Raw genomic sequence first — 72089 nt, 5'->3', positions numbered from 1 at the left:
TACACCAAAAACCAAAATCGATTTTCTCGAAAACAGATTTTGCGTAAAAATTCCCGTTTTTCCTTAATTTTTCTTTTGTTTTTTATTTCGCTTTTGAAAACTACTGACAACATTTTACTTTTGACTCCCCCCCCCCAAAAAAAAAACCAACTAGATCCACTTTCCTATCAGAAAAGTTACTGTTGAAGAAAATCCAAGCACTTTTACTGTCCTAAACGGTGATGACAGACACAAAAATAAAAAAAAATAAAAAAAAAACACACTTCATTGTAAAATCAATACATTTATTGCTTTGCTCAGAATCTATATTGTCTGATGTCTTTACTGTATAGTAACACAATTTGATATACAGATCACAATCATTAAGACTGTTGGAAGCAGGTCTTTTTTTTTGTGAATTTAAACTAATAAGCGGAAGAAAAGAAATTATACTATACCATTTTAATTTTGAAAAAAATATTTGAATTCTTTATTCTCTTTTCTAGGTAATGTAGGAAATGGATTTTTTATTTTTTTATTATCACCCAAGTAAAGGTGATTTTTGAAAAATTTCATTGGTACTATACTAATCAAACAATAGAAAAATTCAAAAATCCGTTTCCTACGTAACTTTGAAAAGAGAATAAGGAATTAAAATCGGAATTTTTCTTCCGCTTTTGGGTCTTTCATGTTGAAACTTTTTTGACCTTAAAATATAGTTACATGTGTCTGCGCGTAAGTAGGTACATGACAGATTTCCAAGAATCTTAGCATTAAGTGTTCGGGGAACTTATAAGCACATTAATGATCAGTCACTACTCACTATACACACAGTCACACATCACTCACAATGGATAAATGGAAATAGAATATTTCCTAAATCCAACGCCATAAAAATGGTTCTCTTTCGCCAGCCTTAATTACCCATTGGCTAAAATTAAAATATATATATGGCATAGGCTATGATCTTAAAGGTGTTATATACTATATTATGATTTTAATATGTTTTTTTTCTACCAACGCATTTGTAATATACTAAAATGCCTATTATCGCATTAATATTTATTAATTTACATGCATTTATTTACATATTCAATTATGATCTCCAAATACTTTGCAGTTCGAGTAAGTACAGGAAGATGAATGAACATATATTATTTTCTCATGTTTAATATATGATTTGCAATATTAATTCTGAAGTGCATATATTTAGTTTTACTTAGATTTAGTTCCAATAAGTTAATACCAAACCATGATTTGACATTACATACATTTTTACCCTAGAATATTGTTCATCATATAACTATCAGACATGAATATTACAGTATCGTCTACAAAACCAATTCATTTAACATATAGCGTTTATTTAGGCATTTATAAATATTATAAACAATAATGGTCCTAGGACTGTTTCTTGCGGTACACCACGAGTTACTATTAAAGGATTACTATAGGTACTATTTATTTTAACTAATTGAGTTCTGTTAATAAATTATAGATTTTATGAAATTGTAATACAAATAATTATGAGTTTGAACAAAATTAAATTTGAACTTAAAATTAATGTAAAATCTAATATTATAGCGTACAGACACTGAATAATAAATTAATAATAAAATTGCAAATTATGAATTACTTTTTACATATAATATTTTTTGTTGCAGCATGTAAAAATCTATTTAAGTTACAACAATTACATAATTACTGATTATACACTTTGACAAAGACTTATATGCATATTTAGATGATAATAAACTAATTTCAAAAATATTAACAGTAGTTTAAATCAAAATTGTGAATATAATATTATTATAAAATATCAACTAAAACAATTTAGCATATAACATATTAAAAATAATTAATTACTACCTACAAATTGATTTAATATTTTATTCCTTTCATTTTTACATTTTTTTACATATTACATTTAGATTTTTATTTTACAATAATACAATATGTGAACATAGTTTAAAGTTAAAACACTCATGGATTAAACTAAATTTATTGAAACTAGATTTAGACATATTTATATGCATTTAACTTGTCTTAAAACTAATAGCAGTGTACACTTGAGAAAATAAACTTCAGTAACCTATCATTTACATATGGAAACAATAAACAAACATTACTAATTCTAGATATTAATAAACAATTAATTTTTTTGAGATTATATACTTTAATTTTTTTTTTCTTATAATACTACAATATTTTAATTTTAGTACTTTACAACTGTATGCAAATATAGTTTAATGTAATGTTACGTCCCCCAAATTCTTGATTAAGCTTAGATTATTAAAACTATGTCAAAGATTCAGACATAAATGCATAATAATATATTTCTCAACTTGTCTCTAAAACGTAATTCAAACATTTCTACTCATAACAATATTATAAGTATTAAATGATTAAATTTTAATTTTAACTTAAATTTTCTCAATAATTAATTTTAAAACTGAGAAACAAAAAATAATAATTTTAGCCACTATTATTAAATAGGCAATATATATATATATATATTTTATTTAATGTTTATTAATTTTGTTATTTATAAAAAATAATTTTATATCATATAAACATTACATTTTACATTTTTAAAGTTTGAAAATTTAGATGTTATTAAGTTGTCTTAATTATTGATTAAGCTCAAACTTTAAAAACTATGACAAAATGCATATTTAAAATAATAATTTAAAAATCTACAGATTAATTTTAAATAAATTAACTATTATTTAATAATTTTTTATAAGATACTATAGTCTACTAAGTACTACTACTCAGTACTTGCCTTAAAAGTTATATCGACTTCTGCAATTGAAAATGATTATTGAGGATACTAACATCAAAATTAACAAAAATTATAAAAATGATGACAATGATTTGAACATATTCATATGCGTTAACTTGTCTTAAAACTAATAGCAGTGTACACTTGAGAAAATACACTTCAGTATAGTAACCTATCATTTACATTTGGGAAATAATAAACAAATATTAATAATTCTAGATATTAATAAACAATTAATTTTTTTGAGATTATATATTTTAATTTTTTTTTCTTATAATACTACAATATTTTAATTTTATAATAGTAATTTTATAATGTTATGTCCCCCTAATTCTTAATTAAGCTTAGATTATTAAAACTATGACAAAGATTCAGACATAAATGCATAATAATATATTTCTCAACTTGTCTCTTAAACGTAATTGAAACATTTCTACTCATAACCATAACATTATTAGTATTAAATGATTAATTTTAAAACTGAGAAACAAAAAAATAATTATTTTAGCCACTATTATTAAATAGGTATAAGATATATATATATTTTATTAAATGTTTATTGATTTTGTAATTTATAAAATATAATTTTATATCATATTAACATTATATTTTACATTTTTAAAGTTTGCAAATTTAGATGTAATTAAGTTGTCTTAATTATTGATTGAGCTCAATCTTTAAAAACTATGACAAAATGCATATTTAAAAGAACTTGTATTTAAAATAATAATTTAAAAATCTACAGATTAATTTTAAATAAATGAACAATTATTTAATAATTTCTGTACAGTAAAGCACAATAAGTAAATATGATTCAGGAAAATAGATTATCCATATTGATGAATTTGAGGAGAGCCACCCATTACTGACACTTTCGTTTGATAGTGTATATTATACACCTATATATGTTATTTAACCCGTCAGTGGTCGCGATGTGAGTGCGGCGCTCACCTCGTTAGTATTTTGAGAGCCACTTATTTATATATTACTTGATTCATCTGATACTATTTAAACCTTCAATCGATACATGTTTAAATATACTTTAGCAAATATAATAATTTTATGAATAATTCTTGATTAGATACGACATGCAATGTTGTCAATAACCATAAATTGAGCGTTATACTCCCTCAATAGATCAACCAAATACTTTTTCGTAAACTCAGACCTATTATTTTTAAGGAGCCAAGATGAATAATAGTGATTATACTGTTATATAATTATGTATAAACAATTATAAATTTATTTTTAGTGGTTAACAATTAATAATCAAGAAAATCGTAAGAACATTTTTTTTAAAAGATTTAACTATGAATAATTTTTTGTTGGTTTCAATATTTTATGTTCATTATATAATCAATAATGATGAAAAAACAAAAAGGTGAGCGCTCACTCAATACCAATGGCAGGACTTTGCATAGTGATACCAACGACTGGTTAATATTTAGTTTAAAATTTGTATACTAAAAAACTAAAATAAAATTATTGAAACTATATCAAATTTTGGATTCATGATTTGAATATTGTAATTTAATATTTAACTTCCAAATTTAAGATGTAATAGCTTAAAAATAATGAACAAAATTAAAAATGACCATACTTTGCGCCATGAGAGAATACAACTATAATTCTCACTCTATTTGACTGCCTTCATGCGTAATAGCGTATTTGTTACATTTGCAATGTATACGGAAACTGGTGATGGCTTGGAAGAGGAAAATTGGCCTTGCAGCTGCTCGAGTAAATCATTTGAAAGCACAATACAGTGAATGCATTCTTTCATAGCACAAAGTAAAACAACTAATAAATATATATGTATGTTTAATAGCTATTATAGAATTTCACTTTTATATTTTACAGTATGCAAAGTATGTAAGTTGTCATAATTATTGACTTAACAAAAACTATGACAACAATTTATTTATATTTAGATGTTTGTAAAATGCCTTTAACACAAGTATGATTGGGAATTGAATATTATTATTACTTAGGTAAATGGTTAAAATATATTATAAGATCACCTCGAAGATCACTGATATAAAACAATAAATTACTTTTGTGTAAGTAGAAACTAACTACCGTTAGGCAACTTTTTTAAACATTGCATTATGTTAATTTAATTTAAATCTTACTATCTGTTATTGTATAATTTAAAAAAAACAATAAATAGAACTGTTCCAAAATCGCTCAAATTGTTTAAGTGTCACTTTTAAATATATTCCTCATCTAAAAAATTTTTATATAAAAAAAATAGTGGTTTAATTTCTAATATTATAATTAATAATACAGTCTCCTAATTTATGCCACTTAAAAGATATTGACAAGAAAATATAAAAAAAACCTCAAGGGAAATTTTAAATTATAAAACTGGAGCTTATAAAAATAAAATTGATTACTAACTATTAATTAAGTTTTATACAACTTAAGCTTTGTTTTAACTAACCCCCACTGTTTGAAGGATTATCATTATAGAATGTGGCTAACATAAACTACATAGACTTTTTTTATCACTGTATGGAGTTTCTTCTTTTTTTAACATCTGCAGATCCTTGAGCGAAGACGTTGCCATTCAACATCATATCTGTATTGACAGTGCCTTTGTTGTAATCCTGTTGATTTTTGTCCTCATCTATAGGAGACTCCCTTGCTGAATATTTTCTTGAATCGTGGATGGTTCCGGTTTCATAACTCTAGTTGTAACCGGACAAGAATCTTCAGTTTCTCTTTCCTAAAAATATAATAAAATAATTAGGACATGAAGATTTATTAAAATATTTAGTTTTTCATTTACTCCATTCGAGGTTGATTGAGGTGGCTGATTATGGTCTTTCGCAATGTGATCAAGGCAATTAATTGGACAATTAATTTAGAACATACTTGACATCTATAAAGTCGTTTCTGCTGTTGCTTTATCTTAAATAAAATATTTAATATAATTAAATGTATATAAATTAAGAGATCAAATTAAAATTGTGTATTTCTATAATGAAATGACAATAAAACATGGCAAGTCAAAAACGAAAAAGATCAACAAAAATACTGTGGTTGAATTGCGGTGCGTACCATGCATTTTGTCAATGTATTTGTACCATAAAACGAAGTCACTGAATTCAATCATTATTCCATTGATCATGCTGGTTGAATTATAGTTTATCGTCAAAACGTCTACTGGTAACAAACATAAAATTATTATAGGGAATCACTAGAAACTTCTTACTTTGATACATTTTTGAGAAAAATGGAACTCCTGGGCTAATCTTGGCTTCGTGTAGATTCATTTGTGACATACCGGAGTGCTCCAGGCTAAAATAAGTTATGAATATAAAATGTAAGACAACATTTAGGGGGTTAGGAATTAGGATATACGAAAATAAAATTAAAAATCAACTATTTTAATTTTTGTTTTCAAGTTTTAAATAATAATAAAAAATATTATTCATTTCCCAGGAATTGATGTTATTAGTAGAAACTCGGAATCAAAAATAAAATGAATTATGATTTATAAGGAAACTTAGCGTAAATAATAATATTATTTGACACTTTTTATAGCTAAAATACTGCTACTGGTGCACACAAGTAGAATTAGTAGATTTGACATACCTAGTCAATATGGTAATGAAAATATTTAATTTACTTAACAAGAAGGTACCTATTGTAATTTTGTTACTTTTCAATAGTAATTTGTCCAACACTGGTGCTTACACTATTGATTTAGAATTACAAGTGGGTACTGCATAGGTATGTACAATACTTATAATTTATTTATAATATACTGTACATATACTTATTACTTATCCAATATAATATTAATTTTTAAATTTAGATATTTCATTTTATTATAATTAACATAGCGATTTGTACGCTCAATAGACCACATTTAGATCTATTAGTTTAAAATTAGAGTCAATTGACCTCTTATAAAATTTAAAAGTAAAAATATTATCTAGTGAACTTCATACAGTTTTTTTAAATATTTTAATTTTAAAACGGTTATAAGTATTTTAAAATTGTAAATTGTTGGTGCATTTTAAAATACTCATAACTAACTTCAAAATTAAAATCTACAAAAAAACCTAGGAGGTTCACTAAATGATAATCTTACCTTTAAATTTTATCAGGTTTTATCATTTTCACTATGATTTTAAAACTAACAAAGCTGAGTGTACAATTTGCTATGTTATGTGTGTTAAACTACGGTAATTGTGGACTGTATAATATGTTAGGTAACTCTTGAAATAAAACTAATGGTGTGAGTGTTATGCCGGGTAACAGCCGACTATTTGCAGACTTATAAAACAATTAATTCTGGGGCACAATTGTGCCGGCCGGCGTAGGGCTCTTAATTTAGCAACAATAATAATAATTCAAATAACAATAATAATGGGTCATAAAAACCGGAGCGGGTATGGCAGCTTTGATGTTGCTCCGTGATGCTGGTGACAAAATGACAGTGGAGCGACGTTGAAGTGACGGTGACAAACTAAACTCAACTTGCCTGTGCAGTAGGTACAAAATGGTAACATAAACGCACGCAAACAGTGCTTTAACCGTGGTGCACACACAACGAATACGGCAACGCAACTGATTGTCCAGTCCTGTGGTATGGCCTTTTGTACTGGTTAATAACGTGTTATCCACTGTCGCACTGGTCATGACAACGCCTAAACAATGGTATAATATAAACAATGGTATAATATAATTTGTAAAAAATTATCATTAAAATTGTATTACAATTATTTTTTAGGACATATAAAGTTTAAGATCAAAATATTCAATATTGAAAATGGAGTTCGATGCGGCCTGTAGAATATTACCCTAAAGATAAAAAATAAATTACCTATCAAGTATGGTTGATTCTACAGAACAGGACAATTATTCCCGCAGAGCGTATTTTTGGGTATAAAATTACATTGGCACCGGACGCTTTTATATTATGATTAAAAGGACGTGATACCAGCATGTGTTGTCTCCGTCTTACTAGTGCGTAACATAGCAAATTCTACGCTCAGCAGAACAGGTGTAGCACCGTTAGTTTAAAAACTAGAGTTAATTGACCTCTTATAAAATTTTAACTTAAGTTTATTATCTAGGCAACATCATGGGCGTTTCATTATGTTTTAATTTTAAAGTGAGATAAGAGTATTTTAAAATTGTAATTTGTACGTCTTAGAGTAGGTACTCATAACTCGCTTAAAAATTAAAATATGATAAAAAGCCCAAGAGGCTGTCTAGATAATAATCTTACCTTTAAGGCTCAGTCAAACAGAAAGCGGTCTGCCAACCGACTGCTGCCCGTCGCGGTTAGCGCACCCGTAGACCATGGCAGCACGCTCTCTATTTGACCGAGCCTTAAGATTTCATAAGTTAACAGAGCTAAGCGTGATTTGCTGAGAGTAAATTTGCTATGTTACGCACTTGTACAACGGAGACAACACGTCATGTGGGTATCATGTCCTCTTAACGCCTATTACATCCAAAATCAGGAACAATATACTATAAGCGATCGTTGACCGTTGGCGCCGGTTTGCTTGTCATTCAAAATCCGTCGTACAAACAGTCTGTGAAGCAGTAATAACATTAATTGTATTAATTGTAATAATATCGATATAATTGATAAACAAAACGAACAAACGAATAATTACTTGTGATGAATGTCCCAGGGAAACATAAAAGTAGGCAGACAATTATTTGAGCGTTGTAAACAAAATGTAACGATGACGTGTTACGTGAATCCCGTCGTTGGCGGGCAAAAAAAATAACAAACACCTGCGACGACGCGCGTCCGAATTGCGTGACGAGAGGTTCACCGGACGTTGCGACCGCCGTTAATTTAAGGTAAAATGTAGACAAGTGACAACGCGAATGGAGAAAACGAACACCGACGGAACGCAGTCGTCACACGCAGGACGTCACGGACGCGAAAAACGGTTAACGAAAACAAAAACAAGAAACCGGAGAAACAATTAAACACAAGAGGCTACCCAACGATTACGGATTAGCTGGTGGTATCACGAGTTAAGATATATCTTGGGGTGGTATCAGACACTATCAGTATTAATTATCTCTATTCCGTGGTGGTAACCGCGGTAACGAGCTGATGACCTTGTACCGAACGGCGACGCGGACGTGACGGTCGTGTCCGGTACAACACCTCCGCACGACGTTTGTACGACGGATCACGACGAAATAACGATAATATGCGACGGATTTTGAGTGACAAGCAAACACCGACGTCGACCGCAGGCGCGGATCCAAGGGGCGCGGGGGGGGGGGGGGGGCAAGGGGCCATGCCCCCCCCCCGTAGACTGGTAGATTTTCTATTATATCCAGTGGTGTATTGGTACAGGTATACGCCGTATACCCATCAGAAGATTTTCGATTTTCGGCGTATACCCAATGTAAAATCTTATTTTACGGGTATACGCTTCCAAAATAATCAGAAAACCAAATAAGATTTAAAATTTATTTAATATTTCATATAGGAAAAAAACGTTATTCGTATTAATGAATTTATGTATTAATGAATTATTTATCAATTGAAGTAGGTATTGAATATAAGTTATATAACAATATGCGTTGTGTTTAATGTATTTTAAGACTTTAAGTTCAATTTAGTAAACCCAATATTGAATTCAAAAAATCTTTGTGGAAAATTCTATAGATTGTACCTATAATAATAATGTTATTATAATTTTAATTTTTTTGACATTCGAGTTGATTTTGTTTTATTTTTTATTGTTACATTATACAAAAATTAATAAAATAATGTTAAAAACTATGTACTAATTGAACTGCAATAACGTTATATAATATATACGATGATATAATTTAATCGTTTAGGTTACATACATAATATTTTATTGGTGCGTATACCCATAAATATATTTACCAATGCACCACTGATTATATCTATTTTCGGTAGCCGATAAAATGTATTGTTTTGCCGATAGCGTTTCGGCCGTGTCTGTTTTCATCGTTCGCCGTGATTCGCCATGATGTGATTCCGAAACTTTTCCAATTATTTATAATTGTTTTCTTATACTCCTGACATTACCAGCCACGTCAGCAACTGCGGAACGAAATTTTTCTTCTCTTCGCCGACTAAAAACTTAGATGCCATCAAGAATATCCGAAGAACGCTTAAATGGACTTGCATTACTTAATTGTTATAGAGATATTAGTATTGACTATGAAGAAGTAATAATTGACGAATTTGCATAAAATCTAAAAGACGAATGGATTTTGTTCTGTGATCATTTTTTAATATTTATTATATTTTATTATTAATTATTATTTATTATATATTACGTATCATTATTAATTAAACAATTTATATTACTTATCTAATTATTTAAAAGACGAAAGGATTTTGTTCTGTGATCATTTATTATTAATTATCTAATAATTTTATATATTTTATTGTACTGATAAACTGGGATTTAAATAATAATATTTGTCTATTAGCTTACATGGTATGTACAATGTTTTTATCAGACTTAGGCCGAAATTTTATAAGATGCCCCCCTCCCCCCCCCCCCCGTAAATATGTTCTAGATCCGCGCCTGGTCGACCGTCGCCAACCACGGTCAGCGATCGAACGCGATAATTTGTCGTGATTGCAACATATTTTAGATTTGTCGGTTACAGTACGAACAGTTATCTGTTTTTGTACAGTTTATGAGAATCCTTGTTGTTAATAAATTCCCAATGCATAAATATGAACAATTTTTAACTACCTACGGTAAATTTGAAAATGTTCGAGATTTTCATAAATGTTATTAAAATTTGTATTTTGACTACTTTTAAAAAAAATCTTTCGGAATAAGGATGTTTAATATTTAGCGACTGCTATTATAAAAAAATATGAGCAACCTTGGAATTACATTTGCAGGCATTTTGAAACAACGAATACAATTTTATTGAAATTTGTAGAATTTAAAACTAAAAAGAAAGAAAATTTCAAATGTCTATGAATATCACAAAACGAGCCAAAATATTTTGAAAATTGTATCAATTATTTTAAAATTATAGCGAAAACATTTGATAAAAAAACTAAACCGTCACGGGACACCCGGCAGATGTGAAACATCAAAAATATTCTTTTGGCAATAATTAGAGCATGAATTTGTGATAAATATGCATAAATATGTGCACTAAAATGTTAAAATATGCACAAAAAAATAAAAATACGCATAATAAAGTAGGTCAGCGCATTTCGGTGGTGGACAGGATAGAATAATTTTACTGTATTCGATTTGAATGCAATGATTGCATTCGATAAAAAACAATTCTGAGCGGACGAGGGAATCCTTTTTATTTAATTTTATTCGTTTCTATGGTGATGAGCAAAGCGTTTTAAGAACAGCTTAAGAGCGATTTATATAAATAGGTAATTTATACAATATTATAATTAGGAAATATTATCATAAAAATGAAAATAAAATATCAGCTCATAAGTCGCTCAAATGTTTATAAGTAAACAACCCAAATTTAAAGTTTTTTCGAATGTTTTTAACAGAATTAGTTACAACAAAAAACTCCCTAAATTAAAATGTCTATAAATAGTACAAAAATGGCTAAAATTTTCTGAACTTTAACGCAAGAAACAAAATCCAAAATACAACAATACCACTTGTCATTTTTCATTTGAAGCAATATTTCTGGTAGAAGACGTCGTCCGTAATTATTTAATATTATAAAATCGTGAAATCGTACGTTTTTTCTCCTTTGACCGCTTTTATTTCGAGTACCGTTTCGAAAATCGAAAAATGACCTCTTTAAAGTACCAGCTCAAGAACATTTCCTTTCAAAAAAGATGCTATACTTGATACTTTTGAGCAAGTTTAGAAGGATAAAAAGTGTTTACGGAATAAAAAAGAAATAAACATCATTGTGAGACCATTACATTCCTCACTCCGCTCAGAATCTAAAAATTAGCAAAAAAATTATCAAACCCTATTAATAATACTTAGGTACTTTCTTTTTTTTTTTGTAGGTAGTTTTAATGTATAAGAAAAAAATAGGAATCAATTTATATCAACAATGTATCCTAAAACAAATTTTAGTCTTTAAAATCTTTATCTTATTATATGCATTCTATAACCACGATTATCGATCTAAGGTCATATTTGGGTAAACCGTTTATACCTACACTTGTAACTTGTACTTACAAGTATACCTATTAGTTTATTTTGATATTAATCAAAACTATAAAAATATGATATTTTTTTCTTATATTATAATACTATATATTTTAAAAATGACTAAAACAAACATCGAAATATGCGCTAAAAGATGAAATATGCTATTAAAATTGTAAAATAAGCCCTTAAAATAGAAAAATGTCAAAATATGGGCTAAAATGTTTCATTTTTCAAATCGTCATGTCATGAAACAAATTTTGTGCTCATTTAGTAAAAGTGCTTGGATTTTCTTCAACAGTAACTTTTCTGATAGGAAAGTGAATCTAGTTACAATTCCTAGTAATTTTCAAAAACGACGTGAAAAACAATAGAAAAATTAAAAAACGGGAATTTTTACACAAAATCTGTTTTTGAGAAAATCGGTTTTGGATTTTGGTGCAACTCTAAAACAAATGACCGTATAGGTACATGAAATTTTGACTGGATGTTTATACTATCATTTTCTATGCACGAAAATAATTTGACTCAATTGAGCTGTTTACGGACATTTTCAGTTTTCAATTTTTTTAGTTTTTTTATCTTTAAATATCAATAAAATTTTATTTGTTGGTTAAAAAAGCTTGAAAATTTATTAGAAGGCTCCTACGTTATTTTTTCAAAGGCAGATGAAAAAAATAAAAATCCATAGTCACAATTTAAAATGAAAATATAAAATAAAATAAAATTGATATTTATAGAATAAAAAACTAAACAAATTGGTAACTGAAAATGTCCCTAAACAGCTCAAAATAAGTCAAAATAGAAAAATGTCAAAATATGCGCTAAAATGTTTCATTTTTCAAATCGTCATGTCATGAAACAAATTGTGTGCTCACTTGGCATATCATACGATCAACCAGAATAAATATGCAAATTCATACAAATCCGCGTTCAAGTAATAATTTTGAACATTTTAAACGCCACGGTCGACATAATATTCTATAACATTGCCCTGGTCGCCGGTGTCGACTACTCGTCCACAAATATAGTGTTCACTTTGACGGTTCATATTTTTGTTTGGCGATGAGAAACGTTTTCAAATGGTATATCATAGGCGAACAGGTAAGTGTCTCAAAAATCTAATGGTATAATATTGGTTTTTATTTTTTCTTTGTTTTTATAGTGTATGTATTAATTTTTTACCCGAAATGACGATGTATTCGAACGTCGATAACAATAATAACATACCGTATTATAATATTGTTGTACTTACGTCTGGATGTGATAACATTAATAACCTTTTAAAGTTTTAAGGGGATTCGATACCGTGGATTTTCTGTTTTTGTCTAACACATGCGCGACATAGTGTTTTAGACGTGTTTTTTGTCAAACATTCCAATTGGTCTATTGAAGCGATAAGAATATTTTGAAAACAGATTTCAATTTGTCGTCAAGTTTACTTGTAATCGATTTTCCCACATGTTTTATATTATTCCCCAAATACCTATAAATGTCATATTAAAAAAGGTGGATAAGTGGATGTCGCTCTGCTGTACGGTAGGTTACAAGTGGGTCACTGTAATGGATGGTGTTAAATTTGAATTCAATGATATAATATCATTGTATAAGAAAAACGATTCTGAGCGAAAACGGTCAGTCAGCCTATGATTTTACCAAGTATATTTGATGATATTATTGTGAATAAAGTAATTTATATATAACCTATTTACGTGGAGCCTTGTTTTAAATTTTCAATCCTTAGCCATAAAAGTTAAAAATTTATAAATTTATAAATTTTTAACTACAAAATAATTAATAAATTATAAATTTGATAAATGTTATCAAAATTTGAACTTTAAATGCTTATAAAAAAAAATTGTGCCTATGTATTTTAAATATTTTTCAACTGCTATTAGAACGATATATCAGGAGCCTTATATTAAGTTTTCACGCTTTTTTACCCAACAAATAAAAATTTATTGATATTTATAGAAAAAAAACTAAAAAAATTGAAAACTGACAATGTCCGTAAACAGCTCAAAAAGAGTCAAAATATTTTCAACATTTTATGGTGTATAGAAAATGCTAATACAAACATTCAGTGAAATTTTCAAGTATCTAAAGTCATTCGTTTTTTAATTACAATAAAATAAGAAAATTGTTACATGAGAAATCGAGTAAATATCAAATGTTGTAAAAATATAAATTTCAGACGCTCATAAAATTTAATTTAAGTTTCTTCTAGACATTTTTTTTTGATAAAGGTAGACAAACTTATGAGTAATCTTATATTACATTTTAAAATCTTAGATTTAAAAATAAAAATTTTTATGAATTCTCAACTCAAAATAATTTGCTAATTTTTGTGATTTTTCCGTATTTTGTCAAGATTTGAATTCTAAATGCTTATAAATAAAAACTGTGACTAAGGATTTTTAATTTTTTTCATCTGCCTTTGAAACAATAACCTAGGTGCCTTCTATTAAATTTTCAAGCTTTTTTAATCAACAAATAAAATTTTATTGATATTTATAGAAAAAAAAACTAAGAAAAACTGAAACTGACAATGTCCGTAAACAGCTCAAAAAGAGTCAAAATATTTTCAACATTTTATGGTGTATAGAAAATGCTAATACAAACATTCAGTGAAATTTTCAAGTATCTAAAGTCATTCGTTTTTTAATTACAATAAAATAAGAAAATTGTTACATGAGAAATCGAGTAAATATCAAATGTTGTAAAAATATAAATTTCAGACGCTCATAAAATTTAATTTAAGTTTCTTCTAGACATTTTTTTTTGATAAAGGTAGACAAACTTATGAGTAATCTTATATTACATTTTAAAATCTTAGATTTAAAAATAAAAATTTTTATGAATTCTCAACTCAAAATAATTTGCTAATTTTTGTGATTTTTCCGTATTTTGTCAAGATTTGAATTCTAAATGCTTATAAATAAAAACTGTGACTAAGGATTTTTAATTTTTTTCATCTGCCTTTGAAACAATAACCTAGGTGCCTTCTATTAAATTTTCAAGCTTTTTTAATCAACAAATAAAATTTTATTGATATTTATAGAAAAAAAAACTAAGAAAAACTGAAACTGACAATGTCCGTAAACAGCTCAAAAAGAGTCAAAATATTTTCAAAATTGTATGGTGTATAGAAAATGCTAATATAAACAGTCAGTCAAAATTTCATGTCCTTACGGTCATTTGTTTTAGATTTACACCAAAAACCAAAATCGATTTTCTCGAAAACAGATTTTGCGTAAAAATTCCCGTTTTTCCTTAATTTTTCTTTTGTTTTTTATTTCGCTTTTGAAAACTACTGACAACATTTTACTTTTGACTCCCCCCCCCCCAAAAAAAAAACCAACTAGATCCACTTTCCTATCAGAAAAGTTACTATTGAAGAAAATCCAAGCACTTTTACTGTCCTAAAAGGTGATGACAGACACAAAAATAAAAAAAAAAATAAAAAAAAAACACACATCATTGTAGAATCAATACATTCATCGCTTCGCTCAGAATCTAAAAGAGTATTTAAAAATTGTCGTATTTTAATTTTGGACATGTTAAAATCAAAAATGTGGGAAAGTCGATTTTAAGTAGACTTGACGACAAATTCAAATCTGTTTTTAGAATTCTTATCGCTTCATTAGATCAATTGGTATGATTGGCAAAGGACCAGTCTAAAATCCTAGATCGCGTGTGTGTTAGACAAAAACAGAAAATCACGGTATCGAATCCCCTTAACGTAACATATCTTCGGATGTATACAGCGTAGTGTTCCTTCAGTATACAGAATGATTGAAAAATATAAAACTATTTTCATCACTAATTATGTTATTGAATTTATTTTTGAAATAAAAATTATTGCGAGCAGTACCATCAGTATTTATATTTTATTTACTTCTACTCTTTAATTATTTATATAACAATAAGATTAATTATTATTGATTATATACCTACAGAGGATATAATATTATACTGTTTGCAGAGCGCGGGTCGCCGTTGTCGACCAGACGTATTTTCGTCGCGGCGATACGGAGTACGCGCCGATAATAGCCGCGGAGGCTGCATAGTGCATAGGCGGAGATTTGATCGAATTTTAGGGGGGCTTAAATGTTACTTTGCAAAATAAGCTGTGGGTGCTTTGCCCTCACACCATCACTCTAATATCAATATTACCTTCACTCTTCAGTACCAGTGTTTATTTCAGGGGGGTGACCGGGGGGGTAATACCCCCCCGGAGAAAAATGTATACCCCCCCGAAAAAAAGTATGACATTATTACGTAAATAGTATATTATGGTGCGATTATATATAAAACGAGTTATCGATGAATTGTCAGTTATTTCGTGCGAAGATGATATAATAAATAAATATTTAATATAATAATACCATGGGTATTACTTTTTCGTACATCAATATAGTCAATTAATGTGTACCGATAATAATAGTAATCTATATATTATAAAATTGTTCGTCAATATAATCGATTTTAGATAAGTACCTATCGCATGTGGGTAATTTTTAAAGCGTGCTGTTGTCTGTCGACTGTCAGTGTAGTGGATTACGCATTTAAGACTACGTCAAACTGCATTTGGTTGATTTATATTGTTTTTGGTTATTTTCAACGCATTTTGGTTGGTAATTAAACTTTTAATCAACAGTTAACTTCCATTATGTCAAAACGAAAAAATAATACTATAGTAGATATGTATCGGAAAAAACAAGACAACGTTGATGATCCACCAGTTATACCTTCACCGGCTTCACCCACTGAAATAATTGAAGATCAAGAAGATCAAAGTATTCGTAAAGTATTAAAAAATTATTCTTATCAAAAAAATTGGGAAAAATCGTTTAACTGGCTATATTATAATATTAAAAAGGGTGGGGCTTTTTGTAAGGTATGTGAAAAATTTCTTAGTAGTAATCATAGTGCTTTACAAAAATCAAAAGGTATTTTTATATGTACTCCATTTATAAATTATCGAAAAGCTACAGGTAAAACTGGTAAACTCTTAAAACACGCTAGTTCAGAAAATCATGCTAAAGCTTTAGCTTTGAATGAATTATTTTTACATGGAAAAAATAAACCTATACATACACAAATGATCCAACAAAGTAATTCAGAAAAAAATCTGATATCAATAAATTGAGCTTAAAATAATATTTTTACTTCTCCTAATTATTTACTTCTAAGGCATACCCCCTTGAAAATTTAGGATACCCCCCCGGGATAGAAGGTCTGAAATAAACACTGTTCAGTACGCATCAACTACTAAATACGAATTACTAACTATTAAAAACGTACTAAAATTTTTTGAATTATTATAAAATTTTAAGTATTTTTTTTGTTTCCGTGGGTTTGTTAAATTTGGTTTATTTTAGTAAATGCTACAAATAAAATAATCTTAGAGTTTACAAGTAATTATACCCACTTGTATCATGAAAAATAACAATAAATGATAAAATTAATAATTTAAATAGAAACTTTAATAATAAAAGTTATGAGAAATAAATCATATAAGTTTGTTTAATCTTTTCTTAGTAAATGAACTAACATTTACGTCTAATTGAGGTTAATTAATTCCTCAAAATTAAATTAAAATGATTTAATAATATCTGCAAACCTACGGAAACAAAAAAAATACTTAAAATTTTATAATAATTCAAAAAATTCTAGTATGATTGTTGAAAAATTCAATAATTTTAATCGAAACTTTGACTGGTTGCCATTTGGTCAATTTTGATTTTAGAGCTATAGTAAAAAGGACCAAATCGACTTAAAAAAATTTCAAAATACCGGTTGCCATTTAAAAAAATGCAAGTTGTATTGCGCATGCGCACATGGAAAGATCTAAAAATGTAAAAATCATCGAGAAATGTGTATTTATGTATTCCCTATCCCCTCCCGAAAACCGCATATTAATCCAATGTCACTGGACAAAATTATTTAGTGTTACCTTTAAAAGGAATCACACTGTATATTACCTGTATAACAAATATTATATTATACACTATATCATACTGTAAAAATCAATGCTGACGTACAGTAGAATTGTAGAAAGTTGTAAATATGTTCATGGCGTAAGTAGTTTACAATTATAGATAGTCTAAATATTTTACAAATTGTATTATGTATAGAAAATAATGATGACAATAAAAATCGTGATTTTTCGTTTAATCATACTGCTTTGTCAAAACAAGAACATAAAATGTCAAAAAAAATATAGGATTGAATTGTGTCAATGTATTTTTAATATTTGTAGAATCTTGTAAGACTAACATATTGAGAACCTTGTACTTATTACATTTTTAGTCTTATGCTTTTAAATTTTAAATCTTAAAATCCTTAGTTTTAACTACAATAAATTGAAATTTTTATTATAATATTCACTTTTTTGATTAAGATCTACTCAAAATATATTTTTTGTTTTAGAATCGATTGACATACAAAAATTATTTTCTTATTTTTAAGTCTTTATCACTGATATTTATAACAAACATACTTATATAAATCAAAATTGAAAATGTAAGTTATCTAAAAGTTAGTGTTTCACATTAAATTTATAAATAATTTCAAAATAAATTAACATCGTTTATAGATAGGTACTGACGTACTGTAGTTGGTGTAAAAGCCTGTTATTCAGTGGCGTGCTCAGGGGGGGGGGAGGTTAAAAGTTATACCCCCCCCCCCATTGTCTTTTTGTCTGACCTACAGAAAACCACTTATTAGTTATTATACAGCTGTTTAGAGTCATTAACTTTTTTAAATTATTAATTTTATTCATTGAGTCAACAAGCTTGAAATTTAATACGAGGCTCCTGATATATTCTTACAATGGCAGTTGAAAATATTAAAAATATAGTCACAATTTTTTTTTATAATCATTTAGTTCAAATTTTGAAAAATTACGTAAAAGTCACGAAAATGTGCAAATTATTTTGAGTTAGAAATTCATAAATATTTTTATTTTTAAATCTTACTATCTAAGATTTGATAATTTAATACAAGATTCCTCATAAGTTGATCTACCTTTATCAAAAATAAAAAAAAATGTTTACCGGAAAGTCAAATTAAATATTTATGAGCGTTTAAAGTTCACATTTTAACATAATTGGATATTCACTCGATTTCTCATGTAGTGATTTTCTTATGTTGTATTTTTTTTTATATATATATAATATATATCAATACATTTTTATTTGTTTGGTCAAAAAGCGTGAAAATATAATACATTGCTCCTAATATATTTTTACAATAACAGTTGAAAAATATTAAAAATACATAATATTATACACAATTTTTTTTATAAATATTTAAAGTTTCAATTTCGACAAAATTTATCAAACTTAAAAATTTAAAAACCAGGTAAGTGGATGTCACTCTGCTGTACAGTAGGTTACAAGTGGGTCAATGTATAATGGATTATATTAAACTTGAATTCAATGATATAATATCACTGTGTAAGAAAACAGAAAAATGATTCAGAGCTAGACGGTTTGTCAGTCTGGATATTTTATATTGTTATTATTTATTATAGCCTGTAAGTTAAATTGACATTATAATGTTATAATTTTTTATTCGTTTCTATGGGGATAAACAAAGCGTTAGAAATTAAAATTCCATTTTTAGCGGTTTTTGTAATTGGTCAATGGTTTTACCGGTGGCATTAAATAATTATTGAGAAAATCGAAAATGACCTCTTTAAAGTACCATCTTGATCCAATTTGCTAAAATATAAGGTACTATATTATATGTTGAAACCGAAGCATTATTTCTTCTGGTGGCCATTTTGTATAAATATAAAAAAATAACACCATTGTAAAACCACTAGCTTCCTCCCTCCGCTCAGAATCTAAAATATGTTTATCACACACTGTAAAAAGAAATCCTTTTTTAAGTAGGTTACTGCCATTTTGATCCAATTTGCTAAAATATAGGATACAATATGCTGAAATCAAAGCACTCTTTCTGGTAGAAATTTTGTATCAAGGATAAAAAATAAATAAATAAATACCATTGTGAAACCACTAGCTTCTAAAATGATTTTGTAGTTAAAAACGTATATGTATTAATAATAGTTAATAACAATATAAATATAATATAATATATAATCCTAGGCTGCAAAACCGTCTCTGCTCAGACCGTTTTTTGCACACATGATATATATAGTTTAATTCACAATATAACAGTCACCCACTTGTAGCTTACCGTACAGTAGAGCGACTTCCACTTACCCGCTTTATAATTTTAGATTCAAAGCGCAGGGTCTGGGTCGAGGGGGGCTCTAGTTTCGCCCTGCCCTAGAGACGGACCTGGTCCTACGGTCCAAAACACATTTAAATATCCGATTGACAGTTATTTGACGATCTAAAAAAAACACCGATTCCAATAAATTAATCGAAAACGGTACCCTGTGAGTTCTTAGTTTATACAATATAATTGAAGTTGTGTCATATGTGTTGAAATATTAAATTATAATTTAGTTTTCACCCTGTAGATTGTATACAATAAGTAGTATTGTCATACTGTAGATTAGCTATATAGTTATACCGCATGTATAAGGAAAGTGAAAATGCAGAGTTGACATATTTTCAATATTGTGTGTATACGGCAGTTGGAAATATTATAGCTATAGTATTATTATAATACAGTTCTTATGGCAGTCGAGATATGCGACCCGTTGGCGATATATACGTTTCCGAGTGCATTATTGTATTATTATATGGTTTATTATTCACTGTATTAAAAATCTTTTTATTATTTCAACATAACACTGTTTTGATTACTCTATTAATCGTTTCCTTTCAACAACATATTATCAAAAGTAAAAAATATGTTTTCATTGTAAAAGGAAAAATATAGAGAATACAAATATTATACGCTAATATTAAGTTTAATAAATTCAAGTACCTACACAAAACCAATCCTTACAGCTTCAATGCAACACTATATTTACCTATGTATCTTGCGAAAATATTAGACATCATATCCAGGATGAATAAACCTACAAACAAAATAATGCAAACCAGGCCACGCATTGATATTCTTAGATTTATATCGGAAAAACAATGTTGAGAGCAAGGCGCGCATAGCCAACTTAAGAGGTCGGAGTGGATCGGGCACACATTAACTTACTCTGGCACAGGCCCACTAATCATCACCCACTACACAAAATATAATTATTTTTACTAAGTATCAAGAAAGTATTTATGAATTCATTATTTTAATTATAAATAACAAAATTAATTTAGAAACCTTATTTTGATTCATTGATATAATATTGTGTTGTCTATAGTTTGTAAATTTACATATTTAAATTTAATAAGACCTACCACAACGATTTGTAAAAAAAAAAGAAAAAAAATCGTATTTAAAATTATACCGAAAGTACAATAATGTGATATCATTTTTTTCTAAACAAGCATGCAATCTATAAAAGTCTTATTTTATATCTGAATACATTAGGTAATGTTGGTGATAACTGAATATGAAAATTTTTGTTTTTGATCCAATGTTATAATTGAATATTTCGACTTACCTGGAAGACGGCGCAAAAATGTATGGCGGCAAAAGAAAAATTTAAAAATTTAATTTTTTTCATGAGGGGGGAGGGGGCTGGGGAACATTTCTCCAGCCCCCCATATATATTTATGAATTAACGGTTAAACCAGTATCGCACAAATTCTGAAAATAGTCACACAAATTCACACTAATGTTTAGCAAAAAAAAAATGTCAACAATTATATTTGGGGGGGCTGGTGAAATGTACGTATTATTACAGCTATTATAGGACCAGCTGGCCAGACTGTGCTCCACAAAACTGTGAGTTTTTTTTTACTATCATTTTTATGTACGGTTTAGCCATTAGGGTTATTATATTATTTGTTTTAATTTATTATTTCTTATTGGACCAACCAAGCGCAATTACTGCCGTGATTATTATAAATACCTACTTGTTGGGGCCTTAATTTATAAATCTTATTCAAATTATTACCTTTTTATGTCATCATATTGTGATAGTACTCAATATATTTTTACCACATATTATTATCATTGGCGAGTTCAGATGCGTATTTATTTGAATTACTTACCTGCAGTCATATTAATAGTATAAGGATCTTGGTAATACATGTACACACTAACACAACCACCACATACCAGCACTCTTCAGTCTTGTTCGGCGACTTCTGTAGAGTAACTGTGCACATATATTATACACACAATAACTACAGGTCGTGCGGTGTGTGGGTGTAGTGTGCGAAGAAATACAGTGACCGGAGCGTACGGCCTATTATTGTTCCGTTCTCTGCGCGAACAGATATCAAGATATTTTCACTATCAATAAAAGTATATTTTGTTTAGAACGTAGTTATATGATTGCCGTAAAAACATTATTAGATAATCCGTAACATTTACAAAAGTCACGCTTAGGTACGTTTTTCAAAATTTGTGATTTTTTGCGCATGTTGTCTTTGAAAGTCAGACTGTCTGATATTGACACAGAAAATATCATTAATAAGCTAAAAAAAAGAAGTGCATTACTCAATAAAGAACTCTGAACTCTCATATTAAATTATTTTGCTATATTATGTATGTGCAAATTTTATTTTAATAAATATAAGTCAGATAGTTCATATTATAGTTTTTAAAACTTTATATTGTGATTTGGGGGGGGGGGGGAGTTGAACCACCTATAAAAACACGAGTAATATTATGTATAACATTAGATATTATAGTATAGAGGGCCGGTCTCAATAATTTTCCCGGGCCGAAAAATTCTGCCAATCCGTCCCTGGTCAGACAATATTATTAATTATGAGGTTATCGGTTGGTAAGATCACTAGAGGATGTCAGCGCACTATTTGGTTTCTCTCTCTGACCCACGCGCAACATAGACAAAACGCATTTGCGCAGAATCGTTTTTTCAAAACGATTTAAACATAATGTAAATGTACAACATTTTTATGTTTATTTTGAAAGGCGAATACAAAGTCAGATAACAATCAAATGTAAAATCGATATGTCATTCCCTCTAAAATATTATTCTCTATATTTTTTGTGGTGGGTGATTTTACTCTGAAATTACTTAAAAACATAGAAAAAACGATTCTGCGCAAATGCGTTTTGTCTGTGTTGCGCGTGGGTCAAAGAGAGAAAACAAATAGTGCGCTGACATCCTCTTCAGTCTTGCTCGGCGACCCCGTCCACTTCTGTAGAGTAACTGTGCACATATATTATACACACAATAACTACTGGTCGTGCGGTGTGTGGGTGTAGCGTGCGAAGAAATACAGCGACCGGAGCGTACGGCCCATTATTGTTCCGTTCTCTGCGCGAACAGTTATTAAGATATTATCACTGATAATTATAGTTTTTTTTATTTCCTACCGAAATATTCGAATATGTAAGTATTATTTCTATCAATATAAATTTTGAAAAATAAGGTGAATATAAAATGCAAATATATTATATATATGAAAACATAATATTATGTGTCTCACGCATACAATACATATACAAGCGTGTCTCTCGGGTAATTATATATTCAAGATGATCGGTGAAAATTTTTAAGTTTTGAACATCATAATATACACCGAATATTAAATAAACGAATTGAACAAAGTTTGAATCCTAAAGAGTTGGTACATATTTTAACGATATGTGGGATCAGCTATAATATACAGTATACCTATATATACAATTAATGCATTTTTGAGTCCTCGAACTTGTACACATAAGTTATAATATTGGCTATTTACAACTATTTCACTTGAGGTAACTTTTGCCCGGGCAACGCCGGGAGGGACAGCTAGTTATTTATATATTCACTTACATGTTACATACACATAGTATGTATAGTTAAATACATATATTATAATTGAAATAGAATGCTGTATTGTGGAAGTCGAGATTCTCAGTACCTTCCTAGTATTCGAAAGCGCCGGGAAAAATATAATAAAAATTAAGGAAAAACCGGAATTTTTACGCAAAATCAATTTTGGTTTTTGCCATAACTATAAAACAAATTACCGTAGATACATGAAATGTGCACTGGTTGTTTATATTAGCATTTTCTATACACGGTAAAATGTTCAAAATATTCAAACATTCCAATTAGATTTTGGGTGGAGACAGTGCTCGAAATGTAAAATTTTACGAACGTTTATAAAATTAATATGCGGATTATAATATTATTTTAATTATTTTAATTAGTGTTTACTCTACAATACAATATAATTGGTTGAATAGATACAAATAATATGAGTAATTTTAAGTTTAAAAAAGGTGGGTAAGTGGATGTCGCTCTGCTGTACAGTAGGTTAAAAGTGGGTCACTGTAATGGATGGTGTTAAATTTGAATTCAATGATATAATATCATTGTATAAGAAAAATGATTCTAAACGAAAACGTTCAGTGAGCCTATGACATTACCAAGTATATTCGATGATATTATTGTGAATAAAGTAATTTATATAATATAACCTATTTACGTGGAACCTTGTCTTCAATTTTCAATCCTTATAGCTATAAAAATTAAGCATTTTATAAATTTTTAACTACAAAATAATTATTGAATTTTAAATTTGATAAATTTTGACAAAATTCGATCTTTAAATGCTTATAAAAAAAAAATGGGCCAATGTATTTTTAATATTTTTCAACTGCTATCGTAACGATATATCAGGAGCCTTGCATTAAATTGTCACGCTTTTTACCGAGAAATACAATTTTATTGATATTTATAGAAAAATGGAAACTGAAAATGTTATGGTGTATAGAAAATGCCAATATAAACATCCAGCCAAAAACCAAAAAATTGAACTTCTCTCTATATTAAGTATATTATATTTTGTCGAAAGAAAATTTTATGATTTTTATCCTCTAGATTGTGATACCGTCGATTTTTACGAACCGGAACTCTTAAATTTTAATTTTCACCAACCGGAACGGACGCAAAGTTTATATTACGAGCACTGGGTGGAGACGTGGATCGATGTGTATGTACCTATATTGATTTTATAATGATGTGTGTTTTTTTTTAAAATTTTTTTTTGTGTCTGTCATCACTAGAGCACGGATTTACATGCATTAAAAACCAACCAAATATGCGCTGAAAAATCCTAAATATGCATAAAAATATGCACTAAAATATTAAAATATGCACAGAAAATAAAAATATGCATAGTAAAATTATCAAAAAAATTATCAAACCCTATTATAAATTGATCTCCTTTTTTTTTTTTTGTAGGTAGTTTAAATCTTTAAGAAAAAAATAGGAATCAATTTATATCAACAATGTATCCAACAACAAATTTTAGTATTTAAAATCTTTATCTTATTATGTATTTTATAACCCCGATTATTGATCTAAGGGTCATATTTGGGAAAACCGTTACTTACAAGTATACCTATTAATTTATTTTGATATTAATCGAAACTATAAAAATAAGATATCTTTTTCTTATATTATAATACTATATATTTTAAAAATGACTAAAACAAACATCGAAATATGCGCTAAAAGACGAAATATGCTATTAAAATTGTAAAATAAGCCCTTAAAATAGAAAAATGTCAAAATATGCGCTAAAAGTTTCATTTTTTAAATCGTCATGTCATGAAACAAATGTTGTGCTCACTTAGTAAAAATGCTTGGATTTTCTTCAACTGTAATTTTTCTGATAGGAAAGTGAATCTAGTTCCAATTCCTAGTAATTTTCAAAAACGACGTGAAGAACAAAAGAAAAATTAAAGATAAACGGGAATTTTTACGCAAAATCTGTTTTTGAGAAAATCGATTTTGGATTTTGGTGCAACTCTAAAACAAATGACCGTAGGTACATGCAATTTTGACTGAATTTTTATGTTAGCATTTTCTATGCACGAAAATTATTTTACTCTATTCGAGCTGTTTACGGACATTGTCAGTTTTCAATTTGTTTTAGTTTTTTTTTCTATAAATAACAATAAAATTTTATTTGTTAGTTAAAAAAGCTTGAAAATTTAATAGAAGGCTCTTAGGTTATTGTTTCAAAGGCGGATGAAAAAAATAAAAATCCATATAGTTCAAATATTGACAAAATACGTAAAAATGACGAAAATTTGCAAATTATTTTTAGTTAGAAATTCATAAAAAATTTTCATTTAAAATCTAAAATTTTAAAATGTAATGCAAGATTCCTCATAAGTTTGTCTACCTTTATCAAAAAAAAAAAAATGTTTACAAGAAAGTCAAATTAAATTTTTTGAGCGTTTGAAATTCATATTTTTACAATATTTATTGATATTCATTCGATTCCTCATGTAACGATTTTCTTATTTTGTTGTAATTAAAAAACGAATGACTGCAGTTACTTAAAAATTTCACTAAATGTTAATATAAACATATTAGCATTTTCTATACACGATAAAATTTTGAAAATAATTTGATTCTTTTGGAGCTGTTTACGGACATTGTCAGTTTTAAAAAATAAATAAATAAAATTTTATTTGTTGGGTAAAAAAGCGTGAAAATTTAATGCAAGTCTCTTGATATATCGTTACGATAGCGGTTGATAAATATTAAAAATACATTGGCACAATTTTTTTTTATAAGCATTTAAAGATCGAATTTTGACAAAATTTATCAAATTTAAAATTTAATAATTATTTTGTAGTTAAAAATTTATAAAATGCTTAATTTTTATAGCTATAAGGATTGAAAATTTAAGACAAGGTTCCACGTAAATAGGTTATATATAAATTACTTTATTCATAATAATATCATCAAATATACTTGGTAATGTCATAGGCTGACTGACCGTTTTAGTTCACAATCGTTTTTCTTATACTATATGATATTATATCATTGAATTCAAATTTAACACCATCCATTACAGTTACCCACTTGTAATATATGTTTGTAATATATTATAATTGAAATAGAATGCTGTATTGTGGAAGTCGAGATTCTCAGTACCTACCTAGTATCCAAAAGCGCTAGGAAAAATATAATAAAAATTAAGGAAAACCCGGAATTTTTACGCAATATCAATTTTGGTTTTTGCCATAACTATAAAACAAATTACCGTAGATACATGAAATGTGCACTGGTTGTTTATATTAGCATTTTCTATACACGGTTAAATGTTCAAAATATTCAAACATTCCAATTAGGTTTTGGGTGGAGACAGTGCTCGAAATGGAAAATTTTACGAACGCTCATAAAATTAATTAATATTAAAAAATATAAAATATTAAAAAAATAGGAATCAATTTATATCAACAATGTATCCAACAACAAATTTAAAATCTTTATCTTATTATGTATTTTATAACCCCGATTATTGATCTAAGGTCATATTTGGGAAAACCGTTTATACTTACAAGTATACCTATTAATTTATTTTGATATTAATCGAAACTATAAAAATATGATATTATTTTCTTATATTATAATACTATATATTTTAAAAATGACTAAAACAAACATCGAAATATGTGCTAAAAGACGAAATATGCTATTAAAATTGTAAAATGAGTCCTTAAAATGTCAAAATATGCATAAATATGCGCTAAAAGTTTCATTTTTTAAATCGTCATGTCATGAAACAAATGTTGTGCTCACTTAGTAAAAATGCTTGGATTTTCTTCAACTGTAATTTTTCTGATAGGAAAGTGAATCTAGTTCCAATTCCTAGTAATTTTCAAAAACGACGTGAAGAACAAAAGAAAAATTAAAGATAAACGGGAATTTTTACGCAAAATCTGTTTTTGAGAAAATCGATTTTGGATTTTGGTGCAACTCTAAAACAAATGACCGTAGGTACATGCAATTTTGACTGAATTTTTATGTTAGCATTTTCTATGCACGAAAATTATTTTACTCTATTCGAGCTGTTTACGGACATTGTCAGTTTTCAATTTGTTTTAGTTTTTTTTTCTATAAATAACAATACAATTTTATTTGTTGGTTAAAAAAGCTTGAAAATTTAATAGAAAGCTCCAGGCACGTAGCTAAGGGGGGGCCAGGGTGTGCCAGGCCCACCCTATTATGTGTCCGGCCGTAGGCCGGCCCACCCAAAGTATTCAGAGGGGCCCATTATTATACGGGGGCTTTTAATTTAAATGAAATTTTTAATTTTTAATATTGTCTAAATATTACACAAATAAAACCAAATATATCGGGTTTTAATTAGAATCTAAAATAAGTTACGTAACTAAATTCAATCCATGTCCATTTCTGGAATAAAATATGTATATTGTATTACATTTAAATTCTGTTCCTACTAAGAATCGGTGATAATTTATTTTTTATAAATCATAATATCGTCAACGATTGATTAGGAAATAATTGCTATTTAAAGCCCAACACTGGTACCATATTATTATAGTATACTAGCATGTCATGTTATTCTTATCTTATCTAGACAGTGACTGTTGTATACTTTTATGTCTATTTTTAAAATACTTTTGAGTAAGGGTATTGTCATTATATTGATTCATATTTCATATAGAATTATATTATTATATTATTATTATGGTCGTCAACTCGTCTGTCGAACACCCCTACAACTGTACAAGGTAATATATTTAGGTAGGGGGCCCATCTAACATTGGCCCACCTAGTGAATATTTTCTGACTACGTGCCTGGAAAGCTCTTAGGTTATTGTTTCAAAGGCAGATGAAAAAAATAAAAATCCATAAAGCTTCCAAAGTTCAAATATTGACAAAATACGTAAAATGACGAAAATTTGCAAATTATTTTGAGTTGGAAATTCATAAAAAAATTTCATTTAAAATCTAAAATTTTAAAATGTAATGCAAGATTCCTCATAAGTTTGTCTACCTTTATCAAAAAAAAAAAATGTTTACAAGAAAGTCAAATTAAATTTTTTTGAGCGTTTGAAATTCATATTTTTACAATATTTGATATTCATTCGATTCCTCATGTAACGATTTTCTTATTTTGTTGTAATTAAAAAACGAATGACTGCAGATACTTAAAAATTTCACTAAATGTTAATGGCAATTATATATTATTAAAACATATTAGCATTTTCTATACACGATAAAATTTTGAAAATAATTTGATTCTTTTTGAGCTGTTTATGTCAGTTTTAAATTTTTTTTAGTTTTTTTTTCTATAAATATCAATTTAAAATTTTATTTAATGGGTAAAAAAGCGTGAAAATTTAATGCAAGGCTCTTGATATATCGTTACGATAGCGGTTGATAAATATTAAAAATACATTGGCACAATTTTTTTTTATAAGCATTTAAAGATCGAATTTTGACAAAATTTATCAAATTTAAAATTTAATAATTATTTTGTAGTTAAAAATTTATAAAATGCTTAATTTTTATAGCTATAAGGATTGAAAATTTAAGACAAGGTTCCACGTAAATAGGTTATATATAAATTACTTTATTCATAATAATATCATCAAATATACTTGGTAATGTCATAGGCCAGGGGTGGCGAACCTATGGCACGCGTGCCAGAAGTGGCACGTTGACCAAATTTTCGTGGCACGCAAATATTATTCATCTTAAAAAAAAATATTATATTTTAAAACTTTAGTATGAGAAATTTTAAGAATCAAATTTATATTAAATGATGACGTACGCTTGACCTTGTACGAATAGTTTCTGTCCCAAGTAAACGACAGCATAATCGACTGTGGTATACTAAGTATAGTTGGAATAGTTGGATTTACCGGTATCACTGCAGGCTTACTCCTGATCAGATCGTCCTCGTATCCAAGTGAGTGGGTTCACAGTAGTAGTTACTGATCCAGTCGACTGCTTCGTAGACATAAACAAAAAGTTATGTGACGAGATATAGGTACTGCGTGCGATAATATTATTAAAATATTGATATCGTGCGGCGGGAGGTTTCGCGACGGGAGCGCCGCGGACAACGGCGACGATGGCAGCGAACTTGACGATCAGCGGCGATTTGGTAGCATAATACTGTGCGTACCGGCGATGATACTCGGCGGCGTAAATGCGGACGACCGTTCGCTATACTGTGTGAGGTTCTTTGGCTTCAACAATACAGTCGTATAAGCTGTATCACTGCAGAAGCACACAGTGGAAACGGGGTTTTTACGGCGACGTCGTGGGGACAATCCTTTGCTACACGGGGATCTGCAGCTTGAGCTGTACATTCCTATTCTGCTGTACCACTGCAGAATCCGTGTAGGGGGATGCCGGCAGTTCCTCTGCAACGCTGATTTTTTTTTTCGGCGAGTAATGGTTAGGTTAACCCGCCTTGACCCAGGGAAACCCTTCGTACCTTTACTTCCTCGGAGATAAAATTACCTATTTTAATATTTTATACTATGAAAAATTTTTAATAATTTTTTTTTTTGGGGGGGGGGCTTAGCCCCAGCCCATTCAAGCATCCCCCGTTCACCGCATATGGTCCGCGTCAACGTGATAAAGATTAATACATAATATGCCGATATACGCACATAAACCAGCGCGTGGGTACGCCGATACTATAAAGTAAAGTTTACCACAGGCGTGTCTACCGCGGTGACAGCCTAGGGTGCCTGGGCTGCCCCTGGAATTTTTGAAAGGTGCCCGTCAACCGAGTTTTAAGTCAGAAGGGTTACAACATTTATTTTTTTTTAAAACTTGATTTTTTAGTGGGTATCGTTATAATTACCATTTACTTACAATAAGATTGATTTCCTGACTTCCGAAATCGGAAAAACCAGAGACAACAGTTGACAACGGTACGACGGTACGCATCTATGTATTATTGATATTATCGTTGTATTATTTGTGATTTGTAGCTAGGTGATGTAATCCAAGGCTGTAGACGAATAATATTTCTGAAGTTACTGTAGATTATTACTGTAAATACACAATTTAGACTTTTTTTTAAATTATATAAATATTTCATTGTAGAGGGGGGGGGGGGCTTAAAAAAATACGGCTTTGGGTGTATAGGGCTTTTTTCAGTTCACCAATAAGGTACCTAGCGCCGGTCATTAGCTAGGCTGCCCCTGCCGATGAAGTCTAGTCACGCCTATGAAGTTTACACCATACACGTATAGACTGCAGTGGCGGTGGCGCATTTAGTATTTTTTTTAGGGGGCGGATGACAAGAATATTTTAGCTTACAGATTACGAAATTTTAATTATAACGCATGTATACTACCACATGTATTTAAAGAGCCACGGGGGCGGATTCGTCCTCATATCCGCCCCCGTAAATACGCCCCTGGACGTAAAGTATGCGCGCGGAGAGAGGAGATCGCCGAGCTGAGGCAGATTCGCAGGTTGAGCCGACGAGTCGGCCTCACTCCCGTACCGCGGCAACCGCGCCATTAGATGTTTTACATCAAAAACTCAAGGACAAAGGTTAAAAGTTTTTGAAAAGCGAAGATAATCGTTGAATGAGAATTTGTTAATTCGAGAATGAATATCCAATGCCTACACACGTAATACAATTTAATTTCACTTTTCCGTAGACTTTTTATATGGTTGTTAAATGTAGAGGAAAACTTGAGGGGAATCTCGTATGAAAATTTCAAATTATAAAATACATAGAAGACTTTTTATGAATTTCCAACTCGAAATAATTTGACAATTTTCGTAATTTTGACGGATTTCGTCAACATTTTAACTTCAGACGCTCATAAAATTTTACTGTAGATTTTTTTGGTGCACTGAAATGGCCTTCCCGCGCGAGCCACACATACTATTTTTTGTCACGCCCCTGCGTTCGTGGAAAAGGTTATGCAGGGATCTATGCAACAATTATAGACTATTCTACAAATTGCGTGAAATAAACTTACTAACGCATCGTTCGACGCACTTATCTAGGAACAGTGCAAATTAAAATATGTTTAAATGTGTATGCGTCATGCAAGGAGGTTATACTATACATTTAAGCAAAGCTGGGCATTAACGAGTTAAAAAGTTAAAGTTAAGTTAAAAAGTTAAAATAAAATAAACTTTTTAACTTAACTAGTTACTTTTGGCTTTTCGTTAACTAAACTGTGAACTTACTAAATTTCTTTCTTAATTAACATGAAATTAACGAGTTAATATTTCATTTTAAGAAGTAAGTTAAGTTAATTTATTTTGTTTTTAATTTTATAAATTTTCACTATTTCAGTCTATTTTGTTTTTATGTCAAAAAATATGTATCGTACATTTATTGTTTGAAGTTAAAAATTATATCATTTGAATCTAATTTATATGGAAATACTGTATGAAATATAAACACTAGGTAGGTATATCCTACAATTTAGTTTTGGGTGGGAAAAAATTAAGTATGTTAGCGTTGTATAAACAAATTAATTTTTTTTTAACTTAATAAAAAGTTAACAAATGTGTGTATTAACTTTTAACTTAACTGAGTTAACCTATAGTTAAATTAACTTTTAAATTTTAACTTTTTGTTATTGGTGCATATTAACTTAACTTAACTGAGTTGAAAAAAATCATTAACTTGCCCAGCCTTGCATTTAAGATGTAACCAAAAGTTTATGTTTTGTAAGAACCGTGGTAGGTATACATTTTAGTTTATGGTTGTGCAGGGGATACGCGCCCGGCGGCCGGCACTTTTGGGGATTTCCTCTTTTCCGACCGGCACTTTGGGGATTTCCACTTTACCGCCCGCTGGACGGAAAAAGGACGCTTTCGAACGCTTCAACCGTGGTCGAAAACCAAACTTTCGGTGCAGGCGTGACAAAAAGTTTTTTTATCGACAATAATTAAAAAATAACTATGTTTAATATTTATATATTAATTTTTTAGAATTGTCGGTTACACAGTATGAACAGTTATTTACACAAACTAACAATGTTAAAGAAATAAAATAAAATATCTTAAACTGGCCAATTGTCTCCGTTCAAAATCATTTTTCATCGTATGGGTGCAATGAATAATGATTAAATTCATTGAACTAAAGTTTAACACATCCATCAAAGTGAACAACTCAATGACTTCCGACACAGATGAGCGAATTTCCGGTTTTTATAAATATTAAAATATACGATTATAAAAATCATTTATCATCTAAACTCAAAATAAAAATATTCACAATTGTATAATATAATAAATGTTATTACATAATATGTAGTTACTTAACTACATAATTTAGTTATTTCTGTTGCACCTTGTACAAGTTTTGCCTGTTACGCTTGTATACATTGAAAGATACATGTGTTGTGTATATATAATATATTTCATCATAGCTATCAATAAATTATAATATTATATAGTTATTATTTAGTAAATATTTGAAAAAAATGTCTACTACTTGTCGTTTAAGACAAAGCTGCGGGGCACTAACTAATTAGAAACTTAACTAGATATTAAACTATTGTGGTGATCGCCGTGAAGGCAGTGGCGCCGAACCCTATATTCAGGTATAGGGCATCTGCCCTACCTCGTACTATTTTGGTAGTGGGTGGTGCAGTGGTTGGGTCAGCGAGTTTATTATAAGTTATAGTAAATTATAAATAAAAATAGTTTATAATTAAGTCTTTAGTATTTAGGTAGACTTATTTATGTAGCCTAAAGCCTAAGACCACAATAACATTATAGTTAATAGATATATACACAGGTATACGATGATAATATTATTATATCATTAATTCTGTTGTCAATGTTTGGTATATAATATACGTTTATCTATGGTTTGGTTATTTGGTCCATGTGTTTAAGTGGCTTAGCCAGTGTTAACATGTAGCGAAAAAATTCGTTACGAGTGGATATTTTTGTACGAAAATAGAATTGTCAATATAGGTAATATTATTATTCGTGAAACGTCGAATTGTGCCGAGTAGTGAGGGCTCTGCATTGTTGCGACGGCCGACGGTCGATCTTATTAGGTATTTATATTGTCGACACACGAAAATTATTGTGATATCGACAATATTGTGATTTGTGATTCGGTGGTTGAATTTGAGTGTAATATCAAATATTTTTTGTAAACGTCAAATATTATTGATCATGGGATGGGGCGGTGGTGTTTCATAGTTTTAAAAGTTTGCCCTACCTGATTTTTTTGGTTTCGGCGCCACTGCGTGAAGGACACGTTGAACACTAATACAATAATTATTTAAACGACGTAGCACGTCCGTTGTCGTCTTGAGTCGTGGTTGAGAAAGATAGGTAAATAATTAATAACACTTTTTAGACTTTTTAAATATGACAATTACATAACACTTTATTATTACAAGTTTGAATTACAAAATAACTATAAGCACTGTCGGTAAGTGTAAGAAAAAATAAAGAGGTAGAAAGGTATACCTTTTTTTTTTTTAATTACCTTTTCCTATCAGAGGAAGTATTATTGTTGGGGTCGTGAATTCTGTTACAAGCAACTACAAAATTACCTATGAAGAACACAACTGTTCTTCTAAGGAACCCAGTTTATTATATATATGAATATAGAATACCTTATAAAACTCACCAATATATATTATATGATTGAATTTTAGAACCAAATTGCCAATACAGAGAGATTAGGTTTGTAAGTAATATAACCTTTTACCTTTTGCGAAGATGAATGTGTATTTGCTTCGCGCTGCACTGATGATGAAAGTTGACAGAGTTCCAGGGATAAAAGGGAGATAGAATCTGAGTATAATTATAAAGAAAGAAAGAGAACACATTTCTTTGAATTAAAACATAACTACGATGGTGACGATACGTGAAAATAATAACTGCAGCCTTCATGGGCGTCCTTTACACATTTACGCACTGAAAGTGTACGTATGTAAGACGCTAGAAAACTGTGTGTCAATGAGCCAGTGGGATGGCGTTTTATGCTACTTTATTTTTCGTCACTATCGTATTTTAGATTCTGAGTGAAACGATGAATGTATTGATTTTACAATGATGTGTGTTTTTTTTTTTATTTTTTTTTATTTTTTTTTTTATTTTTTTATTTTTGTGTCTGTGTACACGATAAGTAGTCGAAATAATGCTTCGATTTTCGACTTCAGTATCTTGTTCGATGGGAAAGTGAATATCGTTGGTGCATTGGGGAGGTCAAAATTTTAATTTCCCAGTAGTTTTCAAAAGCGATGTGAAAAACAAAAGAAAAATTAAGGAAAAACGGGAATTTTTACGCAAAATCGATTTTTAACAAAATCGATTTTGGTTATTGGTGTAACTCTAAAACAAATGACCATAGATGCATGAAATTTTCACTGGTTGTTTATATTTGCATTTTCTATACACAATACAATTTTGAAAATAATTTGACTTTTTTTGAACTGTTTACGGACATTGTCAGTTTTCAGTTTTTTTAAATTTTTTTTCTATAAATATCAATAAAATTTTATTTGTTGGGTAAAAAAGCTTGAAAATTTAATAGAAGGCTCCTAGGTTATTGTTTCAAAGGCAGATGAAAAAAATTAAAAATCCTTAGTCACAGTTTTTTTTTATACACGTTTAAAGTTCAAATCTTGAAAAAATACGGAAAAATCACGAAAATTTGCAAATTATTTTGAGTTAGAAATTCATAAAAAATTTTCTTTTTAAATCTAAGATTTTAAAATCTAATACAAGATTCCTCATAAGTTTGTCTAACTTTATCAAAAAAAAAATTTCTACAAGAAAGTCAAATTAAATTTTTATGAGCGTTTTAAATTCATATTTTTTCAACATTAGATATTCACTCGATTTCTCATGTACCGATTTCCTTATTTTCTTGTAATTCAAAAACGAATAACTGTAGATACATGAAAATTTCACTGAATGTTTATATTAGCATTTCCTATACACCATACAATTTTGAAAATATTTTGACACTTTTTGAGCTGTTTACGGGCATTTTCAGTTTTCAATTTTTTTAGTTTTTTTTTCTATAAATATCAATAAAGTTTTATCTGTTGGGCCAAAAAGTGTAAAAATTTAATACAAGACTCCTGATATATTTTTACAATAGCAGTTGAAAAATATTGAAAATACATAGGCACAGTTTTTTTTATAAGCATTTAAAGATCAAATTTGGACAGAATTTATCAAATTTATAATTTAATAATTATTTTGTAATTAAAAATTTATAAAATGTTCAACTTTTATAGCTAAGGATTGAAAATTGAAAACAAGGCTCCACGTAAATAGGTTATTTATAAATTACTTTATTCACAATAATATCATCAAATATACTTGGTAATATCATAGGCTGACTGACCGTTTTCGCTCAGAATCGTTTTTCTTATACAATGATATTATATCATTGAATTCAAATTTAACACTATCCATTACAGTGACCCACTTGTAACCTACTGTACAGCAGAGCGACATCCACTTATCCACCTTTTTTTATTTTTATTATACTAATTGTTATTGTGAAACAAAGTATGTTTACTGTGATTATAGATTATTTAGAATGTCAATAGTAATTTGATATGTACAATGATTATATCATGACATTTTGTACTTAAACCTTATACATTAGTAAATTATACATAAGTGAATAATAATTACAATAATATGTCATATTAATTGACTATAAAAAATATTCATTGTGTATGATATATGGATATCATTACATAAGCTTGATAGACCTACGACGAGGGCTGACTATCTTCTAAGTAATAGTAGGTGCTCTACCCGTATTTATGCGGGTTCTAACAATGACGTATTGGTGGCGTGATATCTTTATTCTAATATTACTTCCCTAGTAATGTCAAATTGCATTATGACGGGAGTAGGTAAAACAACTTGTTGTTTTCACCTCTGATCCACGCTTCCTGTTATCTAGGCCTATTTTACATTGCATATTACTACCTACATTACCCATTATAAATTATACAAAATGTATAATTTATTCTACGTGATATTGTTTAATATCGTATTATATCTGTGGGTATTAATACATCCCTAATATTGTTGAATAAATTGCACTATTTTGTGACTCGGTAAAACAACTTGTTGTTTTCACCTTTGGCCTTTGCTCTATGTTTCCTGTTATTTAGGATTATATTAATACCTACGTTTCTACTCATAAATTATACTATCATAGTATTACTATGTATAATTTATTATTTTACTTATTTTATTTAAAATAGTATAATGGCTTTTGGGTTTACTACACTATCTATTCATGTTAACTTTGTGACTTAACTAGTTGAATTTAATGTGTAAAATAGTCAAATCTAACTTGTTAGAAAAAAAACTTACTAGTTATTATTAGTATTTTTTTTTTTCATTCCAAAATTTCAAAAGCTATTCCTCAATCATGCCTATAATATAAGATTATTGGCTCATATATTATATTATTAATTATTAGTATTTGTAATAATGCACGCACAGGAACCACGGATTTACCGCGAAGTCTGTAGAATGTTGATATCTACTATATAGATACGGGTCGCTTAAGAGGATGTCAGCGCACTATTTATGTTTTCTCTCTTTGACCCGCGCGCGCAACACAGACAAAACGCATTGCGCAGAATCGTTTTTTCTATGTTTTTAAGTAATTTCAGAGTAAAACCACCCACTACAAAAAATATAGAGAATAATATTTTAGAGGGAATGACATATCGATTTTACATTTCATTGTTATCTGACTTTGTATTCGACTTTAAAAATGAACAAAAAAATGTTGTACATTTACATTATGTTTAAATCGTTTTCAAAAAACGATTTTGCGCAAATGCGTTTTGTCTATGTTGCGCGTGAGTCAGAGAGAGAAAACAAATAGTGCGCTGACATCGTCTTAAGATCTCACCAACCGACGACCTCATAATTAATAATATTTTCTGACTTTCAAAGGCAACATGCGCAAAAAATCACAAATTTTGAAAAACGTAGGTACCTAAGCGTGACTTTTGTAAATGTTACGGATTATCTAATAATGTTTTTACGGCAATCATATAATTACGTTCTAAACAAAATATACTTTTATTTTACGCGCAAACCATTAATTATATTAGAACTTATACAATACCGGGTGATTCATTTAATGTAGCATTATTAATATTTTTATCACATAGTTTCAATCATTACACATGTATATTGTGTATAGTTTTTATTAAAAAGTTATACTATGTTTTTTATCGTTTTAATTTTTTAAGTTTCTTATTGTTTTGGTTTACAACCTACAGTTTCAATTTTATTTTTTTTAAATTTTTCTATAGATATAAATCGACGTTGAAAGTGGTTTATGGGTTATAACGGATTTTAAAGCAATAAAAAACTAAAGAAAAACATTAAAAAAAAAGCAAAAAAGCTGTCTAAATCTTCCCAAAAAGCTTAAAAAAAGCATTAAAAATTGGTTTTAAAAAAATATTTATTACAAAAAAAGTATTAAAATTATTTATTAGTTCATTAAATCATTATATTTTAAAAAAGGTATTATAATAAATGTATATAGAAGCCTGCTTCTTCGAGTTTTCCTTCTTCCACAAATATTAATCTGGAAATTAAATGTATTCTATATAAGATAATTTATAAAAAAGAAATTAAATAATTTTATTAAATTAAATTAAATAAGTTATACAATGATATTTTTTACCTATATCATCGGAGTTGCATTAGACAATTAAAACTTTTACAAGTTTTGAAATAAAAATTAACATTTATTAATACGTTTATTTGGAATACATTTTGAAAAAATTTACCAAAAATGCACAAAAAAGCATAAATATATAAAAAAAGCAAAATATATAAATCTAATTTGTAGCTGACATAGCTTCGTTTTAGAGCAATAGAAAAATCTGAGGATTTTTACTGTTCTGAAGTGATTACGTAGACATAAAAATTAAAAAAATTAAAAATTAAAAAAAAAAAGGTGGGTAAGTGGATGTCGCTCTGCTGTACAGTAGGTTACGAGTGGGTAACTGTAATGGATGGTGTTAAATTTGAATTCAATGATATAGTATCATAGTATAAGAAAAACGATTCTGAACTAAAACGGTCAATCAGCCTATGATGTTACCAAGTACATTTGATGATATTATTGTGAATAAAGTAATTTATATATAACCTATTTACGTGGATCCTTGTTTTAAATTTTCAATCCTTAACCATAAAAGTTGAACATTTTATAAATTTTTAACTATACAAAATAATTATTAAATTATAAATTTGTCAAAATTCGAACTTTAAACGCGTATAAAATTAATTTTGCCTATATGTATTTTTAATATTTTTCATCTGCTCTTGTAACAATATATCAGGAGCCTTGCATTAAATTTTCACGCTTTTTTACCCAACAAATAAAATTTTATTGATATTTATAGAAAAAAAAACTAAAAAAAATTTAAAACTGACATAAACAGCTCAAAAAGAATCAAATTATTTTCAAAATTTTATCGTGTATAGAAAATGCTAATATGTTTATATTAACATTTAGTGAAATTTTTAAGTTTCTGCAGTCATTCGTTTTTTATTTACAACAAAATAAGAAAATCGTTACATGAGGAATCGAGTGAATATCAAATATTGTAAAAATATGAATTTCAAACGCTCAAAAAAATTTAATTTGACTTTCTTGTAAACATTTTTTTTTTTTTGATAAAGGTAGATAAACTTATGAGGAATCTTGCATTACATTTTAAAATTTGAGATTTTAAATGAAAATTTTTTATGAATTTCTAACTAAAAATAATTTGCAAATTTTCATCATTTTTACGTATTTTGTCAATATTTGAACTTTATGGATTTTTATTTTTTTCATCTGCCTTTGAAACAATAACCTAAGAGCCTTCTATTAAATTTTCAAGCTTTTTTAACTAACAAATAAAATTTTATTGTTATTTATAGAAAAAAAAACTAAAACAAATTGAAAACTGACAATGTCCGTAAACAGCTCGAAAAGAGTAAAATTATTTTCGTGCATAGAAAACGCTAATATAAACATTCAGTCAAAATTGCATGTACCTACGGTCATTTGTTTTAGAGTTGCACCAAAATCCAAAATCGTTTTTCTCGAAAACAGATTTTGCGTACAAATTCCCGTTTATCTTTAATTTTTCTTTTGTTTTTCACGTCGTTTTTGAAAATTACTAGGAATTGGAACTAGATTCACTTTCCTATCAGAAAAATTACAGTTGAAGAAAATCCAAGCATTTTTACTAAGTGAGCACAACATTTGTTTCATGACATGACGATTTAAAAAATGAAACTTTTAGCGCATATTTATGCATATTTTGACATTTTAAGGGCTCATTTTACAATTTTAATAGCATATTTCTTCTTTTAGTGCATATTTCGATGTTTGTTTTAGTTATTTTTAAAATATATAGTATTATAATATAAGAAAAAAATATCACATTTTTATAGTTTCGATTAATATCAAAATAAATTAATAGGTATACTTGTAAGTATAAACGGTTTTCCCAAATATGACCTTAGATCAATAATCGGGGTTATAAAATACATAATAAGATAAAGATTTTAAATTTGTTGTTGGATACATTGTTGATATAAATTGATTCCTATTTTTTTCTTATAGATTTAAACTACTTACAAAAAAAAAAAGTAGATAAAACTTTATAATAGGGTTTGATAATTTTTTTGCTAATTTTATTATGCATATTTTTATTTTCTGTGCATATTTTAATATTTTAGTGCATATATTTATGCATATTTAGGATTTTTTAGCGCATATTTGGTTGGTTTTTAATGCATGTAAATCCGTGCTCTATAGTAGTAGGATAAAAAAGAGATTTCTGGAACCTCAACCTGCTGGCTCAACCCTATACCTGATGGCTCAACCCGCGAAACCCGTTGCTCAACCCATATACATCTATACACCTCTGCTCAACCCATATCACATACGTACACGACATTCCCCCCTGCTACCCCGCTCTTCATATACCCCCCACCATCAATCACGCACTTATACGATATTCCCCCCGCCACTCTTCCCTATCAATTAGCCGCGGAAAATAATTTAAAAATTTTTTTGCCGAACCGGGATTCGAACTCGAACAGGTCGCTTCCCATACGACAATCACACCACTGCGCAACTTACTCGCTTATGATTACAAGGTATATTCTATCTCATTTAACTGGTGTTTACGACAATCGTTCACATACGTACGAGATGTATAATTTCCCCCACCACCACAGCCACTATACCTTACAAAGGGCCGCCGCGAACGCGCGCGAGCCCGCCACCGCGTTATCATACCTATGTTTTCAGTTATCACATCTATAAATACCTACATACGCACTTACGTACAAACACACATACATACATATATTATAATATAGTTTACATATAATATTCCACTGATATTTCTAACAATAAACATTCTATAATTTCCCCCCACCACCACCACCACCAACACCACCAACGCTACACCTTACAAAGGGCCGCCGCGAGCCCGCCACCGCGTTATCATATCTATGTTATCAGTTATCACATTGACGTTAGCATAATCTTTAAATGTTTTCGCACGCATGGCATTCGAGAATTATTACAAAAATGTTTACCGTTTGTAAACGTAAACAACTTTAACGAACATGTAGCTTCCTGCATAGCATACAGAAATATAATACACACACACACACATAAAGGCACATTCCTTTGTAAACATCATCAGCGTTAACAGACCTGTAGCTGCATGCATTACCACGATAACTCTGTAGGGACTATTCGATGTCCCCCCACCAATTAATATTTAATATAATCGTCTAAGAACACAGTTACACTTCATAAAATCAGTCGCTCTTCATCATTCCAAGTGTCTACATCGCTCCGAGTGTCTACTCCGCCCGTGTGCTCGTCTCGTATTCAACGTTTAAATCATAATTATTTTTCAGTGTTTAAAATTAAAATGGCTGGTCCAATCGAAAATATGGCAGATATTTACAAGAAAACTTTTAAATATACTCCACCGTCACCACCACCCAAGCTCATCGATTGCAGTAATCTAACCATCGACTTCACAGCTCGTAAATTTTTAAACATTGGGATAGATCCTACCGATGAATTCAAAACCGTGATTCATATTATAACATCTTCGCGGTATGTAAATATTCCTATCGATTTTCTACAAAGTATATTCAGACTTATGGGGAACATTCTATCATTCATACTCGATCGTCCAGAAAAATACAAACGAAATTTATTTTTGGATAACGACGTAATTTCAATGTCTAGTATGACATATCACTCGGAGAACACACTTGTTTTAGAATCAAAAATTCAAGACGGATGTCGTGTTCTGTTAAATCGAACGGATCTTTTGACCTTACAAGATTTAGAATACACCATTTTTGAGATTATCAATAGAAAATCTATTATAATTAAACCGATTGTAATACATCAAATTGATCTAATCGCTTCATTCTTAAAATCAAACGTAGCGTTAGAAAATTCTAAGACTGATATGAGAACTCATGTGAGGAACATCGATAATAATTATCTTTCAATACATGTTATTGGCGAGAACGACTACATTTTCACAAATCAACTAAAATTATATGCAACTGATTCGATCGTTCAAAAATGGATGGAGAAAATAAAAAAATATGAGGTACTAGCAATTTTCCTTTAGCTTATATTATGTTATGTTAATAAAATATTTTTTATTTACAGGGATACAATGACGAGTGTTCCATAGCTTTTTCACCACAATCGTACTTCAGTTCATATCCGCAGGTAATAATCATTTTTAAATCCGACATAACATATTTTAATTAAAAAAAAAATTACAGGGAAATCCAGCACAAGAGAGCCACCTCGAAAACATTCAGGAAGGACGTTCGGAAAACGATGGGCCATTTGGACCACAATATAATTAATTTTTCTGTATTATTATTTTTCTTATTGTGTAAAATAAAAACAAGCGTGATATTTAAAAACAAGTTTTTTTATTTATTAATAATGATAAGGTTACAATATATATATATATATTTAGCATAAGGTTACAATATTTTACATAAGAGGAAAAAAAAAAAATTATATACATTTTTACAATTTTCTAACTTCGCCACTAAACGGGCTATAATTTATAATCTGGTCATGTAATATTAAGCAATACGCTGTAGTTTTTTCCGGAATAACGGTATCAGTTTCAAATTCAATACGTAGGTCTACGGTTGACGACTTCACATTGTCGTTTTGACACGATAAATCAACAACGATGATTGGTGAATAGTTTTGAAAAATATGTTTTGACAATAAAGGTTCACTATACTCTTTCTCATAATATGATTTTTGAAAGTCTGCATAGGCCTTATACAGTATACTAGTTGTATTATTTTTAAAATCAGCACGAAAGTCTTCATATGGATACACTTCAGAATTTAAGTGAACCTTAAGATTTTTTAGTTGACAGTGATCAAAGCGTCCAGCGTCTATTTCAATATTTTTTTTTCGATCTGTTTGTAATCCGAATAACACAAACCTCGGTTTTTCTAACAAGTTGCTGGACTTTACCGTCCACGAATGTGAGGTATTTCTAGGGAGAATAGGATATTCGCAGAGATCCCAGGTTCTGAACGCACATGATAGTGTTTTACACGAATCTACCACTTTTATCAACCTTAATTTTTCTTTATCACTAACTCTGATAATAGGCATTTTCCACACCACCCTAGTAAGTTCAATTGTAATTTTTCTATTTTTTGAGACTGCTTCGGTTGCGCCCTCGCCAACAACGTGTATCGCATCCAGGTCGGTAGATGCGCGATTTAAAATCAGCTGTTGATTACAATTAAGTAATATTTTTTTATAGTCTTCACAAAATCCGAATAAATGTTTTAGAGGGATACACCCGGTAAATACATTGTTGCTCATAAAGTTTTTATTATCTTCACCATCCATCGCCGAGTCCCAAGCAGCGTTCTCCAACGTATTCAAATCGTTTGGAGTATACGAACAATATGCTTTCAAGCAAGATGCAACTCCAGGTGTTTTTAATTTTTGAATTTCTATTCCGTTTATTTCATAGCGCATTTCGGAGAATAAAAATGCCAATCCATTATTTGAAAAACGTACATCTCCCACTGCATCGGACGGTTTATTTACTCTCCCCTCTATATAAATATAGCTTTCGCATGGTAGAGTGTATGCATCCATATTTAAAACACTTATCCTAATTTCATCGTTATTTGATAAAGACATGTTTGAGTATGGAGTGAACGAATGATAATGCTTTTGTGTTATTTTACACTCATCGACATAATCGACCCCAACGTCTAAATACGAGTCGTCCATAATTATTTTTTATACTTGCAACGAACGTAGAAAATTTAAATTATTTTTCGTGAGCTTGATCTCGCCTTTTTTCGGTCTAGATGTTGACTTCTTCACGACAGTCGGTAAACTAACTGGTTTTTTGATTGTAGATCTTTTTATATTAAACTTTAATGCCATTTCCACTCGTTATTTGTAATCGAATCGTAATTGGTTCACCGCGCAGATTTATTAGACAATCGTTCTGATCTTTTAACACGATGTATACTCTAGATATTGAAGTCGTATTGAGAGCATAAAAAACTAGATGTCTAGGTACTTCGATGATTTTATAACCTGGCGGGACAGTTGGATAAAGTTCATGTATGATCTGGCTCGGTGCTCCATCACAGAATGAACCAGTAATCAAGTTGCACTCTACTTTTATACTATTGATTTTCATTATCTTAACTGTACTTTCAGATTCATGATTAATACCAGAAGTGTATAAATAATTTCTAAAACCCAATAACTTCGCTATACTATTCTCAACTGATAAGTCTACGTCATGACTACACGAGACTATACACTTTAATGTGGTATTGTCTGCTTTTAATTCAAACCAGTCGATATAATCGGGCATATTTTTTTTTATAACAGTCTCTAAATTTTCAAACTCATACGAGCCTGTGGGTATAATAACTTCCTCTCTTTGTCCAATCATATTACGGAAACCGATAGTATTGCAACCGGGTTCAATGTTCGGTATCGAATTATTTGTCTGTAGACTCAAAAGACATATTTGTGCTGTGCTTTCTACTTCTAGCGGTGGAAAAATGTCGCATGACAATTCACTCGAGTTCCCGTTTAACGTTATCGTATACATGATAAAAATTTTAAACACAAGTGTCCACAGTTTGTAGTATTATATTTCTGCTCTCTGCTGTAATTGAAATTTATGTCACATCCGTGAAAATATCGTTGTACTTCTAATGGAGGTGGTAAATTTCCAAAACTGTCATAATATTCAACTTGATTTCCGATTTTTCTATACGCTACCCAGTGAGTACCTGTACCGTTTTCCGTATCCAAGTTAACAATCGCTGATTCTACTCGTTTACGACGTACGGGTAACCTATCTCGAGTAAACACGCCGATGAAATGAGGTATTTTATTCAAACGTGCAAATTTTATAAGTTCGAAATCGTACAGCGCTCTTCTGGGTAACGTAGTTATTAGTTTTTTTTATTTTTTTTAGTTTTTCTAGTTTTTTTCGTTTTCAAATCCCCTCCACTTTTATATGGTGCAAGATATAGACTTGATCCGATTTTATACGAGTTACCTTTATACGGCGCGATGTATAATCCGCCGCCCAAATGAGATTGCGTATTTCTTTTAAATTCATTCGCAACCTTGACAACGTTGGCAACACCGCCACTCAGTGCTCCTAGTGCTGATAAACCGGCGAAAATCGGGATTAACGGCAACACTCCACCCTTTTTTGGTATTGATATAACCCTTGGAACTTTAGTCTTTTTATTTTTGAATGTTTTTCGTGCGACGGTTATACACTTTTTACTTAATTTCATCAGGTTTTTTTCACCGATATTTTTCTTTATTACGTTTTTAGCTGCTCTGATGGCTGCTTTAAACCCACATCCAGCCCCGATTTTACGTTTCACTTTCATGGCGGTAGTCACGCCCCAAGCTACAGCCTTTTCTTTTAAACTCGAATCTTTAGACTTGAACCTATCCCAGGCTCGTTGCTCTAATATATAATCGGCCTCGTTGCGATCTGTGATAGAGTTACTAAGATCGTATGCAATATCGTGTTCTCTACACGCAGTGTCTAAAGGATTTACCCCTTTATCTCCGCGAGCTAATCGTTTTTTCAAATTTGTGCCAGGTCCACAATATTGATAACCTATAAAGAAATATTATTTTTATTATTACTATTACCACGTTAATATACGTGTATTTACTCTCACCAGGTACGTGAAGCTCTAATGGTAATTTATTTATAAGCGTGTTTATAAGACCAGCACCTTTATTCTTGGTCTTTCTTCGAGCGAGTGACATCGTGTACTGATTACGCTCTTAGTGTTACAGGGATATTTATTTAAAAAATGAAATTCATTAAACAAGATATACAACTCACAGTTGAAAACGTGGACCCACCTACTTCGTATAAAAAACAAAGACATGGTGTGCTTCTACCTAATACGATTAGAGCGCTTATCATGGGCCCTTCAGGCTGTGGGAAAACTAATTTAATATTCACATTATTAACACATATAAATGGTATACGATTTCACAACGTATACATATATTCAAAAACATTGGATCAACCAAAGTATAAATTATTGAGTGATATTTTATCAGGTATTAATGGAATACAATTATTCACGTTCTACGAAAACGAGCAAGTTATCGAACCTGAAAAAGCTTTACCAAACTCTGTGTTTATTTTCGATGATATTATTACTGAAAACCAGAAGATTGCAAGGACTTACTTTTCCAGAGGCCGCCATAATTTAGTAGATGTTTTCTATTTGGCTCAGAGTTATTCAAAAGTACCTAAACAACTTTTACGTGATAACGCAAATTTTATTGTTTTATTTAAACAAGACGAGACAAACCTAAAGCATGTTTACAACGAACATTGCTCTGGTGATGTGTCATATCCCGAGTTTAAAAACTTTTGTACTTCATGTTGGTGTAAAGGAGGATTTGAATTTATTGTCATAAACAAAGACAGTGAACGTGACAATGGTCGCTATCGTCACGGATTTGATACATTCGTTGTTATATAAACTATTGTTTTTTTATAAGACACTTCATTCACAAATATGTCGTCTAAAGGTGAGGTACTCGGAGAATTGATTAAAGCTAAAGAAAATATTAAACGTAAGTATATTGCATTAAAACATGGAAAAGCTGATATTCAATCTTTTGTATCACAAACACTTCAGCCAATAATCGAACCTCTGAACAAATTACAGACTTCCAAAGTCGATAATGATATGGTTTCCAACGCATCCGACAACCGGTTTACAAATTTTCGTAAATTAGAAGACCAAGAAAAAGATAAAGTATATGGCCCAAAAAAATATTCTAATGGCATTATCAAATTAGGTACAGAAGTAATACAATTTAAAAACGGTGCAATAGTTGTGAGAGAAAACTCTTATCCACTGACACAGGGGCTTAGCGAGTTATTGTGCTCCAGATATCCAATGCAATACTCCGCTAATGACTTAAATACGTATAAAGAAATACTGATTCATACTTCGGCACATTTAACACAGGACGGGACAAAAATTAGGAAGGGTGGTACAAAGTATGAGCAAATTATTAGCAAGCTATTCACCTCGGGTTCGGGTGTGAAATTACAAGCGCATAATTTAGTATATTGGAATGATCCAAACGAGTTGGTTGATAGGTTACGACTTCTTTTAGCCTCACAAGCTGCCGGTAATACAGGGCTTTCCAATGAAATACTTTCAATTTACGAAGAATTGTATGAAACGGGTTTAATAAAACGAATTCCAAATGTCTAAACGCGATATAGCAAACGAACTACACAAACCAGCAAGAAAAAATTATACAAGGCGAAGAGTTAATGTGTATGGTAAAAACGATCTATGGCAGGCAGACTTGGTGGAAATGATACCTTATTCTAAAAAGAATAAAGGTTATAAATATTTTCTAACTATCATAGATTGTTACACGAAATACTCTTTCGCTATACCTTTAAAGTCGAAAACGGCTAAAGAAGTTTCAAATGCAATGTCAAAAATACTACTCAAGCGCTCGCCAAAACTATTACAGGTCGATAACGGTAAAGAATTTTACAATGCGACATTCGATGCGTTGATGAAGAAACACAATATACATAAATATTCTACGTATAGTACAACGAAGGCCTGTATCGTTGAACGCCTTAACAGATCAATTAAAGAAAAAATGTATAGGGAGTTCACTGCACGAGGAACACATGAATGGGTTTCTATTTTACAATCTATGATTAATGAATATAATAATTCAAAACACAGAACAATATCTATGACACCCAGACAGGCTGATAACAATCCTTCTTCGGTAAAATTAAAGCAACGTCCGATTCTTAATGGAAAAATTAAATTTAACATTGGTGATAACGTCCGTATCAGTATATATAAAGGGGTATTTACAAAAGGTTATCTACCGAGCTGGTCCACAGAAATATTTAAAATAACCAAAATAAACAAGACATCCCCCACTACTTATCAACTACAAGATTATACAGGAAACCCGATTTTAGGTTGTTTCTACTCTGAAGAAATTCAAAAGACCAATCTCCCAAACGATTATTTAGTCGAGAAAATTATCCGTAGGAAGGGAAAACAGATGTTCGTAAAATGGCTAGGGTTTGATAATACGCACAATAGTTGGATAAATACGAGTGACATTAGAAAATAGCATCAGTCGAGCTCTAGGTATGAACGTGTTCGGATGTTCACAGGCTGGTGAAACGAGAAAATTTGTAACAAATCTCGAACAAACCATCAAATCATATTGTATAAGACTAGATAAATTTGGAAATTTACTCGAGGAAAATCATAAGTCTATTCAAACACAAGAAGAACAAGTTGAAACACTTCAATTAACGTGTGATGATATACAAGAGCACCTTATAAAAATCAAAGCATTGTTACAAAATATCAAAGAAAATACAGACAAGTTGAAACAAATTCCTGAAGTACTGTCGTCCAAATAATAATTATGTCTACTGCCATCATTGATTTCCATTGCATTCTCGGGAGGGATAATAAATACATGATAAAAGAAATGTCTATAGTAGATGTAGAGACATGGGCCACTCAACATTGGATTTTTAAAAATTCAAAATCAATACAGGATAACAAGAGTCGGAAAACTAACAAGTGGTTGGAGCGTAATTATCACAAACTATCTTTGGAATATGGGGATGTTGAGTATGAAGAACTAGGTAGAGTACTGAATTCACTAAAGTTCAGTTTCATATACGTTAAAGGCGATCAGAAAAAACAACTTCTTTTAGAGTATATTCCTCACATCGGGATCATCAATATTGACGACATGGGGTGCCCTCCACTAGACCAAATATGTGATGAAGAAACTTTACCATGCTGTATTTTTCATATGGATTTCAATCCTAAACAATGTTCATTTTATAAAGTATTTAGCCTAAGAAAATGGTTTGTAAATAATTTGTAAAAATAAATATCATATTTATTTATTTTTTTTATATCAATGAGTTATTTCTTTATACTATACTATCCTATCCTATCCTATACTATCCTATCCTATCCTAACTAGAATCAATTCAATAATAATAATAATAATAAATATAATATCCACATAATATCTACAGAGATATTTTACAAAATAAAAAAAAAAATAATAATAATATCTACAGTGATATTTTACAATATAAAAACAAATCATCTATAATAAATAAAAAAAAAAAACTATCTGTCTATCTCGGCTTCCGGAAGTTGTATTAATTCGGCTTCTGCTTGCTCTAGTGTTCTGGTGTCCCTATACAATTCAGAAATATTTAAAGTACAATAAATTAAAATATACAATTATTTCTAACTCACTCTATAGAGTAGTGACCGTGAGCCAAGGTATGTATTTGATCCTCAAGTATAACCCTCTTGTCATCGAAACTATTATAAGTTAATTTGGTTGATTTAATAGTCTTCAATCGATGATTGAACGACCGGATAGAGACATTCTCCGTCATCACATCCAAAGTTGTATCACCAAACAGACAGCGATAATGATCGTTGAAATTCATATGGTTTCTGACTACATGCCCGCGGATTCCTTTCGCCCTGATCTTCTCCTTGCCATTGATCTTATATGAATAAGACTTTGCTCTGAGCCCACAAAAATGCGTCATAACCTCTGAATTTGTTTCATCGGAAAACAAACCAGGGATTTTCTTTCGCTCAGCAATGTAACATGGATGATCTTGTGGTAAGTCTGATGTATCCATTCGATCGAGTAAATTGGAATTATTCTCCAGGTCTTTGTAAAAATCATCGGTTTGAATATAGTATACCAGTGAATCTAAAATTACAATATAAATTAATATATGAAAATTAGTATAGTTTGAAAACATTTACCTGTATCAGTATACATGAGCTCAATTTTATCCCTATAATGAGCCTGCATAACGTTATAATGATAATCATACATGACGGTCTTGGAAATTTCCAGCACTGCAAAACCTGGTGAAAATTAAAAAAAATATTAAAATATGTTTGATAATAGTAAATTAGTTGTATATATATATATATATATATTTACCTATATATATTGGCTTGTTAAACATGATAATTTTGTTTTCTAATGAGACAGCGTTGAGGGTTTCGTCATACGTAGTACAGTGTTTGAATGTAGTAAGATTTATAAGTTTTTGCAAACGTTTTTCACTACAAACAAGCTCCATTTTAAAACGTTTCCTTAAAGATTCCATGGTTTTTCCAAAAACGGCATTGTTTAAGAGTTTGAAGAAATCCTTTTCAAAGTCGTTCCTCGCTTTTTTCCGCATCTCAGTGTTTAATTCTATGTATTTTTTAAGCCAGTCCGACTGATTAAACTGCACAACTCTGTGAACCTACAATAAAACAAAATATGCAATAAATAAAATAAATAAAATAAATATGCTACTTTTTCCACAACGAGTCCGTTGGCTATAGCCTGCTGCAGGTTCCGATAATGAATCACATAGTTTTTCTTTGATTCTAAAGTCGCCATAAGTTTTTTAACTTTTGAACCAGGTGGAATACTATTTTTCGGTAGGAATGGCAGATCATTATGCTTGTCGTGAAGTTCTTTTGGATATGATATATCGACCTCATACATCCGCCCGATTGGTGATCTATCGTTTAAATCATTTAGACCCTCTAGTTTCGGCTCAACCCACTTAAATCCTCCGTATGGCATGAATTGTGACATTGCGTAACCGTACAAGTTGTTACCTGCAATTTAAGTAATATAATAAATTTAATATTAAATTAAATATAACATTATACTCACAATCCTGATAAACAAGCCATGATTTTGGTTGTGTTGGATCATAATCTGGTGTCTTTTCATTATTCGCCTTTGCATATCTCATGCTCGCCTGGGTCAAGCCGCCACGAATTCCTATAATAAAAACAGATATTTTATCACATTATTTTTTATTTTTTTAATAAATAACCTGACCTCACCTTTCTCGAACATTAACAAAATATCATAATCCGAAATCAGTTCAAGTTGTTGACCCGTGTATTTCAGCATACAGTCAAAACTAAATCCCGGTGCTGTGTAGTAAAATGATGGGTCCAGATGGTAAGTTCTTATACAGAGATCTCGGAAATTTTCAAACACATCAGTCAGCAGCAGCACGTCGATTTTTAAATAAAGATCAGAGTATTCCCCGAGTGTTTGACAGTTGAAATGATTCCAAACTGTATTTGCATGCTCAAAATCCTCATGTTTTATATGTGATTCGTCCAATGTACTGTAAAAATATTTTTTCGCCGGTAAACTGGTTTCTTCAAGCTTATCCCATTCATCTGTGTAGTCATACGGGTATACCCCCTTACGAGTAACTAGTGGTAAATCTTGTGTAGAAAAATGTTTTGCACTGTCTCTAAACTTTTCAAATCCTGGTGTAATTAAATTTTTTGAAAGTGTTGATAAACTGGAGGCCATAAATCTTAGTGTGTCGATAAATCTTAATGTGAAGAAGTTGCTAATGTATTTTGAAAACGTAATAAATTTTTCTTCGCTGTTTGGTATTACCGAGATAGAGTTTGTATCATACCCGAGACGAGTGACAATAAAATGTGCATCATAATTTGATAAATTATGAAAAAATACTGGTACGAAGTTAGGTGTTTGAAGTTTAAGATTACACGTATTGCATAATGACTGTCTAAATTTCCCTGATAAATGACAATGATCAGCCACTTTATGATTTTCATGAGAAAATTTGGTTTTGCATAAATTACAAGTATTACATGTTTCATGTGTTCTCCGCTGTTCAATAGTGAAAATTATAGGGGTGTTTGTTTTGAGTAGTTTTTCAATTTTTTGACCTATATTCACAATACTATCTATAAAATGTCTCGCCACGTCTTTATTATTTTCATTTCCACGGTAAATTACAGGCGATGTCGGAATTCCGAATTTTTCAAGCAGTTCCACTGGTATTTCTTCATTTGCTTTAACCATAAACCCATAGCTCATGGGCTCGTGTTCTTGAAAAGCTGTTGTTTTTTCTCCAATTTTCTCATCACTTTTCTTTAGAATTGCTTCGAAATCCGCGTAAATTACTATAGGATGACGTTGCGTTTTATCCCATGCAGTAAACTCGAGTATTGATCCGGGTTCAGGTAACTGAGGTAGTATGGGCTTGTGTTCCCCACATATTAATTTATGTTGTTCAAGTCCTGCAACTCCGTTTAATTTATATTTGTATTGTTGTTTATCGAATGATGTAAAGCACCGTTTGCAGAAAATTAACTGCCCATTATGTTTGGTTTTTTGAGCGCTAATGAGTCTTGAAAAATTAGAGATGTAACTATAGTGAGTGTTATCGTCCTGGTCTGAAATTAGTAAAAGATCAAAGTGATCGGGTTTTTCTTCATGTACTACTTTTAGTGGAAATACTTTATATTCCGGAAATTTCGGTGGTTGAAATTGTTTATCAATACCGTAAACATTGACAGAGACGTTTGGATTATTTTTTTCAAAAATTTTAACCTGATGTAGTGGTGTTGGAAATGATAGATTTGTAAAATTATATTTTTCTTGGTGTTTAAAATAATTATCACCAACACGATGTTTATTATTTCCTGTGACATGTTTTGCTAGGATCGCCCATTTGAAGCATTGTGAGTCTAAGTTCTGCGGATTAATCACAGCTTTTTTATTTTCTATTGCGCCTGGTAGTTGTATGTATGATGAGCCGCCTATAGGTTTATATTTATACACACCTAACATTAAACCGTCTATACATTGTAATGTGAAACCACTACCCTTGCTTGTATACTCGTCTTGCTCTTTCATTAATTTAGCGAATGCCTCTTCGACAATTTCCTGTACTCCGGTATCACAGAAAATCGCCTTAGCCGATGTTTTAAAAGCACGGTTTTCCGATGAATATTCCACATTCGGTATATTATATGTCGCCTCAAGCTTTAAATTAAACTTGATCGGATTTTTACTCACAATTGATTTTAGTAAATTGATTAGTTCGGATTTAATCGAATCAAGAAAGTAGATATAGTTTTGAATATTGTTGGTATTTTTCACGTAATACCAGGTAATTGTATGATTTGATGATGTAGAGATTTGTGTAAATCCTGAAGACTTTACGAGATTTAAACGTAATTTTTTTAGCCTAACAGCCGACGTTGTATTTGCACTGGAGACACGTTTGCCATTAACGAGCGTAGTGTATGAATCTTTTATTTTAAAAAAAAAACTAATTAGCTTATAGCACGTTTATAAAAAAAAAAATGCTAACCTTGAAAATCATAAAGTCCGAGATTCTCAACGGTGTCTAGAACTTCCAAGCATTCAGCGTCATTCACGTTACTCCAAAATTCGTCCATCGTGTTATCTCGTTCTGGTGATAAGCGATCATTTTGTCCGAAAAGATCGATATCGTCTAGAACCTCCCAGCATTCATTCGCGTTACTCGTAAATTCGTCCCTCGCGTTATCTCGAATGGGCGATAAGCGGACGTTTTGTTTATCTCGTACAGTTGATACGCAATCTTTACGAACGGATGATGGACCAGGCTGTAAGTCTGGTACAAAAACGTGTGGCGCGATTTGTAGTATACCTGATAAAACATTTTAAATATAATAATAAATATTTAAAGTGGATACAAAAATACATACCATGAGCATTTTTCAAATGTTTATTGAGACTGGTCTTATAACTGAACGTAATACCACACCTAATACACGGGATACGCTCGGCGTTGTGATTTTTTTCGTGTCTAGTTAGATTACGTTTCATCGTGAATTCCGAAGGACATTGTCGACATTTAAACATTTCGAGATGTGTTTTTCGGTGAGCGATCAAATTTGGCTTGTATACGAATTTCAAAAAACATTGCTCGCATTTAAACATTTTAAAATAAATGAACAAGAAAAATTAAAACGTTATATTATGATAATATTACATGCGTAGTATTGACACAGAGCGATCGAGAGAGATATAGGTTAATATGGTACGACAAAATATCATCAACTACGGGGAGTAATGAATAGCGACTATTCATTCATTCATTCAAAAAATCCCTACCTAAGACCTGCCGCCTCCGCCGCCGCCGCCGCCGCCGCCGCTGCCACCACCGATACTAGTTATACAATGCAATACAGGGTCGTCGGTTTATTGTATATATCGGGTGTGTTAATATCCTTATGGTAGAGTGTTCAAGCCGCCTGTTTTAAAAATACTATAAAATCGAGTTTAAACGTATAATGAAAGATTGTATAGTTACCTTTTCTAGATGCGGTATACAAATTGCATGCAAGGAAATATATTTAGGAACTAGACATAAAAAAAAAAACCATAATTAGGTTCAATTCGGATAGCCATTATTCCAGTTTTCGAAGCGACTTGACCCGAATGTAAACTCCCTTAAATTTAATAAACTGTTAAAACTTAAATTACCTAATTCTACATCTAAATTATATGCTAAATTATTATTATTATAACTATTAATATGTGCATGACTATTTACATTATTTACAGCTAAATCTAAATATTCTAAATTATTAATAATACTATCTAAGTTAGGTCTACATTTTAATTCTAAAATTTTGTACAGTAAAAGCCCCCAATAATTTGTTCCCACAGTCGTCTCTCTTAATTCTAAATGTTTTATATTGTAATCCCTACATCGTCTAATTTTTAATAATACACCCGCCCAATATTGTCTTATTATACCTTGTGGCCATATCACACTTCCGTATAACAGATTATTGTTCCAGATCCGGTGACCACGGTCGCATTGTAATTCATATGTTTGTTGAAATATTTTACGGAAAAAATATTCAAAGTCACAAATAGAATATCTAACTAATTCATACTTAATAAAATTTAAATTCGAGCTCAAATCTAAATTAAATTTACCCCAAACAAAGTCACGCCACTCGGGTCTCCGCGACATGTGGTACATGGTATGGAATTTTTTTTTTTTTTTCCTTGCATGCAAAACAATTTTCATTAAAATGTCGGTGATTGTTTAATGGCACCTCACAGTGAGGTGTCATTAAACTTTCTAGAGAGGTACGGAAATACCTCTCAATTACTTCTAAGACTATAAAAAAATTAAAAATTAAATTCTTAAAAATATAAATAATATAAATATTAAAAAATAATGATACTTACTCGAATCAGCGTCCATAGTGTTAAGTTTCGTGTAGGTTCTCGTATTGAACAGTCGACGAGAAGCTCTGGATACGACTAATTCGAGTTCGAAAGATATGTTTTTGATGAGAAACAGTATTATCATACAAATGTAATAATAATAATACAATAAGAGATTCCTTATGTTAACACCTTCATTTATCAAACATAGATACAAACCTAGTAATAGTTCATGAACTGTTGAGATCACACATTTTTTTAAAATTATTACTATATATATTAATGCGGAGGAAGATCTTAAACCTCTAGACAACAAACTAGTGGTGTGTAGTATCAGTTGTATGGTATAGCACAAGTTCCTATCAGGTGTGTAGGATGTGTTTGGATACATGTTTTTCAAATAAATCTCTAATTCATGTGCACCACTATTTTTGGCTATGTATATTGCACGTCCTAGGAAAATAGAAATATTGTATGCCTGTAGCAAAACTTTAGGTCGCATTACACACGTTATTCATCTCGAGTACTTCCCATATGATATGTTCCATTTGAAATAAATACGAGACATTTTCGGTACTTAGCTTAATACAAACGTATTCAAGTTGATATATAATATATACCTGAATATTATAAATATGTAAATACGTAAGGGGAGAAAAAAAAGCGTGGTAAATAGTTATAAATAAGCGTTTATTAGTATCTGTATAAACATCGTTTACTTATCTACAATTCACTTATCATGTTAAATATTCGAGACGTTAATAATTCTATTTCTGCTGCATCTAAGTCTACACGCATAAAACCTTGCATTTTTTTTAACTCACTCGTTCCTACCCATATCTGTAGGCGGCGCCCACAAGTTTCGCATTTTTTAAATTCTCTTATTATACCTAGCATGGTTGACGGTTGACCTGTATACTGGTGGAAAAGTTTTTTTTCAGAACTTAACATAATTTTATTTGGGTTCATAAAATTGAAGATTGTCTGGCAACGGTTATTAATCCTACTACAGAAATATTTCGTGGTATGTTCCAACCAGTCGTCAGTCTCTGTGACGTATTTTGTTTCTAAATATAATGTTAAAATCAATTCCGTTTCATTTTTATTTAGATTTGTGACATATAATATATAAGTTAACTCTTTAAATGTATAACAAAAATAATTTGCTCTAATTATCGGTAATACTCGTGTTGTGCGGGCTATTCCTAAAGCTATTGACAGGGGGTTAAATCTCAACTTTCTAATAATTTTACGAGTCGTAGCAATGAAATTATTATGACAATTGGTTCTCTCGCACCATAATAAATTTTCGTGTACATTGTTAGTTGAAATAAAATTATTAACCTGTCTCACCAATTTAATGTCAAAAATAAATGGATCCTCATGATTATTAAGGTTAAAATATTCAATGTGAGTTTTCGCTAATTTTAAATAAAAACACATAATATCCTGTAATTGATATGCATCCATTGTCAGTGCTAATGATACTATGGGTGATCTATATTCTTCTTCTTCATCTTCGGAGGAGGATGGATATACGATTTCGTTTGATATCATAGTCCTATAAAAAATAGGTATCAGAATAATTTATATAAAAAAAAAAAAACTAGTGGTACTCACCGGAAAAATTCAGTTGGGCGAGTCATATTTCAAAATAATGATATCAGTGTGTTGAATGTTTATTGTTAGAAATATCAGTAGAATATTATATGTTCAAGTCACTGTGATAACTGATAACGCGGTGGCGGGCTCGCGCGCGTTCGCGGCGGCCCTTTGTAAGGTATAGTGGCTGTGGTGGTGGGGGAAATTATACATCTCGTACGTATGTGAACGATTGTCGTAAACACCAGTTAAATGAGATAGAATATACCTTGTAATCATAAGCGAGTAAGTTGCGCAGTGGTGTGATTGTCGTATGGGAAGCGACCTGTTCGAGTTCGAATCCCGGTTCGGCAAAAAAATTTTTAAATTATTTTCCGCGGCTAATTGATAGGGAAGAGTGGCGGGGGGAATATCGTATAAGTGCGTGATTGATGGTGGGGGGTATATGAAGAGCGGGGTAGCAGGGGGGAATGTCGTGTACGTATGTGATATGGGTTGAGCAGAGGTGTATAGATGTATATGGGTTGAGCAACGGGTTTCGCGGGTTGAGCCATCAGGTATAGGGTTGAGCCAGCAGGTTGAGGTTCCAGAAATCTCTTTTTTATCCTACTTATAGTGATGACAGACACAAAAAAAATTTAAAAAAAAAAACACACATCATTGTAAAATCATTATAGGTACATACACATCGATTAGATAAATATTAAAAATACATTGGCACAATTTTTTTTTATAAGCATTTAAAGATCGAATTTTGACAAAATTTATCAAATTTAAAATTTAATAATTATTTTGTAGTTAAAAATTTATAAAATGCTTAATTTTTATAGCTATAAGGATTGAAAATTTAAGACAAGGTTCCACGTAAATAGGTTGTATATAAACTACTTAATTCATAATAATATCATCAAATATACTTGTTAATGTCATAGGCTGACTGAACGTTTTCGTTTAGAATCGTTTTTCTTATACAATGATATTATATCATTGAATTCAAATTTAACACCATCCATTACAGTGACCCACTTGTAACATACTGTACAGCAGAGCAACATCCACTTACCCACCTTTTTTAAGCTTAGAATTACTCATATTATTTGTATCTATATTCAACCAATTATATTGTATTGTAAAGTAAACACGAATTAAAATAATTAAAATAATATTATAATCCGCATATTAATTTTATAAACGTTCCGGTTCATAAAATTTTCCATTTCGAGCACTGTCTCCACCCAAAGTCTAATTGGAATGTTTGAATATTTTGAACATTTTACCGTGTATAGAAAATGCTAATTAAACAACCCAGTGCACATTTCATGTATCTACGGTAATTTGTTTTATAGTTATGGCAAAAACCAAAATTGATTTTGCGTAAAAATTCCGGTTTTTCCTTAATTTTTATTATATTTTTCCCGGCGCTTTCGAATACTAGGAAGGTACTGAGAATCTCGACTTCCACAATACAGCATTCTATTTCAATTATAATATATGTATTTAACTATATACATAATATGTGTATGTAACGTGTAAGCGAATATATAAATAACTAGCTGTCCCTCCCGGCGTTACCCGGGCAAAAGTTACCTCAGCTGAAATAGTTGTAAATAGCCAATATTATAACTTATGTGTACAAGTTCGAGGACTCAAAAATGCATTAATTGTATATATAGGTATATTCAAGGCTGGGCAAGTTAATGATTTTTTTTAACTCGGTTAAGTTAAGTTAATATGCACCAATAACAATAAGTTAAAAGTTAAATGTTAATTTAAATATAGGTTAACTCAGTTGGTCGGCAGAGTCCTACCCCCACCTCCACGTGGTGCTGACTGGAAACGGAACTCCGGTTCCGGCCAACGGGGGAGGCACAGAAGGCAAACTGTATAAAACCGAACACCGGCGGGTCAACACCAGCGACCAGAGAGGGCCAACATCGCCCTCCAACCACCGACAACAGACCGAAGGCTCGAGGCGAAGACAACCGGGAAGCGGGGACCAAACGGTTAGATCGCCCAGCGCCTCAGTACCATCATCCGAAACTGCCCACAGCGGCATTGTGCCCTTGGGCATTAGTAGGACACCCACAGCACGGCTTGGTCACCGTCCGGGTGATCGCGATTGATGTGGAAGGGCGCTCGGGCCGAACGCCTCAAGTCTCCGCCGACCGGGGACTCAACGCACCGAGCAGCACGCAGCAAAAGAACGGAGGAAACAGAAGGAAAACTGTATAAAACCGAACACCGGCGGCCAACACCAGCGACCAGAGAGGGCCAACATCGCCCTCCAACCACCGACAACAACACAGGCCGAAGGCTCGAAGCACAGACGACCGGGAAGGTTAGACGGGGACCCAGGGGCTAGTAAACTCAGCGCACCAGTATCATCATCCGAATCTGCCCTGCAGCGGCAGGCGTGCGCCGGGGCATTAGTAGGACGCCCGTAGCACGATTCGTCACCGTCCGGGCGATCGCGATTGATGAGAAAGGGCGCTAGTCAGAACGCCTCAAGAAACCGCCGACCGGTCACTCGACGCACCGAGCAGCACGAAAGATCTAACGAACGGAGGAAACAGAAGGAAAACTGACCAAACCATCACCGGTGAGACGCGAATTCCAGCAAAACGGAAGGAGAATTGCGAGGCACGAGACTCGAGGCCGACTGGCTAACAAGCCGGGCCGGGAAGACCACGAACGTGACTTCAAGACTGGCGGGCAGCAAAGCCGGGTCGAGAAGTCAACAAACGCAACCAGCGGGCCTTAAGCCAACAACGTTACTTACTAATAAAATGTAAAAATTATTTTCAATGTGCGCCCATTAAGGGACAAAACAAAACAAAAGGTGTGAATATGAAATTTATAAAATGTTACATTTATCTAATTCAATAAACGATGGCGGCGTCGCGGAAGTAATGCGAAAGCAGTTCCCGCGACGCCGTCGGTTCAAACAGGAAAAAAAAAAAAAAAAGGTTAACTCAGTTAAGTTAAAAGTTAATTCACACTTTTTGTCAACTTTTTAGTAAGTTAAAAAAAGTTAATTTGTTTATACAACGCTAGCGTATTTAATTTTTGCCCAACCCAAAACTAAATAATAGGATATAATGTTAATACTTCAATACTTCATACAGTATTTCCATATAAGTTAGATTCGAATGATATAAATTTTTAACTTTAAACAATTTATGATACATATTTTTTGACATGAAAACGAAATAGACTGAAATAGACTGAAATAGTGAAATATTATAAAATTAAAAATACAATAAATTAACTTAACTTACTTCTTAAAATGAAAAATTAACTCGTTAATTTCACGTTAATTAAGAAAGAAATTTAGTAAGTTAACAGTTAAGTTAATGAAAAGCCAAAAGTAACTAGTTAAGTTAAAAAGTTAAAATAAAATTAACTTTTTAACTTAACTTTAACATTTTAACTCGTTAATGCCCAGCCTTGGGTATATTTTAGCTGATCCCGTTCACTGCGTTGCTCGTTAAAATATGTACCAACTCTATAGGATTCAAACTTTGTTCAATTCGTTTATTTAATATTCGGTGTGTATGATGTTCAAAACTTAAAAATTTTCACCGATCATCTTGAATATATAATTACCCGAGAGACACGCTTGTATGTATTGTATGCGTGAGACACATATTATGTTTCCATATATATAATATATTTGCATTTTATATTCACCTTATTTTTCAAAATTTATATTGATAGAAATAATACTTACATATTCGAATATTTCGGTAGGAAAGAAAAAATTTATAATTATCAGTGATAATATCTTAATAACTGTTCGCGCAGAGAACGGAACAATAATAGGCCGTACGCTCCGGTCACTGTATTTCTTCGCACGCTACACCCACACACCGCACGACCTGTAGTTATTGTGTGTATAATATATGTGCACAGTTACTCTACAGAAGTGGACGGGGTCGCCGATCAAGACTGAAGAGGATGTCAGCGCACTATTTGTTTTCTCTCTTTGACCCACGCGCAACACAGACAAAACGCATTTGCGCAGAATCGTTTTTTCTATGTTTTTAAGTAATTTCAGAGTAAAATCACCCACTACAAAAATATAGAGGATAATATTTTAGAGGGAATGACATATCGATTTTACATTTGATTGTTATCTGACTTTGTATTCGCCTTTCAAAATAAACAAAAAAATGTTGTACATTTATACATTATGTTTAAATCGTTTTGAAAAAACGATTCTGCGCAAATGCGTTTTGTCTATGTTGCGCGTGGGTCAGAGAGAGAAAACAAATAGTGCGCTGACATCGTCTTAAGATCTCACCAACCGACGACCTCATAATTAATAATATTTTCTGACTTTCAAAGGCAACATGCGCAAAAAATCACAAATTTTGAAAAACGTACCTAAGCGTGACTTTTGTAAATGTTACGGATTATCTAATAATGTTTTTACGGCAAACATATAACTACGTTCTAAACAAAATATACTTTTATTGATAGTGATAATATCTTAATAACTGTTCGCGCAGAGAACGGAACAATAATAGGCCGTACGCTCCGGTCACTGTATTTCTTCGCACGCTACGCCCACACACCGCACAACCTGTAGTTATTGTGTGTGTATAATATATGTGCACAGTTACTCTACAGAAGTGGACGGGGTCGCCGAGCAAGACTGAAGAGTGCTGGGATTTGGTGGATGTGTTAGTGTGTACATGTATTACCAAGATCCTTATACTATTAATATGACTGCAGGTAAGTAATTCAAATAAATACGCATCTGAACTCGCCAATGATAATAATATGTGGTAAAAATATATGGTAGCGGTGTCGTATGCTATCTACGCACTGAATGTTATCTACACATTGCTATTTACGTATATTATGAAGATTGTCAATGAATGTTCTTAATTAAAGTTGTTTTTCATATCAATAAAAAATGTTTCGAACGTATTTGTTGTGTTTATGGGAGCGCCACCATTCTTCTTTAAGCTGCCTTTCCAGCAAATTAGTGGCACCATGCGATTTTTATACCATATTTCACCTTTATATATGTTGCCAATAACATTCCATAGTTTGAGTTTCAGCTCCTGTTTGTGGATCAATGAAATTAATTTTTATGATTTACGGTATTGTGGATATAGCCATGATCGTTTAAACAGCTGTAAGCTTTCCATTCATCTGAAAAGGTCGTCCCTGGCTCAATTTCTCTTTTAATAATTGGAAGCAAAGTGGCGCGGTCTCTTTTTTGAACAATAAACAATCGACGTTCTACTATATTATCACGTCCTACAACACATTCCAAACACCCACGGCCCCTGTACGCGTACACCGTAATTTCGATTAGTTATTTCAGTATCAGTATCAGAACTGCTAGATCCCTGATTCTACAATTTCTTCTCTAGGTTGACGATCTCCTAGACGTAGGCGGACCACTTCCACCAATAGTTAAAAACCCGTGGGATCTAACTTTGTACTTTGTAGAGTGTAGATAAATATTTGTAGATAGCATACGACACCGCCACCAAATATATTGAGTACAATCACAATATTATGACATAAAAAGGTAATAATTTGAATAAGATTAATAAATTAAGGCCCCAACAAGTGGGTATTTATAATAATCACGGCAGTAATTGCGCTTGGTTGGTCCAATAAAAAATAATAAATTAAGACAAATTAATATAATAACCCTAATGGCTAAACCGTACATAAAATAATAGTAAAAAAAAACTCACAGTTTTGTGGAGCACAGTCCTGGCCAGCTGGTCCTATAATAGCTGTAATAATACGTACATTTAACCAGCCCCCCCCCCCCCCCCCCCCAAATATAATTGTTGACATTTTTTTTTTTGCTAAACATTAGTGTGAATTTGTGTGATTATTTTCAGAATTTGTGCGATACTGGTTTAACCATAAATTCAAAAATATATATAGGGGCTGGAGAATTGTTCCCCCAGCCCCCCTCCCCCTCATGAAAAAATTTAAATTTTTAAATTTTTCTTTTGCCGCCATACATTTTTGTGCGTCTTCCAGGTAAGTCGAAATATTCAATTATAACATTGGATCAAAAACAAAAATTTTCATATTCAGTTATCACCAACATTTACCTAATGTATTCAGATATAAAATTAGGACTTTTATAGATTGCATGCTTGTTTATAAAAAAATAATATCACATTATTGTACTTTCGGTATAATTTTAAATACGATTTTTTTTCTTTTTTTTTTACAAATCGTTGTGGTAGGTCTTATTAAATTTAAATATGTAAATTTACAAACTATAGACAACACAATATTATATCAATGAATCAAAAAAAGGTTTCTAAATTAATTTTGTTATTTATAATTAAAATAATGAATTCATAAATACTTTCTCGAATACTTAGTAAAAATAATTATATTTTGTGTAGTGGGTGATGATGAGTGGGCCTGTGCCAGAGTAAATTAATGTGTGCCCGATCCACTCCGACCTCCTATGTTGGCTATGCGGGCCTTGCTCTCAACATTGTTTTTCCGACATTGTTTGATCTAAGAACATCAATGCGTGGCCTGGTTTGCATTATTTTGTTTGTAGGTTTATTCATCCTGGATATGATGTCTAATATTTTCGCAAGACACATAGGTAAATATAGTGTTGCATTGAAAGCTGTAAGGATTGGTTTTGTGTACTGTGTAGGTACTTGAATTTATTAAACATAATATTAGCGTATAATATTAATTGTATTCTCTATATTTTTCCTTTTACAATGAAAACAAATTTTTTTATTATTGATAATATGTTGTCGAAAGGAAGCGATTAATAAAGTAATCAAAACAGTGTTATGTTGAATTAATAAAAAGATTTTTAATACAGTGGAATAATAAACCATATAATAATACAATAATGCACTCGGAAACGTATATATCGCCAACGGGGTCGCATATCTCGACTGCCATAAGAACTGTATTATAATAATACTATAGCTAATATTTCCCACTGCCGTATACACACAAAATTTTCGCTTTCCTTATACATGTATAAGTATATATAGCTAATCTACAGTATGACAATACTACTTATTGTATACAATCTACAGGGTGAAAACTAAATTATAATTTAATATTTCAACATATTATATGACACAACTTCAATTATATTGTATAAACTAAGAACTCACAGGGTACCGTTTTCGATTAGTTTATTGGAATCGGTGTTTTGTTTAGAATCGTCAAATAACTGTCAATCGGGTATTTAAATGTGTTTTGGACCGTAGGACCAGGTCCGTCTCTAGGGCAGGGCGAAAACTAGAGTACCCCTCGACCCAGACCCTGCGCTTTGAATCTAAAATTATAAAGCGGGTAAGTGGAAGTCGCTCTACTGTACGGTAAGCTACAAGTGGGTGACTGTTATATTGTGAATTAAACTATATATATCATGTGTGCAAAAAACGGTCTGAGCAGAGACGGTTTTGCAGCCTAGGATTATATATATATATTATATTTATAATTGTTATTAACTATTATTAATACAATATACGTTTTTAACTACAAAATCATTTTAGAAAGCTAGTGGTTTTATAATGGTATTTATTTATTTTTTTTTTTTTTATCCTTGATACAAAATTTCTACCCAGAAGGAGTGCTTTGATTTCAGCATATAGTATCCTATATTTAGCGAATTGGATCAAAATGGCAGTATGGTACTTCAAAAAGGATTTTTTTTTACGGTGTGTGATAAACATATTTTAGATTCTGAGCGGAGGGAGGAAGCTAGTGGTTTACAATGGTGTTATTTTTTTATATTTATACAAAATGGCCACCAGAAGAAATAATGCTTCGATTTCAACATAATATAATAGTACCTTATATTTTAGCAAATTGGATCAAGATGGTACTTTAAAGAGGTCATTTTCGATTTTCTCAATAATTATTTAATGCCACCTGTAAAACCATTGACCAATTACAAAAACCGCTAAAAATGGAATTTTAATTTCTAACGCTTTGTTTATTCCCATAGAAACGAATAAAAAATTATACACTTATAATGTCAATTTAACTTACAGGGCTATAATAAATAATAACAATATAAAATATCCAGACTGACAAACCGTCTACGCTCTGAATCATTTTTCAGTTTTCTTACACAGTGATATTATATCATTGAATTCAAGTTTAATACAATCCATTATACATTGACCCACTTGTAACCTACTGTACAGCAGAGGTGACATCCACTTACCTGGTTTTTAATTTTTAAGTTTGATAAATTTTGTCGAAATTGAAACTTTAAATATTTATAAAAAAAAATTGTGTATAATATTATGTATTTTTAATATTTTTCAACTGTTATTGTAAAAATATATTAGGAGCAATGTATTATATTTTCACGCTTTTTGACCAAACAAAATAAAAATGTATTGATATATACTATATATATTAAAAAAAATACAACATAAGAAAATCACTACATGAGAAATCGAGTGAATATCAACGATGTTAAAATGTGAACTTTAAACGCTCATAAATTATTTAATTTGACTTTCCGGTAAATATTTTTTTATTTTTGATAAAGGTAGATCAACTTGTGAGGAATCTTGTATTAAATTATCAAATCTTAGATAGTAAGATTTAAAAATAAAATATTTATGAATTTCTAAATCAAAATAATTTGCACCAATTTCGTGACTTTTACGTATTTCTCAAAATTTGAACTAAATGATTATAAAAAAAAATTGTGACTATATTTTTAATATTTTCAACTGCCATTGTAAGAATATATCAGGAGCCTCGTATTAAATTTCAAGCTTGTTGACTCAATGAATAAAATTAATAATTTAAAAAAATTAATGACTCTAAACAGCTGTATAATAACTAATAAGTGGCTTTCTGTAGGTCAGCCAAAAAAATACAATTGTGGGGGGGGATATAACTCTTAACCTCCCCCCCCCCCCATGAGCACGCCACTGAATGACAGGCTTTTACACCAACTACAGTACGTCAGTACCTATCTATAAACGATGTTAATTTATTTGAAACTATTTATAATTTAATGTGAAACACTAACTTTTAGATAACTTACTTTTTCAATTTTGATTTATATAAGTATGTTTGTTATAAATATCAGTAATAAAGACTTAAAAATAAGAAAATAATTTTTGTATGTCAATCGATTCTAAAACAAAAAATATATTTTGAGTATATCTTAATCAAAAAAAAATGAATATATTATAATAAAAATTTGAATTTATTGTAGTTAAAACTAAGGATTTCAGATTTAAAATTTAAAGCATAAGACTAAAAATGTAATAAGTACAAGGTTCTCAATATGTTAGTCTTACAAGATTCTACAAATATTAAAAATACATTGACACAATTCAATCCTATATTTTTTTGACATCTTTATGTCTTATTTTGACAAAGCAGTATGATTAAACGAAAAATCACGATTTTTCCTCTAACGATGTTGTAATACATATTGTCATCATTATTTTCTATACATAATACAATTTGTAAAATATTTAGGACTATCATAATTGTAAACTACTTATACGCCATGAACATATTTACAACTTTCTACAATTCTACTGTACGTCAGCATTGATTTTATTGAATGATATAGTGTATAATATAATATTTGTTATACAGGTAATATAGGTATTATAGTTTTTATCAAAATTCGTTCAATCAGCTATTTTACTATATTAACTAAAGTAAATAAGAAAAATAGTTTTGAATGTCAATCGATTCTAAAACAAAAAATATATTCTGAGTAGATATCAATCAAAAAAAGTTTGGCCCACAACTGGACTTTGATGATTTTAAATAGGTATATAATATTATTATACCCATATATACGAGTATACGACTATACTATTCAACTAATTAATACTCGCAGTGTCCGGCCTGGCCATGTGCCGTTGGGCCGCAAACCCGGCCGGGGCACCTCTTTTTTTTTTGTAGGCTTTGTACATTTTAGATTCTGAGCGAAGCGATTAATGTATTGATTTTACAATGATGTGTGTTTTTTTTTATTTTTTTTATTTTTGTGTCTGTCATCACCTTTTAGGACGGTAAAAATGCTTGGATTTTCTTTCAACAGTAACTTTTCTGATAGGAAAGTGAATCTAGTTGGTACTTTAGGGGGGGGGGGGGGGGGGTAAAAAGTAAAAATTTCCCAGTAGTTTTCAAAAGTGACGTAAAAAACAAAAGAAAAATTAAGAAAAAACGGGAATTTTCACGCAAAATCTGTTTTCGAGAAATCGATTTTGGTTTTTGGTTTAACTCTAAAACAAAAGACCGCAGGGACATGAAATTTTGACTGAATGTTTATATTAGGGATTTTCTATACACCATAAAACTTTGAAAATATTTTGACACTTTTTGAGCTGCTTACGGACATTGTCAGTTTTCAATTTTTTTAGTTTTTTTTCCCTCTTCTCAAAATATCAATAAAATTTTATCTGTTGAGTAAAAAAGCTTGGAAAATTTAATAGAAGGCTCCTAGGTTATTGTTTCAAAGGCAGATGAAAAAAATAAAAATCATTAGTCACAGTTTTTATTTATAAGCATTTAAAGTTCAAATTTTGACAAAATATGGAAAAATCACTAATATTAGCAAATTATTTTGAGTTGAGAATTCATAAAATTTTTCTTTTTAAATCTAAGATTTTAAAATGTAATATAAGATTACTCATAAGTTTGTCTAATTTCATCAAATAAAAAATGTCTAGAAGAAACTTAAACTAAAATTTTTATGAGCGTCTGAAATTTATATTTTTATAACGTTTGATATTCACTTCGATTTCTCATGTAACAATTTTCTTATTTTATTGTAATTAAAAAACGAATGACTGTAGATACTTGAAAATTTCACTGAATGTTTATATTAGCATTTCTATACACAATAAAATGTTGAAATTATTTTGACTTATTTTGAGCTGTTTACGGACATTGTCAGTTTTCAATTTTTTTAGTTTTTTTTTTCTATAAATATCAATAAAATTTTATTTGTTGGGTAAAAAGCGTGAAAATTTAATATAAGGCTCCTGATATATCATTCTAGTAGCAGTTGAAAAATATTAAAAACACATAGGCACAATTTTTTTTTATAAGCATTTAAAGTTCAAATTTTGACAACATTTATCAAATTTATAATTTATTAATTATTTTGTAGTTAAAAATGTATAAAAATGTTTAACTTTTATAGTTAAGGATTGAAAATTTAAAATAAGGCTCCACTTAAATAGGTTATATATAAATTACTTCATTCACAATAATATCATCAAATATACTTGGTAATACCATCCATTACAGTGACCCACTTGTAACCTACTGTACAGCAGAGCGACAGCCACTTATCCACCTTTTTTTATTTTATTGGTATGTACCAGGTCTATGCAGTGAGTAAGAACCCCGTAAAGTATTTATCGAAATATTTAACCGTACGCAATTTTTCTTTACAGATGCTTGCTTAATAGTGTGAGCCGGGCATAATAGCACAAGACACAAGTGTCAAGTAATAAGTAGCAGGAGGTTTTTTTTGGATTAATTGCGCTACTGCAAGTTAAGTTATGTTTTATATCTCTCCTTAAGAATAACAATGGGCTATGACGATACTACGAGGGTTCCGCTCTTCCGACCCTGCACCGGCTCCGCTGTTGGATTCAGTGATCATGAAAATGTTGCATACAAAAATATGTATGATTTATAATACTATACGTCAATTTATACCTTATTATACAATCATAAAATAATGATGAAGATTGGACATTTACTTTTGAAAGTTTACTTGAATAATATTATGCTTATAGCTTATGGATGTCTATTCTAAGTTAAAATTTTATAGGTAATATAAATATAATTTTGGTTTTCGTAATTTCGTTTCTGTGTCATTAATAATTATTATTTATTATTTTTTCAGTCAGTTTCTAATTTTTCAATAATTTCATAGTGTATTATTAAATGAATTATTCCTCTGGTCAGTCTTCGCGTTAATATTATACAGAGTGATTTTTAACATGCTCACCCAATTATTTTTACTCAAGTCTTACAATATTATATTCAAATTCTGATTTTTAGAATTTTTAAATACACTTGAAGATTTTTTATACTATTTAAGGATGATGTTGTTACAATACAAAATTCTGTTTTTCAAATATAAATCCCTTTTAGATTATAAGCGAAGCGATAAATGTATTGATTTTACAATAGTGTGTGTTTAATTTTTATTTTTTTTTGTGTCTGTCATCACCTTTTAGGACAGTAAAAGTGCTTGGGTTTTGTCAACAGTTACTTTTCTGATAGGAAAGTGAATCTAGTTGGTACTTTGGGGGGTGAAAAGTAAAAATTTCTCAGTAGTTTTCAAACGTGACGTGAAAAACAAAAGAAAAATTAAGGAAAAACGGGAATTTGTACGTAAAATCTGTTTACGAGAAAATCGATTTTGGTTTTTGGTGTAACTCTAAAACAAATGACCGTAATTACATGAAATTTTGACTGAATGTTTATATTAGTATTTTCTATTCACCATAAAATTTTCCAAATATTTTGACTTATTTTGAGCTGTTTGCGGACATTTTCGGTTTCCATTTTTTTTAGTTTTTTTTTTCTATAAATATCAATAAAATTTTTTTTGTTGGGTAAAAAAGCTTGAAAATTTAATAGAAGGCTCCTAGGTTATTGTTTCAAAGGCAGATAAAAAAAATTAAAAATCCTTAGTCACAGTTTTTATTTATAAGCATTATAGTTCAAATGTTGACAAAATTTATCAAATTTAAAATTTAATAATTATTTTGTAGTTAAAAATGTATAAAACGTTCAACTTTTATATCTAAGGATTGAAAATTTAAAACAAGGCTTCACGTAAATAGGTTATATATAAATTACTTTATTCACAATATTATCATCAAATATACTTGGTAATATCATGGCTGACTGACCATTTTCGCTCAGAATCGTTTTTCTTATACAATGATATTATATCATTGAATTCAAATTTAACACCATCCATTACAGTGACCTACTTGTAACCTATTGGTCAGCAGAGCGACATCCACTTACCCACCTTTTTTTTACTTTTAATTATTCAGTACGTATTTTTTTTTAAGAACTTTGATGCATCTAAATTCTAAATCAAAATTCGAACTAGTAGTTTTTGAGTAATATAACTTTGTGTACTAATGATAATACGCACATGGAAATTGGCTAAGTAGATTTGGGGGCTTTGATGATTTGAAAATTTAGTAGTCAGTATACTGATAGGCAGTGTTGGGAATAGATAACTAATAATTTATCTAGATAAAGATAAAGATAATTATACTAAATTTTATCTGGATAAAGATAAAAATTAGTACATTTTTATCTAGATAAATATGAGATAATTTCATGTTTAATTTTGAAAATATTCAGGATACCTACTACAGTCTAAAGGTAAAAAAAAAATACATAATTTAAAATTTTTTTAAATGAATGTACTTTATTAAACTGATTTCAAACATTAATACACATAAAATATAAGTTATTTTTTTTAAATAAAAGTCATAAGAAGATGACAGGTCATTCTCTGACTTAATAATAAAAAAGCTTACATTTAAAAAATAAAATAATAATACATTATTGTCTTTTTTTAAACAAATTTCAAACATTTTAAAAACAAATATAAAATACAAAAAGTTTTTTTTTTAAATAAACTTCATAGGTATATGAGTTATACAAGTAACAAGTAATTCTCTTACTGAATAAAACAAAAAAACCGACATTTGAAAGAAATAAAATTAATTATGTTAATATAATTATATAAACAGTGCATTATTCAAACCATATTTGATCTACAACATAATAACATGTCAAACACTGTATCACCTAATCTATTACGCCTAGGTGTTAGGACTTGAATTTACTTACATTGCTTGATATGCTTGAATATGCTGAGGATGGAATCGTGGTATTGTATTTTAGGAATACCTCTTTAATGATAGGGTATTCATTTAAAACGTCTAATTCTTTTTTATTAGAACTTAGGAAAGATATAGTCAGTGGTGTATTGGTAAATATATTTATGGGTATACGCACCAATAAAATATGTATGTAACCTAAACGATTAAATTATATCATCGTATATATTATATAACGTTATTGCAGTTCAATTAGTATATAGTTTTTAACATTATTTTATTAATTTTTGTATAATGTAACAATAGAAAATAAAACAAAATCAACTCGAATGTCAAAAAAATTAAAATAATAATAACATTATTACTATAGGTACAATCTATAGAATTTTCCACAAAGATTTTTTGTATTCAATATTGGGTTTACTAAATTGAACTTAAAGTCTTAAAATACATTAAACACAACGTATATTGTTATATAACTTATATTCAATACCTACTTCAATTGATAAATAATTCATTAATACGAATAACGTTTTTTTCCTATATGAACTATTAAATAAATTTTAAATCTTATTTGGTTTTCTGGTTATTTCGGAAGCGTATACCCGTAAAATAAGATTTTATATTGGGTATACGCTGAAAATCGAAAATCTTCTGATGGGTATACGGCGTATACCCGCGTACCCGGACCAATACACCACTGGATATAGCCGATAATACCGGGAATTCTAAGTGTTTTATAAATATTAAATTGTTATAAATTACAATTATTATAATATAATGATATTGTATTATTATGCTTGCGAGTCCAATATCCATGAATGTTGGTTTATTTTTGTCGGTTTAAAACAATAATTATTTTTCATACTTTGCACACAATTCTATGAAACGGGTATCAGCTAATGAGACCATCATCATTGGGTCGATGGCCGGCGGGTAGCAGGGATAGATGTTTTTGCTTTTGCTATCATTAGTTGTTCTTACAATCTTACCTACTACATGCCCATTACATATTTCTATTTTTGGGTTTTCTCATTGTTTACGATGTAAAACTTTAGACTAACAATGAATATTAATAAATATTAAAATCATGGTATTATAATACATATTATGACCAAACGTGTTTTCTATGTAGGTAATAGATGAAAAATATAAAAATGTAAAAATAAAAATAAAAAAATATTTTAAATTTTCAAATTTTTTTTTTAGTCCA

The 72089-nt window shown here is 30.3% G+C and overlaps 2 protein-coding genes and 2 long non-coding RNA genes across 4 annotated transcripts; 1 reads left to right on the top strand and 3 right to left on the bottom strand.

Annotated features, from left to right (window-relative positions):
• Positions 1 to 5063: 5063 nt before the first annotated feature.
• On the bottom strand, positions 5064 to 6382 carry LOC132936919 (uncharacterized). The gene is made up of 3 exons (XR_009663557.1): positions 5828 to 6382; positions 5556 to 5677; positions 5064 to 5492 (listed from the first exon to the last, which is right to left on the bottom strand). It is a non-coding gene; the product is annotated as an uncharacterized LOC132936919 (long non-coding RNA).
• Positions 6383 to 42294: 35912 nt separating this feature from the next.
• LOC132934386 (uncharacterized) lies at positions 42295 to 42679 on the top strand. The gene is made up of 3 exons (XR_009663019.1): positions 42295 to 42363; positions 42426 to 42488; positions 42545 to 42679. It is a non-coding gene; the product is annotated as an uncharacterized LOC132934386 (long non-coding RNA).
• A 121-nt stretch (positions 42680 to 42800) lies between these two features.
• LOC132943379 (uncharacterized) lies at positions 42801 to 44048 on the bottom strand. Its single transcript, XM_061012387.1, has one exon. The coding sequence runs from the start codon at positions 44046 to 44048 to the stop codon at positions 42801 to 42803; it is 1248 nt and encodes a 415-aa protein (XP_060868370.1).
• A 4827-nt stretch (positions 44049 to 48875) lies between these two features.
• LOC132934805 (uncharacterized) lies at positions 48876 to 53704 on the bottom strand. Its single transcript, XM_061001168.1, has 8 exons — positions 53560 to 53704; positions 51254 to 53497; positions 51078 to 51188; positions 50709 to 51019; positions 50346 to 50655; positions 50162 to 50266; positions 49631 to 50105; positions 48876 to 49568 (listed from the first exon to the last, which is right to left on the bottom strand). Exons 1-8 carry the CDS (start codon positions 53645 to 53647, stop codon positions 49499 to 49501), a joined length of 3714 nt encoding a protein of 1237 aa, XP_060857151.1. The 5' UTR covers positions 53648 to 53704; the 3' UTR covers positions 48876 to 49498.
• Positions 53705 to 72089: the final 18385 nt, after the last annotated feature.

This window comes from Metopolophium dirhodum, chromosome 1, assembly GCF_019925205.1.
Source record: "Metopolophium dirhodum isolate CAU chromosome 1, ASM1992520v1, whole genome shotgun sequence".
NCBI classification, from domain to species: Eukaryota; Metazoa; Arthropoda; class Insecta; order Hemiptera; family Aphididae; genus Metopolophium; species Metopolophium dirhodum.
This window is presented reverse-complemented; position numbering and strand designations above follow the sequence as displayed.

Excerpts from the sequence above, each read along its gene's own strand:
- LOC132943379 (XM_061012387.1), bottom strand. The coding sequence starts at position 44,048 with ATGGACGACTCGTATTTAGACGTTGGGGTCGATTATGTCGATGAGTGT.
- LOC132934805 (XM_061001168.1), bottom strand. The coding sequence starts at position 53,647 with ATGGACGAATTTTGGAGTAACGTGAATGACGCTGAATGCTTGGAAGTT. Across the intron at positions 51,189-51,253 it reads TTTGTTAATGTTCGAGAAAG|GAATTCGTGGCGGCTTGACC; the intron begins GTGAGGTCAGGT and ends TTTTTATTATAG. Across the intron at positions 50,267-50,345 it reads TAACAAGCCAATATATATAG|GTTTTGCAGTGCTGGAAATT; the intron begins GTAAATATATAT and ends AATTTTCACCAG.